At 38.2% G+C, this 72,089-nt stretch overlaps 1 protein-coding gene and 3 non-coding genes across 4 annotated transcripts; 3 read left to right on the top strand and 1 right to left on the bottom strand.

Annotated features, from left to right (window-relative positions):
- Window positions 1-7,859: 7,859 nt before the first annotated feature.
- On the bottom strand, window positions 7,860-7,966 carry LOC141624525 (small nucleolar RNA R71). Its single transcript, XR_012534332.1, has one exon. It is a non-coding gene; the product is annotated as a small nucleolar RNA R71 (small nucleolar RNA).
- Window positions 7,967-17,811: 9,845 nt separating this feature from the next.
- On the top strand, window positions 17,812-17,918 carry LOC141625181 (small nucleolar RNA R71). The gene has a single exon (XR_012534975.1). It is a non-coding gene; the product is annotated as a small nucleolar RNA R71 (small nucleolar RNA).
- A 28,187-nt stretch (window positions 17,919-46,105) lies between these two features.
- Window positions 46,106-46,212, top strand: LOC141624245 (small nucleolar RNA R71). The gene has a single exon (XR_012534055.1). It is a non-coding gene; the product is annotated as a small nucleolar RNA R71 (small nucleolar RNA).
- A 24,904-nt stretch (window positions 46,213-71,116) lies between these two features.
- On the top strand, window positions 71,117-71,932 carry LOC141619220 (uncharacterized). Its single transcript, XM_074436250.1, has 2 exons — window positions 71,117-71,354; window positions 71,439-71,932. The coding sequence occupies exons 1-2, from the start codon at window positions 71,117-71,119 to the stop codon at window positions 71,930-71,932; spliced, it is 732 nt and encodes a 243-aa protein (XP_074292351.1).
- Window positions 71,933-72,089: the final 157 nt, after the last annotated feature.

Here is a 72,089-nt window from a genome sequence, read left to right as displayed (position 1 = left end):
TTGCTCGTCCCAATTAAAGAGGTAACAAAACTAGGAACCTTATTTAAACTATCCTACTAATATAGCCGATATGAGACAATTAGCGGGTCTCACTCCGCCCCTTCAACTCATAACAAGACAACCATGAGGTAGGATGCCTTCTTGCAAGGCAAGGTGGGTCTTGCCAAAATGGCGACACATCCAATCATTAAAGCACACAAAATCAAGTAATGGATGCATCTACAAAATGAATAGCCACTTTCCTCATCTAAGTGGCGGAAATTATCTAAAGGGGAAGCAATTCAAGGGTACACACTCCTTCATAGATATGGTTTCTTTAAACTACTAAGCCTAGAAGGATACCAATAAATCACCTCCAAGTTGTGTCAACCTAGGGCACCTTTGTCCTCAATCGTTAAATGCTTTTGTCAAGAATAGACTCCCTATGGTGTTAGAAACACTGGAGGATCGCGGAATTCCCCTTCTTGCCTAGACAAGAAAAAGGGTCATCCCCTCTCTACCACGCACAAAAATGAATACGATGGATAAAGGGATCAATAGAATTTGAGTTTCATGTGGGAGTTTGCTTTTGTTGTTGTTTTCCCCCCTAATTTCTTGTGGCATTTGACACTTGAGAACACTTTCTTTTTGCCATTTCTTTTGATGTTTAGCATTTCAATACTTGACAACTTTCAACTTTTGCATTTTCTTTTGAACATTTTCAAAGTCACCCCAATTAGTAACGAGGGTGCCTTTTATTTGAAGCATAGGAGTCTATTTTTTCAACTCTTTTCTTTTGATGCATTTGCAAACTTTTTGAATTTTTATTTCATTTCTCAAATTTGAACAATTTTTTTGCCCATTCCCTTTGATGACAAAATGTATGGTAGAACATGGATGAATAATGGTTGCATGGTTTCAAGGGTCACCTTGGAATAAACGGTAGCCAAGGAGTTATCACACCACAAGGTACTCTTGACTAGGCCTTAATCCATGGGTCAAAGGATACTAGCATGATACATCCTAGGGTGTTTTACAAGTATTCTAACAAGCAAAGTCTTAAGAAGAAAAAGCAACTACTAGGGCCTATGTACACTTATCAAGTTTCCCAAATAGACGGTTTCACAAAATTTTTCCTAAATGCAACTATATGCCATGATGGAACTACCATATATACATCTAAATGCATATGCTTCTACCAACTAATATGCTAAATAATCTAAATGCAAGTCCTAAATTAACATTGTTTATACCGCATCAATCAAAATAAAGCCACATAGTCATTAACATAAAGAGGAGAAAGGAGATTGGAAAGATCATACCATGCGGTCTTCAATATCCTCATGTCTCGGATGTGGCGTAGTCAATCAATGTGAACAAGGATGAACAAACATAATATATACAAAACAATATATACAAGACTATACTACAAAGGAAATGAACTTGTTTTTGGATTTTCAATTTTTCAATTTTTTTGCATTTTTCGAAATTTTTGATTTTTTTGGATTTTGAATAAAAGTCAAGTTAGAATTTACCATCCCCACCCTAGTATGGGCATTGTCCTCAATGGCCAATACGATAGGAAATTATGCAATGAAAATGCATGATTTCTAAACTAAATGCAAACTATACTAAGCTACACTACATGGTGCATGTGTTTTTGTTATGGCGGAGAGAATAATTTAAATTAGCTCCCAATGCATATGCATGGACTTCCCCAAACCAAAATAGACATTATTTCTATTGTCATGAATTTCGGGGGAGTTTATGCAAAAGGAATGCAATGCATAAAACTAAAGATTGTCATTTTGGATTTTACAAGTCGGGAACAATAATGATGAACACCTTAATGAAGCCAAGGTGTTAGTCCTCCAATGTTGCTAGGACTCCACAAAATGATCAAGATAAAATAAAAAACAATAGAAGTAGACAAACCATAAGGGAGGTGTAAGAATGTAGGAGCCTCCAAAGTTTGCTAATCCTCACCCATCGTATCATCATTATGATCATCTCTTGAGGTATCATCAACCTCCATAGATGTGGAATCATGTCCACTCTCACTTTCACTTGCTTGTTCTTCCTCACTTACTTCTTCCTCTTCTTGGACTTCTTCTTCTTGAACCTCTTCTTCTTCTCCTTCTTGGTCACCACCCTTTTCAAAAACCATCTCCTCTCCACCCGGTCTACCACCACTAGGAATGCTAGGAAAGAATACTTCCATATCCGCCCAACTAGGCAAAGGACAAGACGGATCAAGAAGTCCTTGCCTAGATAGATGTAGGAGGGGTGGATATTAGGCCTTGTAAGCATCCACTGTATCATTGTAAGCTTGCTTATGCATTTCCCTCATGAGTAGAGTCAAGTAATCATTTCCCACTTTGACATCTTTGGGTTTAAACTCGTGGTATTCAAATGGGTAAGGTGGGGTGATAATGGATGAGGAGGGCTCGGCAATTTCGCCCCTTTGTTGTTGAATGATATACTCGGTCTCTTCGGAGAGTGGGAGAAGGAAGTTTGGTCGGTAAACATTCAATCGACAAATTTTGGAAGGCAAGGTGAAGGATCTAGCTTCATTTGTTAACCACCCATATTTGTTGTCAAGAGTGTCCTGCTTGACCCACTTAAACTTGTGAATCATGGTGTCCATATCAACAAGATGGCCTCCTTTAACCGGCACATAAGTGTTGTTTTTGTTGAAATCCCGGTTAAAATGCTTAGCCAAATGGGTAACTAGTCCTCCATTGACAATAAAGGCGGTGCCTTCTTTGCCACAATCGACATTAAGCCATCGTTCAACCAAAAGTCTTAGAGCATTGTATGGCTTGGTAAATTCCCTCCCAATGATCAAGGCCGACTCAAGAAGAATACAATCGAGTTTGGTAAGATGATTTGTGCCATTTCTAGCTATCAAAGTATTCCCAATGACCTTATGCCATACTCTAATGCCCTGATGGTGGACTAAGAGAGCACGACAGTCATGAAAGCATATGAATTTCTTCCGGAAATTGCCATCCAAAGAGGAGCGGGGTCATACTTGATAGGAGTCTTTGTATATTTTGGGTTATCACTAAGGCCTAATATCTTACCCAATTCGCCATAAGTTATGCGTCTATCATCATTTTCAAGACGGAACTCGATGTTGGTTCGAGTCTCCACCCTTGTGACTTTCAAAGAACTTAAAAATTCCAAGGTGAGGGAGGGGTATGTCAATTCTTTCATTGTAAACAATTTACCCAACCCTATAGACTCAAAGAAGGTTTTAGTTTGTTCAAAAACACCCAACTTTGACAATGCATCTTCACAAATAAACTTAGCAGACATATGATGGTTTTCTTAGCAAAGAGAATGAATTTCTCCCTATGAGAGTCAGATGTAAAAATTACCTCCGGATAATTGGATAATTGTTTAATGACCTGAGTTGTTAATGTTGTAGCTTCCATAGACGGATCCTGTTGCTGAACCTCCAACCTTGCCTCATGGACTACCAAAGCCTTTGACAATTGTTTTGCTTGAAGAGCTAGTTGCCTTTTGGAAAGTGTCTTCTTTTGGGGTGCCTTGTTGCCTCCTTTAGTTCTTGCCATTCTTCTTTGCTTGATTACACCAATGAAAGATTGAAATCTCCAATTTTCAGTGATACCCAAATCGATTTAGGATGAATGAATGTTGTTTTGTATCCTAAAAATCGACTCAAAACTTGAAGATTTTGGTGTTTGAATCACTTGTTGTTGCAAAAGGAGTGATTAATTTTTGTTGTGAGGAAGTTTGGATTTGATTTGGTTGAGTTTGGTTGAGGAAATTTGATTTTGTTGATGGAGAGGATGAGGGTTTTGGGGTTTTTGGGTTTTGGGTAGTGTTTGTATGTTTGAAGAATTGATAATGAATGGGAGAAGAGCGCTTTAAAAGACCCGTTATATTTGAAAATGCAGTGGAAGACGAGAGGACCAGGTGTCGGGACGCTCGGATTCTTCAAAATTTGGCTCAGGAAAAGACGCCACAGGACGAGCGTCTTTCTGGAGAGACGAGCGGATTCTTTGTGGAGGGACGAGTGTCTTTCTGGCTGGACGCTCGGATTCCTTTATAGAGAAATCCAAGAATTTTTGCAGCAAAAAGACGAGCGTCTTTTTTTGAAGGACGACCGTCCAGAATGAGACGAGCGGTTTCTCAGCTGAGACCCTTGGATTCATTGTCAGACCAGGTTTTTGTTTTCTGCAGTTGTACCAGACGAGCGTCTGGTGACTTGGACACTCGGGTTTCTTCAGGACGAGCGGATTGTCCTTTTGGCCGCTCGGATTCTTCCCTGACCACATGGATTCAGGTCCATCCATGGGTACTTCGTAACCCGTGTCATTTTCATTCTTTAATTCTCGTGTTCTTCATTGTAGGGGCCCTACAAAGGCATGAATAGCCTAGGCAATTGCTATCCCCATACTAGGGTAAAGCACTACACATCAATAAAATCATAAGTCCCTCCCTCACTTCTCTCAAAATGATGAATATCTTGATCAATGCACAAAAATATAAATCTAAAAATGACAAAAAAGCAATTTAATAATTGAAATGCAAGTTAGGGAGTTATAATATTTATAAATGGTGGTTTAGGGAGTACTCCACCAAACCCTCATCCAATGTGAGATGTCAAGGGGGCATGTTCAAGGTGTTGTTGATGTTACTCAACACCTTGAAGAAGTAGTCGAAAGCTTGCTCATGATCATGATAAAGGTCCTCAGTAGATTTGTGTACTTGTTGTTATCCATGATAGTCTTGGTTCATAGCATTACCAATATAGGGATTGAATATCCCTTCAAACTCATCATCCCAAAGACCGCAAACTTCGTCTACTTGATCATTAAAAATTTCTTGAGTTGATAGAGACAACTCTCCTTCTTTCTTATCATGGCCAATGAGGCCATCTTCTTCACTTGTCATGGGTGAGCTTTTCAAGCTCTCATTGTTGCAATTTCCTTGTTCTTTTGATGAAGCGTCATCCACTTTCTTTTTCCATTGAAATTCCAACTTCTTCCTATCATCCTTCCGGCTATAGTGATCAACCATAAAACATGGCTCATGCAATCGGGGAGCTCTCATGGTCTTGTCAAGATTGAAAGGGATGGTTTCATCTCCCACTTCAAGGGTGAGTTCTCCGTGCTTCACATCGATCACCGCTCCCGCGGTGTGCAAGAAAGGTTTTACTAAGATAATAGGAATGTTGGAGTCTACTTCCATGTCAACAATAACGAAATCCACCGGGATGAAGAATTTTCCAATTCTCACGGGAACATCTTCCCATGCCCCTAAAGGTGTCTTTGTTGATATATCCGCCATTTGAAGCATGATGTTGGTATAATAGAGTTCTCCCATTCCTAGCTTCTTGCTAACCGAATATGGCATGACACTAACACTTGCCCCAAGGTCACTGATGTGACCATAATTAGCGCATATTTAGCCCCCGAATTAGCCTTGTTCCCATGCTTTTTAGTACATATTTGGGTCATTTCTTATCTTTAGTTCTTTGTTTTGCATATTCTTTGAGATTTTGATCCCTTGGTAGGAAAGGAGTAAGAATCTTGCATTTTCATGGCAAAACGAAACTAAATTGATCGAATCCAATGACCAAGCATCAAGGAGAGACAAGATTAGAAGGCCTTTGTACATATTATAGTAGATGAGCAATGTTGAGAAAGGATCCTTGAGTCCCCAAGGAAATCCCCAAGGAATTTATGAAGAAAAGGGAAGAAAAGAAGAAGAAATCTTGCTGAAGAACAATCCGTGCGGATTGACTACAATCCAGCCGTCCTCCACCTGCACAATCCGTGCGGTTTCAACACAAGACGCTCGGGTTAGCCCTGCCACAATCCGCCCGGATTCCTCCAAAGCTGCTCGTGTTCCACCGCCAGAATCCGCCCGTCCCGACACTAATCCGCTCGGATTCCTCTACAGCGCAATTTCGTCTTCTCCAAGCTACAAAGAAAGAAGCCCTTCCTTCGAAAAATACCGGCTCCTCCCTGCTCAATCTAAAAAGTGTAATTACTAGTTTAGCCCTTAGTTAACCCTAATGCATCCCCCTAATCTCCACTATAAATACCCCATTAGTCTAATTAGAAGAACATGTTCTTCTTATCAATTCTTAGAGTAGTTAATACCAATCAAATCTCTCTTTAATTTTGTAATCAACAATTAATCAAGTTATAATACAAGTTTCATTTCCTTAATCTCTCTTTTGTTCATCCTTTGTTTTGGGTAATTGAAGATTATTTGGGTTATTATTGGGAGATTGACAACCTCTCAATCAAGCATCAAGTACTTCTTTTATCTTTGCTTTATTATTGGAATCATTAGTAGGTATAATTCTCTTAATCCCTTTTTAATTATTGTTAATTACTTTCATTTATTCATCATGTTTCATTTTGTTGGTATGATTGACAACCTTGCTAGCATGATCAACATGATAATGAGTGAGTAGTCTCTTAGCTAGGGTTAAAGGGTGATTAGGAGAAACCAACATGGGGAATGATTCATGCTTAAATTAATATGCTTTCATGTTTTATTTGCTTGATTGTTTTGATCTCAACTCATGCACATGTTATATTTGATGAAATGCTAAGCCTATGAATCCTTGCATTTACCACCATCTCCTATCTTTTCAATGAGACTTGTAAGACATAACCCAACTCGAGTCTCATTAGAACATGCATGTTGTTGAGTAGGGAAGACTAAGTCGACTTGTAGGTGTTGTACAATCTAATCGATTCGGCTCCGGGACCCAAACTTTCCTAGGATTGTATGATATAACCCAACTCAATCCATCACAACAATAATTGCTTACTTATAATTTAAGAACATGTTTGTATGATCAATTCCCATGATTCCCATATGACCCCATGACACCCTAGTGCTTTTTAATCAATTGTTTACAACTCTTTAATTCATCTTGCTTGTTTATTTCTATTGATATTTTAGTTTAGTGACCTTCTACATCAACCCAATTTGTGACACCCCTAAGACACCACTAGTTGCAATAGAAATCTCATTTCAATACCCGTCCCTTGGGATTCGACCTTTACTTGCCTCTTTACTAATTGTAGAGTTGTTTGTGAAGCTATAAATTGTGTTTTGATTCGGACGTGACCCAACGACCACACCTTAAATTGTGAACACGAAACGGACCGATCAAAATTGGCGCCGTTGCCGGGGACGGTGTTTACTTGATTTAGATTTCCTTTTATTGTTATTAGTTGTGTCTTTCTTCGCCTTGGGGAAGTAAAACTCCTCAAGGTTTGTTCTAATTGTTTTCGAGTTGTTTGATATTTTGCATGTCTAGGAGGTCACAAGGTGATTTGTTACCTTTTGACCGTGAAATTGAAAGGACCTTAACGAACAATAGGAGATTTGCTAGGAGGAATTTGAGAGGTATTAGTGAGATTGTTCAACCAACTATTGAGTTCATCAACCCTTTCGCAATAGAAGGAGAGGAGAACCCATTACACAATACCCCACAAAATCAACCTACAATGCCTAAATTCTCGTCACATTCCGTACCCACCGAGGAGAACCTACCCAATGGTACTCCTACACCACAACATCTAACCGGAAATTTTATTGCCAAATCCGCCTTTATCCAATTAGTCGAAAGGAGCCAATTTGGGGGGATGCCTAGTGAAGACCCTCATTCTCATATGGAAACCTTTTGCGACTATTGTGATGCAATCTCTCAAACCGGTGTGACTCAAGACCAAATTCGATGGGTCTTATTTCCTTTTTCTCTAATCGGCACCGCGAAACAATGGTTGAAGGGCCTTGACAAGGCCACTCTCGGAATAGATTCTTGGAAGAAGTTGGCTCTAGCTTTCTACAAAAAATTCTACCCACCGGAAAAGACTAACATGGTAAGAGCTCAAATTACGGGTTTTAAGCAAAGGGATGAAGAATCTTTGTATGAAGCTTGGGAGCGGTTCAAGGGAATTTGTCGCTCATGTCCTCACCATGGACTTAGCGAATGGTTCTTGGTACAACAATTTTGGAATGGTTTATATGAAGATTCAAGGAACATTCTCAACATGGGATCAAATGGAATGTTCACCGAAGTTGATGACAATCAAACATGGAACAAAATTGAGGAAATGGAGGTCCATAACTCACAATATAGTAGACCTCGCAAGGCTACTAGAGGAGGAAAGCATGAAGTGGACTCCGTTACTCAATTGGGTGCTCAACTTAGTGCTCATATTGACACAATCAATTTGAAGTTTGAAAAAGCTATGGCTAGACTTGAAGAAGTCTCAAAATCACCAAAGCATCATGTTAATGCCATGACGGCATCCTCATCAATCCCAAGTGGGATATGTGAGAATTGTGGAACTTTGGGACATGACCAAAGTGAATGTAGGAGAACAAATGAACAAGTGAATGCTTTCCAAGCATACAAGAGTGGTACCCCTTATTCCAACTATTACAATGAAAACACCAAGTTTCACCCAAATCTCTCATACAAAAGCCAAAATGTTCAAAACCCTCAAACAACATACACTCCACCACCCATGAGAAACCAAAATCAAAGACCCTTTTACAATCAAAACCAAGGTTACCAAAATAAAAATCCATACAATCACCAAAATGACCAAGGTTTTGATGTCCAAAAAGTGGTCCTCCAAATGCAAAAGAATCAACAAGAATTTTTCACTCAAATGCAAAAAGATAGTCAAGCAAAGGAAACCACCATCAACAACATTCTAGCTCACACCAAGATGTTGGAAACACAATTGACTCAACTAGCATCTTCAAGCTCACAAAGACAAAAGGGGCAATTACCACCTCAAAGTAATCCCCCAAGACATGAAACGGTTAGTGTCATTCACTTGAGAAGTGGTACAAGGTATGAAGCACCGAAGAAGCAAGTTGAGGATGAAGTTGTGGAAGCTAGTGATAAGGAAGAAATTGTCCAAAACTCCAAAGATGGAGAATCATCAAAAGAAAAAATTTCAAAGAAAAATGAAGACAAGGTCAAGGAGAAGGAGCCCATTGTGATTAGACTTCCTTTTCCAAGTCGTCAAGCCAAGCCCAAATTTGATGACCAACTTGGAAAGTTCATGGAAATTGTGAAGAATTTGGAAGTCTCAATTCCTTTCACGGAATTAATAAATCACGTGCCGGCCTATGCGAAATACATGAAAGATATCCTCACAAAGAAGAAGTCAATCCGGAAACTTGAAACTATCGCCTTCACTAAGGTGAGTAGTGCAATACTTCAAGGGAGTTCACCTCCAAAACTAAAGGATCCGGGAAGCTTCTCGATACCGTGTACCATTGGCGACACAACGATCAACAAAGCCCTATGTGATCTAGGGGCTAGTGTGAGTGTTATGCCGTACTCGGTGAGTAAAAGGTTGGGGATGGGAGAGCTTAAATACACCAACATCACACTCCAAATGGTCGATAGATCGACGAAGACACCATTAGGGATATGGGAAGATGTCCCCGTGCGAATTGGGAAGTTTTTCATCCCGATGGACTTTGTCATTGTTGATATGGAGGAAGATTCCAACATTCCAATCATTCTAGGAAGACCTTTCCTACACACCGCGGGTGCGGTGATTGATGTGAAACATGGTGAGCTCACTCTAGAAGTGGGAGATGAAAGCATAACCTTTAATCTTGACAAGACTATGAGAGCTCCTCGTTTGCATGAACCGTGTTTCATGATTGATCATTTTAGCCGAAAGGATGAGAGGAAGAAATCGGAACTCCAATGGAAGAAGAAAATTGAAGATGCTCCATTCAAAGAGCAAGTAAATTGTGACAAGGAGAGCTTGCAAAGCTCATCAAAATCAATCAAAGAAGACGAAGATGGCCTCATTGGCCAAGAGAGGAATTTGGGAGAGTTGTCTCTATCAAATCAAGAGATTTTCAATGATCAACTTAATGAAGTTTGTGGTCTTTGGGACAACGAATTTGAAGGGATTTTTAATCCCTACATTGGTAATGCCATCGATCAAGACCCACAACAAGGGCCAAAGTCTATTGAAGAGCTCTATAACAATAATGAACAAGCTTTCGATTACTTTTTCAAGGTGTTGAGCAACATCAACAACACCTTGAACATGCCCCCTTGACATCTCATCAAGAATGAGAGTTTGGTGGAGTCCTCCTTAAACCACCGTTTGTAAATATTTCTAACTCCCTAACTCGCATTTCAATTCTTATATTGCATTTTTGTCATCTTTGGATTTTTATTTACTTTGATCAAGATAATTGTCATGTTTGAGAGAAGTGAGGGAGGGACTAATAATTTCAATTAATGTGTAGTGCTCTAGCTTAGTGTGGGGATAGCAATTGCCTAGGCTATCCATGCCTTAGTAGCTCCCCCACAATGAAGAACACAAGATATAAATAAGAATGGAAGAATGATAAGGGATATGCATTGTACACGGATAGAACCGAATCCGGGTACAAAGGGGCCGAACCCGAGCGGATTCAGGAGAATCCGCCCGTCTACAGACAATCCGAGCGTATTGGTTAGAAGACGCACGTCCCTATGAGCTGAATTTTTGAAATATTTTTGACTGTAAGAGAATCCGGGCGTCCTGAATAGCAATCCGCTCGTCTCTGAAAATCCGTCCGTCTTCTCTGCTGAGGAAAACAAGAAAAATTCCTGGACTGAAATCCGTCCGTCTTCTGAAGAATCCGCCCGTCCCGTGTCAGCGAATCCGAGTGTCTTCTCTTAAAGACGCCCGTCTTTAGGCGAGTTTTTCCCAACCCAGAAAGTGCAGAATCCGCCCGTCTTGAGCAGAAACTGCACGGATTGCCCCTGCAGTTCGAATTTTTTTGGGCTTTATAAAACCCCTCCTACCTTCATTCATTCATTCATTCATTCATTCATTCATAACACTACTCAAAAACATCAAAACCCTCATCCTCTCCATCACAAAAACAAAATTCCTCAACTACATTCACCAAAATCAAATCAAATCATCCTTTTAACAACAAATCAATCACTCCTTTTTCAATAAAAATCAAAACCAAGCACAAAATCTTCAACATTTGAGTCGATTTTTGAATTCATAAAGGCAAAGCCTTTCACCTTTAAATCAATTTGGGTATACTACAAATTGAAGATTTTTCATTCTTTTCTTGGTTAATTCATCAATGGCAAGGACTAAGGGGGCAACAAAGGCACCAAAGGCTAAGACACTTTCACAAAGGCAAAAGGCTCTTCAAGCAAAGAAAGCATTGGCTATGGTGGTAGCAACCCCAAACTTGGAAGTGCAACAACAACAACAACCTTCTATGGGAGCAACAACATCTTCTACTCCGGAAATTGATCAACTTTTGCATTATCCGGAGGTAACTTTTATTTCCGAAACCCATAGAGATACTTTTGCCAAGTTTGCTAGGAAATCATTTCAATCCACCAAGTTTATTTGTGAAGATACCTTAGAAAAATTGGGTGTTCTTGAGCAAACTAGAGCCTTTTTAAAAGCAATGGGGTTGGAGAAATTGTTTGAATCAAAAGAATTGACATACCCCTCCCTTACCTTGGAATTTTTGAGTTCTTTGAAAGTCACCAAAGTTGAGACTAGGGAGAACCTCGAGTTTCGTCTAGCTAATGTTAGTAGACGCATTTCCTTTAGGGAATTGGGTGAAATTTTGGGTCTTAGTGATGAACCGAGTTATTTTAAGAATTATGGAAAGTATGACCCCGACCCTCTTTGGGAGGCAGTTTCCGGAAGGAAATTTGAGGATTTTCATGCGAGTCGTGCTCTTTTAGTCCACCATCCGGGCATAAGGGTATGGCACAAGGTCATAGGAAACACCATTATTGCAGGGAAAGATCCCAACCATTTCACCAAACTTGATTTTATTCTTCTTAAATCGGCTTTGAACATTGGAAGAGTCCACACCAAGCCTTTCAACTCTTTAAGGCTTTTGGTAGATAGATGGCTCAACATTGATTGTGGGAAGAAAGGCACTACCGTTATTGTCAATGGCGGCCTAGTCACTATCCTAGCTAAATACTTTGATCCTAACTTCAACAAGGATAACAAGTATAAATCAAAGGAGGGTGGTCATCTTGTTGATATGCATACTATGATACAAAAGTACAAGTGGGTTGCCCATAATCCTCTTGACACCGAGTATGGATGGCTCACTAGTGAGGCTAGATCGTTTACTTTGCCTTCAAAGATTTGTCGTCTAAGCGTCCACCGGACCAATTATCTACTTCCCCTTTCAAAAGAGGCCGAGTATATTATCCGACAACAAAAGGGTGAACTTGCAATTCCCTCCTCTTCCATTGTCACACCACCTTACCCTTTTGAGTACCAAGAGTTCAAGCCAGAAGGTGTTGAAGCAAGAAATGATTATTTGACTCTTCTCATGCAAGCAATGCACAAGCAAGCCTTTGAAGATCGGAAAAATGCTTACTTGGCTCAATATCCACCCCTCCTAAACTTAGCTAGGCAAGGACTACTTGATCCATCATGTCCTTTGCCTAGTTGGGCGGATAAAGAAGTCCTATTTCCGGGTGCATCTAGGGTCGTTTCGGGTGACAATGAGGTTGTTAATAATGAAGAAGTTGATGATAACATTGATGAGAAAGAAAGTGAAGAAGGAGAAGAGGATCGTGAGCAAGATGATGAGCAAGGTGAAGAAGAAGAAAGTGAAGAAGCAAATGAAGAGGGAAGTGGCAATGTGACCACTTCTAATGAGGAAAGTGATGATGGTGATGATATGATGGAAGATTAGCAAGCCTTAGAGGCTCCTACCCTCTCATGGTTTGTCTATTTCTCTATTTGTTTTAATTATTTTCTTGATCATTGTTGGAGTAGTCCTAGCACCATAGAGGACTCAAACCTCGGTACCATTGAGGTGTTCTCATTTTATTGTTCCCACTTTCAAAATCCAAAATGACAAATTAGTTTCATGCATTGCATAGTGTGTGCATGAACTACACCCATCCTTGGACATTAGCAATAGTGTCTAACTAGGTTTGGGGAAGTTAATGCATACACAACGGGAGGTAATCTAAATTATCCTCTCCGTCATAACAAAAACCATGCATCACGTAGTGTAAACTAGTGTAGATTGCATTTAGTATAGAAATCATGCATCAACTTTGCATAATTTCCCATCATTTTGGCCATTGAGGACAATGCCCATATTAGTGTGGGGATGGGGAATTCTAACTTAACTTTATATTCCAAAATGATAAAAATTGAAAAATTTTGAAAATCATAAAAATTGAAAAAATTAAAAAGCCAAAAACATGTTTATTTCCTTTTGTAGTGTAGTCTTGTTTATATTATTGTATATATTGTGTTTGTTCTATCCTTGTTCACATTGATTGACTACGCCACGTCCGAGACATGAGGATCATGAAGACCGCATGGTATGATCTTTCCAATCTCCTTTTTCCTCTTTATGTTAATGACTATGTGGCTTTCTTTTGTTTGATGCGGTATAACAATGTGAACTCAGGACTTGCATTTAGTTTATATGTCATATTAGTTGATAGAATCACTTGCATTAGGATGTATATATTAGTTGCATCATAGCATATAGTTGCATTTAGATAAAAGTTTTGAAAAATGCCTAATTAGGAACTTTGACAAGAGCAACTAAGCCATTACAAATACTTGTTCAACTTAAGATTTTGCCTACTAGAATGGTTGTAAAACACCCTAGATAGTGTCATACTAGTGTCTTTTGACCCATGACCCAAAGCCTAGTCAAGGGTTTGCATGTGAGTCACCTATCCAACCTCGTGATGCGATGTGAACTTGGTTAACTTGTCTAGGTGACCTTGATTGACCTTGTGGTAAGGTAACCCAAAAATATTTTCTATCAATAAGCTTGAAGTGCTCATTTCAAAGAATTTTGTCATGTGGAAGTAATTTAATGCCAAGGAAACCTCAAATGTTATGAATTGTTGAATGTTGAGAAATTTAAATTGTTTTGATGGAGGCGTACCACTTCGATGTGCTTTGGTGCGGGATCCATTGAATTGGGCCCCCACACGGTTGTGAATTCGGCCGCCCAGAGACAGAGTGACTATCACCCCGAAAAGCTATTGTGTAGAGGTTAACCGGTTGCCTAATAAGCGATTGGCGAAAGCAAAGGACACTAGCCCGGAAGGGACAAACCCCATCTAAAATTTTTGAAATGTGAAAGTGAAATGAGGACAATTTTGAATACTAGTCATAACCACTCGTTGTGTATAAAGATTTGAGTATTTCATTCCCAAAAAGCCTTTTCGTCAAGCCACTTTGTCGAGCTTGGGACGATCCATGACCTTTACTTTTGTAGAGAATTCAAGGCTTGTCATGTCATATGCTACTAGCATCATAGGGATCATCATTCCACCACCATCCGATCGCTCTTGACGAAAGCATTTGGAAATTGAGGACGAAAGTAGTCTAGTTTAACACCATTTGGAGGTGATTTAGTGCCATCCTCTTAGCCTTAGTAATTTGTTGAACTAGTATTTGTGAAGGATTACATGCTCTTAAATTTGTTCCTCTTTAGTGCCTCCGCCGCTTGATGAGGAAGTGGCTATTCTTTTGTAGATGCATCCATTATGTGATTTTGTGTGCTTAATGTTTGGATGTGTCGCCATTTTGGCAAGACCCACCTTGCCTTGCAAGAAGGCATCCTACCTCATGGTTGTCTTGTTGTGAGTTGAAGGGGCGGAGTGAGACCCGCTAATTGTCTCATATCGGCTATGTTATTAGGTTAGTTTAAATAATGGTCCTAGTCTTTGTCACCTCTTTACTCGGGACGAGCAAAGGTTCGGTTTGGGGATATTTGATGTAACCATAATTAGCGCATATTTAGCCCCCGAATTAGCCTTGTTCCTATGCTTTTTAGTGCATATTTGGGTCATTTCTTATCTTTAGTTATTTGTTTTGCATATTCTTTGAGATTTTGATTCCTTGGTAGGAAAGGAGTAAGAATCTTGTATTTTCATGGCAAAACGAGACTAAATTGATCGAATCCAATGACCAAGAATCAAGGAGAGACAAGATTAAAAGGCCTTTGTGCATATTATAGTATCATGAGCAATGTTGAGAAAGGATGCTTGAGTCCCCAAGGAAATCCCCAAGGAATTTATGAAGAAAAGCGAAGAAAAGAAGAAGAAATCTTGCTGAAGAACAATCCGTGCGGATTGACTACAATCTCGGGCTAGCCCTGCCACAATCCGCCCGGATTCCTCTAAAGCCGCTCGTGTTCCACCGCCAGAATCCGCTCGGATTCCTCTACAGCGCAATTTCGTCTTCTCCAAGCTACAAAGAAAGAAGCCCTTCCTTCAAAAAATACCGGCTCCTCCCTGCTCAATCTAAAAAGTGTAATTACTAGTTTAGCCCTTAGTTAACCCTAATGCATCCCCCTAATCTACACTATAAATACTCCATTAGTCTAATTAGAAGAGCATGTTCTTCTTATCAATTCTTAGAGTAGTTAATACCAATCAAATCTCTCTTTAATTTTGTAATCAACAATTAATCAAGTTATAATACAAGTTTCATTTCCTTAATCTCTCTTTTGTTCATCCTTTGTTTTGGGTAATTGAAGATTATTTGGGTTATTATTGGGAGATTGACAACCTCTCAATCAAGCATCAAGTACTTCTTTTATCTTTGCTTTATTATTGGAATCATTAGTAGGTATAATTCTCTTAATCCCTTTTTAATTATTGTTAATTACTTTCATTTATTCATCATGTTTCATTTTGTTGGTATGATTGACAACCTTGCTAGCATGATCAACATGATAATGAGTGAGTAGTCTCTTAGCTAGGGTTAATGGGTGATTAGGGGAAACCAACATGGGGAATGATTCATGCTTAAATTAATATGCTTTCATGTTTTATTTGCTTGCTTGTTTTGATCTCAACTCTTGCACATGTTATATTTGATGAAATGCTAAGCCTATGAATCCTTGCATTTACCACCATCTCCTATCTTTTCAATGAGACTTGTAAGACATAACCCAACTCGAGTCTCATTAGAACATGCATGTTGTTGAGTAGGGAAGACTAAGTCGACTTGTAGGTGTTGTACAATCTAATCGATTCGGCTCCAGGACCCAAACTTTCCTAGGATTGTAAGATATAACCCAACTCAATCCATCACAACAATAATTGCTTGCTTATAATTTGAGAACATGTTTGTATGATCAATTCTCATGATTCCCCTATGACCCCATGACACCCTAGTGCTTTTTAATCAATTGTTTACAACTCTTTAATTCATCTTGCTTGTTTATTTCTATTGATATTTTAGTTTAGTGACCTTCTACATTAACCCAATTTGTGACACCCCTAAGACACCACTAGTTGCAATAGAAATCTCATTTCAATACCTGTCCCTTGGGATCCGACCTTTACTTGCCTCTTTACTAATTGTAGAGTTGTTTGTGAAGCTATAAATTGTGTTTTGATTCGGACGTGACCCAACGACCACACCTTAAATTGTGAACACGAAACAGACCGATCAGTCATATAAAGCCATGTTGATTGTAGTGTCACCAATAGTGCATGGAATGGAGAAACTTCCCATATCCTTGAGTTTTGGAGGTGAACTCCCTTGAAGGATGGCACTACTCACCTTAGTGAAGGCAATAGTCTCAAGCTTCCGGATTGGTTTCTTCTTCGTAAGGATGTCCTTCATGTACTTTGCATAGGCCGGAACGTGATTGATCAATTCCGTGAAAGGAATCGAGACTTCTAAATTCATTTCAATTTCCATGAATTTTCCAAGTTGGTCATCAAACATAGGCTTAGCTTGACGACTTGTGAATGGAAGTCTAATCACAATGGGATCCTTCTCTTTGGCCTTTTCTTCACTGTTCTTCAAAACTTCTTGATTGATGGGCTCTTCTTCCCTAGAGTTTTGCACAACTCTTTCCTTGTCACTAGCTTCCACATCTTCATCCTTAACTTGCTTCTTTGGCCTTTCATATCTCGTACCACTCCTCAAGTGAATGGCACTAACCGTTTCATGTCTTGGGGGATTACTTTGAGGTGGTAATTGCCCCTTTTGTCTTTGAGAGTTTGAAGATGCTAGTTGGGTCATTTGAGTTTCCAACATTTTTACGTGGGCTAGGATGTTGTTGATGGTGATGTCTTTTGCTTGGCTATCTTTTTGCATTTGAGTGAAAAATTCTTGTTGATTCTTTTGCATTTGGAGGACCGCTTTTTGAACATCAAAACCTTGGTCATTTTGTTGATTGTATGGAGTTTGATTTTGATAACCTTTGTTATGGTTGAAAAAGGGTCTTTTATTTTGGTTTCTCATGGGAGGTGGGGTGTATGTTGGTTGAGGGTTTTGAACATTTTGGATTTTGTATGAGAGATTTGGGTGGAATTTGGTGTTTTCATTGTAATAGTTGGAATAAGGGGTACCACTTTTGTATGCTTGAAAAGCATTCACTTGCTCATTTGTTCCCCTACATTCACTTTGGTCATGTCCCAATGTTCCACAATTCTCACATATCCCACTTGGGATTGATGAAGATGCCACCATGGCATTAACATGACGCTTTGGTGATTTTGAGGCTTCTTCAAGCTTAGCCATATCCTTCTCAAACTTCAAGTTTATGGTATCAATATGAGCACTAAGTTGAGCACCCAATTGAGTAATAGAGTCCACTTCATGCTTTCCTTCTCTAGCAGCCTTGCGAGGTCTACTATTTTGTGAATTATGGACCGCCATTTCCTCAATCTTGTTCCCAGTTTTATTATCGTCATCGGTGAACATACCATTTGATCCCATGTTGAGAATGTTTCTTGAGTCTTCATAAAGACCATTCCAAAATTTTTGTACTAAGAACCACTCGTTAAGTCCATGATTAGGACATGTGCAACAAGTTCCTTTGAATCGCTTCTAAGCTTCATACAAAGATTCTTCGTCCCTTTTCTTAAAACCCGTGATTTGAGCTCTTAGCATGTTAGTCTTTTCCGGAGGGTAGAATTTTTTGTAGAAAGCTAGAGTCAACTACTTCCAAGAGTCAATTCCAAGAGTAGCCTTATCAAGGCTGTTCAACCATTGTTTCGCGGTACCAATTAGGGAAAAAGGAAATAAGACCCATCGAATTTGGTCTTGAATCACTCCGGTTTGTGAAATCACATCACAATAGTCACAAAAAGTCTCCATGTGAGAATGAGGGTCTTCACTAGGCATCCCCCCAAATTGGCTTCTTTTGACTAATTGGATAAATGCGGATTTTGCAATAAAATTTCCGGTTAAGTGTTGTGGTGTGGGAGTTCCATTGGGTAGGTTTTCCTCGGTTGGTACGGAATGTGATGAAAACTTAGGCATTGTGGGTTGATTGTGTGGTTGATTTTGTGTTGGGTTCTCCTCACCTTCTCTTGCAAAAGGGTTGATGAACTCAATAGTATTTGGTTGAATATCTACAACCTCACTAATACCTCTCAAAGTGTTTCTAGCAAGTCTTCTATTGGTTGTCAAAGTCCTTTCAATTTCGTGATCAATGGGTAACAAGTTACCTTGTGATCTTCTAGACATGCAAAATATCAAACTACTCGAAAACAATTAGAACAAACCTTGAGGAGTTTTACTTCCCCAAGGCAAAGAATGACACAACCAATAACAATCAAAGAAAATCAAATCAAGTTAACACCGTCCCCGGCAACGGCGCCATTTTTGGTCGGTCCGCTTTGAGCTTAGATTTCGGTTACTTGTCATTAAGAGCACCTAGACTAAAACAATATTTATAACTTCACAAACAACTCGACTACTATTAAAGAGGCAAGTAAAGGTCGAATCCCTAGGGACGGGTATTGATGTAGGATTTTCGATTGCAAGTAGTGGTGTCCAGGGGTGTCACAATTTGGATTGAGATAAGAAGATCACTAAACTAAATAACAATAAAAGTAAAACAAGCAAGATGACTAAAATGAGATGTAAACAATTGATTAAAAGCACTAGGGTGTCATGGGTTCATAGGGGATTCATAGAAATTGATCATACAAACATATTCTCAAATTATAAGCAAGCAATTATTGTTGTGATAGGATCGAGTTGGTTTATATCTTACAATCCGAGGAAGGTTTGGGTCCCGGAGGCGACTCGATTATATTGTACAACACCTACAAGTCGACATAATCCTCCCTACTCAACTATATGCACGGTCTAATGAGACTCGAGTTGGTTTATATCTTACAAGTCTCATTGAAAAGGTAAGTGATGGGTAAAAAATGCAAGGATTCATAGGCTCGCATTTCATCAAACATAACATGTGCATAAGTTGAGAGCACAACAAGCAAGCAAATAAATTATTTGAACATATTAAATTAAGCATGAATCATCCCTCATGTTGGTTTCCCCTAATTCCCCATTAACCCTAGTTAAGGAAACTACTCACTCATTATCAAGTTTAACATGTTAACAAGGTTGTCAATCATATTATTAAAGCAAAACATGATGAATAAATGAAGATGATTAACAATAATTAGAAAGGGATTAAGAGAATTTTACCTAATGATGATTCCAAAATAATAATGCAAAGAATAATAGAAGTACTTGATGATTGATGGAAGGTTGTCAATCTCTCAATAAACCCAAATAATCTTCAATTACCCAAAATAAAAAATGAACAATAGAGAAATTAAGAAAATGAGATTTGTATTAAGACTTGATTATAAGTTGATTACAAGATTAAAGAGAGATTAGAATAATATAAACTACACTAAAGATTGATAAGAAGAACATGATAATCTAATTAGACTAATGGGGTATTTATAGTGGGGATTAGGTGCACAAATTAGGGTTACTAAGGGCTTAAAATGACGATTAAGTCCTTGAGGAATCGCTCCTCTCAAGAAAAGATGCGGGTCTCCTTTTACCTAGTCTTTCAAAAATATGCGCATCTCGAATGAAGAAAGAAGGGGACGTGTTGCATTGGAGGACAATCCGAGCGTCCAAAAGGTCGGGACGAGCGGATTGTATAGCTTCTGGACGAGCAGCCAGGCAGCTTGGACGAGCGGCCTGTGGAGCTTCTGGACGAGCGTCCTGATAGGTGAGATGCTCGGATCTTTGCCATTTTTTATTTTCTTCTTCCAACAATCCTCCGGGATTTTGTCGGGGATGCAAGGATCTTCTTCATCAATACCCATCTACTACATAATGTACAAAGGCCTTCTAGTCTTGTCTTCTTTTTGATGCTTGGTCATTAGATTCAATCAATTTAGCTCTATTTTGCCATGAAAATGCAAGGGTTACACTCCTCTCCTACCAAGGAAACAAAACCTCAAAGAATATGCAAAACAAAGGACTAAAGATACTAAATGACCCAAATATGCACTAAAAAGCATAGGAACGAGGCTAATTCGGGGACTAAATATGCTCAAATATTGATCACATCAGTATGTGTCCTCAACAATAGTGCGATCATATGTTTAAATCTCATATTAAGAATACGTAAGGAATGATTCATTTATATAGTCAACTGATCCACATTATCAGTAATGATCAGCTAACTAGAGTTAGACATTACTGTTGTTTGACGGTGGTGATCAGTTGATCCCTTAAGGTCACACCTAAAGGACAATTCCCTTAATAGACAAATTGATTAGTTGTATGAGGATACAAGTTAATCAATTCCTTAAAATTGAACAATTCAATTGTGAGAGAGAATATTTATATCTTATTGTAATTGGATTAAATAAGATTTATTTTTGTAATTGAAATACTTCATTACTAAAATTGATAATTGTTTGTGAAACAATAGAGATAAGAATGAATGGTTAATTATAATTACAAGATGTTGTGAATTATAATTATATGACCCATTTTATTTATGTGATCAAGTATAACTAGTCAATTTGGTGTATGTAATTTAATTAATTTATAAAATGATATTTATTTGATAAATATGATTTAAATTAATTAATAACATGTAATATACTACATGTGACATTTTATTTTATGTGATAAAATATAAATAATAGAACCTAGTCTATCTAGCTTACACAACCTACACTTTGATAAGAGTAAAAGAAAAAGGAAAGATGCTCTCTTTGTCCTTATGCTAGCCGGCCTCTTCCCCCATATAATGAGAATTTGTTCTCATTTTTCATTACTCTACTTCACACATTCATTTGCATGCATCTTGTTCTTCTATTCTCTCATCTTCCTTCTAAACTTGTTTTAGAAAATACAATAAATTGCTCATTATAAATTCTAATCACAATATATTCGAGCCATAATACAATGTAAGGGACATTGTTTTTCTTATTAATCTCTTATTTTGTTATGTATGCACTAGATCTAAAGAACACATATTAAGAAGTTAATTACTTCATTGTTAGAAAAGTCTAATAGTTAAAATTGCAATAATCATTCCTACTCTATACTACCCTTACATACCTAAAGTTTTGATAAGAGGAAAAGAAAAAGATGAAGCCATGCATTGGCATATGGCCTTCACACCACCCGGCCACTCCTCTTTATTGTGAGAATTTTGTTCTCATTTTTCATTCTCATTTTTCTAAGGCATACATTTGGTGTCGGTTAAAACTCGTCGTCAAAATCTACCTAACCAAAACAATATTTATAACGTCACAAACTACTCTTAGCAAAGAGGCAAGTAAAGGTCGGATCCCAAAGGACGGGTATTGATGTAGGATTTTCAATTGCAAATGGTTGTCTCTAAGGGTGTCATAATTTGGGTTGAGATAGGAGATCAACTAAACTAATCAACAATATAAAAGCAAGGTAATAAAAACAAGCAAGGTGATTAAAGTGAGATATAAACAATTGATTAAAAGCACTATGGTGTCATGGGTTCATAGGGGATTCATGGGAGTTGATCATACAAACATGTTCTCTACTAGATGCAAGCACTTATTGTTGTGATGGGATCGAGTTGGTATATAAGCTTAAAATCCCTAAGAAGATTTGGGCCCCGGAGCCGAATCGATTAGATTGTACAACACCTACAAGTCGACTTAGTCCTTCCTATTCAACTATATGCATGGTCTAATGAGACTCGAGTTGGTGTATAAGCTTACAAGTCTCATTGAAAAGATAAGTGATGGGTAAAAAATGTAGAGATTCATAGGCTCGCATTTCATCAAACATAACATGTGCATAAGTTGAAATCACAACAAGCAAGCAAATTAATTATGAACACATATTAGATTTAAGCATGAATCAATCCCCATGTTGGTTTCCCCTAATTCCCCATTAACCTTAATTAAGGAAACTACGCACTCATTATCAAGTTTAACATGCTAACAAGGTTGTCAATCATACTAGAAAGGCAAAACATGATGAATAAATGAAAGTGATTAACAATAATTAAACAAGGTTAAGAGAGAATTATACCTATGAAGATGATTCCAAATAATAAAGCAAATAATAATAAAAGTACTTGATGATTGATGGAAGGTTGTCAATCCTCCAAATAAACCCAAATAATCTTCTAATTACCCAGAATAAATGAAGAACAATAGAGAAATTAAGGAAAGATTAAGTATTGAGATTTGTATTAAGACTAGTTTAAAAGTTGATTACACCATTATGGAATGATTAGAACTTGATTAAGAAGTATTAAGAGAGCATGCTAATCTATGTAGAACAATGGGTATTTATACTAAAGATTAGGTACAAGGATTAGGGTTATTAAGGGCTTAAATGACTATCAAGTCCTTAAGAAAAGTTGAGTAAATACTCCTCTCGAAGGAAATGAGCATCTTCGTTTTGCTAGTCTCACCATGATCCGCGCGTCTTAGGAAGTGGCATAGGCTCTCTGGGCTGTGATCCGAGCGGGTTGTCTGGGAGACGCTCGGATCCTATGGATGCAAGACGAGCGTCTTGGCTGCGGGACGCTCGGATGGTGGTGAAGGAAGACGCTCGGATCGTCTGTGATCCGCTCGGATTCCGCGGCAGACTGCTTCTCTTGTTTTCTTCCTTTATAATCCGCGAGTATCATTTCGGGGATACAAGGATCCTATCGTCATTGCCCATTTCACTTTATTATCTACCTAGGCCTTCTAGTATCATCTTCTCTATGATGCTTGGCCATTAGATGCGATTAATTTAGCTCCATTTCGCCATGTAGATGCAAGGTTAGCACTCATTTCTTACCATAGAGACAAAACCTCAAAGAATATGCAAAATAGGAAACTAAAGATAGTAAATGACCCAATTATGCACTATAAAGCATAGGAACGAGGTTAATTCGGGGCCTAAATGTGCTCAAATATGAGTCACATCAAACATCCCAAAACCTAGCCTTTGCTTGTCCCGAGAAAAGAGGTGACAAAAACTAGGACCCTTATTTAAACTAACCTACTAATATAGCCGATGTGAGATAATTGGCGGGTCTCACTCCGCCCCTTCAACTCGCAACAAGACAACAATGAGGTAGGATGCCTTCTTGCAAGGCAAGGTTCTTGCCAAAATGGCGACACATCCAAGCATTAAGCACACAAAAGCATGTAATGGATGCATCCAAAAAAACAAATAGCCACTTTCCTCATCTAAGTGGCGGAAAATATCTACAAGGGAAGCGATCTAAGGGTACACACTCCATCACAGATATGGTTTCTTCAAGCTACTATGCCTAGAAGGATACCAATAAATCACCTCCAAGTTGTGTCAAGCTAGGGTACCTTTATCCTCAATCGTTAAATGCTTTCGTCAAGGGTAGACTCCCTATGGTGTTAGAAACACTGGAGGATCGCGGAATTCCTCTTCTTGCGTAGGCAAGAAGAAGGGTCGTCCCCTCTCTACCATGCACAAAAGGGGATTCGATGGATAAAGGGATCATTTGTATTTGAGTTTCATATGGGAGTTTTCTTTTGTTGTTGTTTTTCCCCCCAATTTTTTGTGGCATTTGACATTTGAGAACAATTTCTTTTTGCTATTTCTTTTGATGTTTGGCATTTCAACACTTGACAATTTCAACTTTTTCTTGCATTTTCTTTTGACCATTTTCAAAGCTACCCCATTTATAGTGAGGGTGCTTATATTTGAATCATAGGAGATTTCATTTTTGTTACTCCTCTTTTCTTTTGATACAATTGCAAACTTTTTGACTTTTCATTTCAATTTTTAAACTCAAATTTTGAACAATTTTTGTGCCCATTCCCTTTTTGGTGACAAAATGTGGTAGAATATGGAAGATGATTGTATGGTTTCAAGGGTCACCTTGGAATAAACGGTATCCAAGGAGTTATCACACCAAAATGTACACTTGACTAGGCCTTAATCCATGGGTCAAAGGATACAAGCATGACACATCCTAGGGTGTTTTACAAGTATTCTAACAAGCAAAGTCTCAAGAAGAAAAAGTATCAACAAGGGCTTTATATACACTTGTCAAATTTCCCAAATAGATGCTTTCACAAAATTTCTCCTAAATGCAACTATATGCCACGATACAACTAACATTTATACAACCTAATGCACATGCTTCTACTAACTAGTATGCCAAATAATCTAAATGCAATCATTGTTTATACCGCATCAATCAAAATAAAGCCACATAGTCATCAACATAATAACGAAAAAGGAGATTGGAAAGATCATACCATGTGGTCTTCAATATCCTCATGTCTCGGATGTGGCATAGTCGATTAATGTGAAAAAGGATAGACAAACACAATATATATACAAGACTACACTATAAAGGAAACGAACATGTTTTTGGGTTTTTCAATGTTTCAAATTTTTATGGTTTTTATGCTTTCGAAACAAAAAGACATGTTTTTGTATTTTTCAAACTTTTTCAATTTTTATCATTTTTGTTTTAAAAAGTCATGTTAGAATTTCCCATCCCAACACTAGTATGGGCATTTTCCTCAATGACCAATACGATAGAAAATTATGCAAGCTATATGAGAATGCATGATTTTTACACTAAATGCAAACTATAGGACATATAAACAAGTGATGCAAACTATAGTACACTATATGATGCTGATCGGTCCGTTTCGTGTTCACAATTAAATGGATGTGGTCGTTGGGTCACGTCCGAATCAAAACACAATTTATAGCTTCACAAACAACTCTACAATTAGTAAAGAGGCAAGTAAAGGTCGGATCCCAAGGGACGGGAATTGAGATGAGATTTCTATTGAAACTAGTGGTGTCTTAGGGTGTCACAATTTGGGTTGATGTAGAAGGTCACTAAACTAAATAGCAATGGAAATAAACAAGAAAGATGAATTGAAAGGGTTGTAAACAATTGATAAAAAAGCATTAGGGTGTCATGGGGTCATAGGGGATTTATGGGAATTGATCATACAAACATGTTCTCAAATTATAAGCAAGCAATTAATGTTGTGATGGATTGAGTTGGGTTATATCTTACAATCCTAGGAAAGTTTGGGTCCCGGAGCCGAATCGATTAGATTGTACAATACCTACAAGTCGACTTAGTCTTCCCTACTCAACAACATGCATGGTCTAATGAGACTCGAGTTGGTTTATGTCTTACAAGTCTCATTGAAAAAATAGGAGATGGTAGTAAATGCAAGGATTCATAGGCTTAGCATTTCATCAAACATAACATGTGCATGAGTTGAGATCATAACGAGCAAGCAAATAAACCATGAAAGCATATTAATTTAAGCATGAATCATTCCCCATGTTGGTTTCCCCTAATCACCCATTAACCCTAGCTAAGAGACTACTCACTCATTATCATGTTGATCATGCTAGCAAGGTTGTCAATCATACCAACAAAAGGAAACATGATGAATAAATGAAAGTAATTAACAATAATTAAAGAGGGATTAAGAGAATTATACCTACTAATGATTCCAATAATAAAGCAAAGATAAAAGAAGTACTTGATGCTTGATTGAGAGGTTGTAAATCTCCCAATAATAACCCAAATAATCTTCAATTACCCAAAATAAAGGATGAACAAAAGAGAGATTAAAGAAATAAAACTTGTATTAGAACTTGATTAATTGTTGATTACAATACTAAAGAGAGATTTGATTGATATTAACTACTCTAATTATTGATAAGAAGAACATGCTCTTCTAATTAGACTAATGAGGTATTTATAGTGGAAATTAGGGGGATGCATTAGGGTTAACTAAGGGCTAAACTAGTAATTACACTTTTTAGATTGAGTAGGGAGGAGCCGGTATTTTTCGAAGGAAGGGCTTCTTTCTTTGTAGCTTGGAGAAGACGAAATTGCGCTGTACAGGAATCCGTGCGTTTTGGAGTCGGGACGGGCGGATTCTGGTGGTGGAACACGGGCATATTTGGAGGAATCCGAGCGGATTGTGGTGGCTGCTAACCCGCGCGTCTTTGGAGGAAAACGCACGGATTGTGCTTGTGGAGGACGGGCGGATTGGGGACAATCCGCACGGATTGTACCTCAGCAACATTTCTTCTTCTTTTCTTCCCTTTTCTTCATAAATTCCTTTGGGATTTCCTTGGGGACTTAAGGATCCTTTCTCAACATTGCTCATCTACTATAATATGTACAAAGGCCTTCTAATCTTGTCTCTTCTTGATGCTTGGTCATTGGATTCGATCAATTTAGTCTCGTTTTGCCATGAAAATGCAAGATTTGCACTCCTTTCCTACCGAGGGATCAAAATCTCAAGAATATGCAAAACAAAGAACTAAAGACAATAAATGACCCAAATATGCACTAAAAAGCATGGGAACAAGGCTAATTCGGGGGCTAAATATGCGCAAATTATGGTCACATCAAATATCCCCAAACCGAACCTTTGCTCGTCCCGAGTAAAGAGGTGACAAAGACTAGGACCATTATTTAAACTAACCTAATAACATAGCCGATATGAGACAATTAGCGGGTCTCACTCCGCCCCTTCAACTCACAAAAAGACAACCATGAGGTAGGATGCCTTCTTGCAAGGCAAGGTGAGTCTTGCCAAAATGGCGACACATTCAAATATTAAGCACACAAAATCAAATAATGGATGCATCTACAAAAGGAATAGCCACTTCCTCATCAAGTGGCGGAGGCAACTAAAAGAGAGCAAATTTAAGAGCATGTAATCCTTCACAAATACTAGTTCAACAAATTACTAAGCCTAAGAGGATGGCACTAAATCACCTCCAAATAGTGTTAAACTAGACTACTTTCGTCCTCAATTTCCAAATGCTTTCGTCAAGAGCGATCGGATGGTGGTGGAATGATGATCCCTATGATGCTAGTAGCATATGACATGACAAGTCTCGAATTCTCTACAAAAGTAAAGGTCATGGATCGTCCCAAGCTCGACGAAGTGGCTTGACAAAAAGGCTTTTTGGGAATGAAATGCTCAAATCTTTATACACAACGGGTGGATATGACTAGTATTCAAAATTTGACCTCATTTAACTTTCACATTTCAAAAAATTTAAGATGGGGTTTGTCCCTTCCGGGCTAGTGTCCTTTGCTTTCTCCAATCGCTTATTAGGCAACCGGTTAACCTCTAGACAATAGCTTTTCGGGGTGATAGTCACTCTGTCTATGGGCGGCCGAATTCACAACCGTGTGGGGGCCCAATTCAATGGATCCCGCTCCAAAGCACATCGAAGTGGTACGCCTCCATCAAAACAATTAAATTTCTCAACATTTCAACATTTCATAACATTTGAGGTTTCCTTGGCATTAAATTACTTCCACATGACAAAATTCTTTGAAATGAGCACTTCAAGCTTATTGATAGAAAATATTTTTGGGTTGCCTTACCACAAGGTCAATCAAGGTCACCTAGATAAGTTAACCAAGTCCACATCGCATCACGGGGTTGGATAGGTGACTCACATGCAAACCCTTGACTAGGCTTTGGGTCATGGGTCAAAAGACACTAGTATGACACTATCTAGGGTGTTTTACAACCATTCTAGTAGGCAAAGTCTTAAGTTGAAAAAGTATTTATAATGGCTTAGTTGCTCTTGTCAAAGTTCTCAATTAGGCACTTTTCAAAATATTTTATCTAAATGCAACTACATGCAATGATGCAACTAATATATTCATCCTAATGCAAGTGATTCTATCAACTAATATGACATATAAACTAAATGCAAGTCCTAAATTCACATTGTTATACCGCATCAATTAAAATAAAGCCATATAGTAATTAACATAAAGAGGAAAAAGGAGATTGGAAAGATCATACCATGCGGTCTTCATGATCCTCATGTCTCGGATGTGGCGTAGTCAATCAATGTGAACAAGGATAGGACAAACACAATATATACAATATATACAATATAACTACACTACAAAAGGAAATAAACATGTTTTTGGGTTTTTCAATTTTCAAATTTTTATGGTTTTTCGAAATTTTTCAATTTTTTTGGATTTTTGAATAAAAGTTAAGTTAGAATTCCCCATCCCCACACTAATATGGGCATTGTCCTCAATGGCCAAAATGATGGGAAATTATGCAAACATGATGCATGAATTCTACACTAAATGCAATCTACACTAGTCTACACTACATGATGCATGGTTTTTGTTTATGACGGAGAAGATAATTTAGATTACCTCCCGTTGTGTATGCATTAACTTTCCCAAACCGAGTTAGACACTATTGTTAATGTCCAAGGATGGGTGTAGTTCATGCACACACTATGTAATGCATGAAACTAATTTGTCGTTTTGGATTTTGAAAGTGGGAACAATAAAATGAGAACACCTCAAAAAGTACCAAGGTGTGAGTCCTCAATGGTGCTAGGATGTAATACTCCGATATTTTTACATTATGTATATACGCTTTTCGTGATTTATTTTCGAAAAAAACAAATATATATATTTACTACTTATTTTGGTTGGGTCATATAGTAGGTTGTGTTTGTAGTCCATGATAAACTACGTTTACACTATTTTATTCCATTCCCTAACCCTATTATAAAATAGCCTACCATCTTATTTATTCTGCTCTTTCCTTCTCCTGTTGTTTCATGAATCCATGTGCCGCCCATATTTATTAGGCACAATAATATCTAAACTCCTCTTAGTTCTCATCATATCCTCGTTATTCATTGTTAACCATATGCTGCCTCAATTTTCACCTTGATCAACCGCTACTTATAACGGTTTTCTTCCTGACCGACTTATCTTGAACTGTATTCCGCTCCTTTCACTATTTTTTATTACGGATTGTTATTTCTTATACGGCGGGGCAAATTTTAAGGTAACCTGATTCTACCGATCCTATTATTATATAATTGTTCGGGGTTGCTTGATCTTGTGCTATTTGTTTGTATTCATCGACTTTAATGATCAAGCTGATTATCTGTAATATTTGTGATTATTAATTTTATCGGTAGTTATAATATTTTGTTTTCTATAATACTATTATATTGTTTGTGAGATGGGTTGAATTACGAGGGTTTAAACTTAGGTAATTGAGTTGTACGAGATAGGTATACTGGTACTAAATTTGCGATGGTTCGGAATAGATGCTATTGGTACCGGCTCGTTAAGTGAGAAACTTACTCCATTATGAATAGTGGATTGTAAAGAGGATCAATGGATTTGAATGAGTTAGTTTATGCATACTGAATGATGAGAAAATTAGTCAAGCACAAGTGCACGTTTATTATTGTGGTGAGTGATATTGAGGATTGAACTTGCTATTTTCATTGTTAAGCCTTCGTTGTCAAGCGTGAGGTTGATTATTGAGATTGTATCGTGTTTTTATTATCGTTTCCTTTGACATTGACTCACGGGTGAGTAGCTTAAAGTCTTGTATTTAAGTGTTGAGCAGTTCCTTTAATGGATCATTTGACAATATCGATATTGAAATTGAGATGGAAATTGGTTACTGGTATTGAGTTATGAGTTATGGGGCCTTTGAGCCGAGTTATGTTTACGGTTCAGTGTGACCATGGTTCTTGAGTTATTTGAGTTTGAGATCGATATTGAGATGGAAATATTGTTTGCAGATTTTATCCCTTGATTCACTCACCCCTTGTCCTGGCCTTAGGTTCGACGATGAGAATACGATACCGGGTTACTTTTGAAGTATTATTTTATGGGATGGAGTAATGAGTGAGACGGAATAATGAGTAGAAACTTAGTTAATTATGAAGGAATGAAATAAGAGTTGTATTAGAGGAATAGAATCGAGTAGGTTTGAGGTACTGGTTAGTTAATGGGGAGTGTTTTTATTATTCTCTCTGTTTATTTTTATTTTTACGTGTCTGTGTTTCCACGCCATGACCAAAAATTATTTTGCTTCTATTGAGGTATTATCTGTTACTCAGCTTTCCGGCTGACGTGTTTTCTCCCTTTTGGGCTACTCGTCATGGGGGTAGTTCCTTTATGTCTTCAGGTTTTATTTCAGGTTACTTCCGCTGCTGTTCAAAAAGGATTTGATTTCAAGTGAAGATTTTATTTAAAGTTTCGTAAAAGTTTAAGTTACTTTTGTATATTTTATTTTAAGAGACATTTTGTAAGAAAAACTTTGTATATTAATTATAATATCTCTGTATTTCGGCGCGTTTTATATGTAAAAGTTAGTTTTAATTTAGCCGAAAATCAGGGGTGTTACAATTGGTATCAGAGCGGGATCTTTCTTGGTTAGGTATTAAGATCGTCACATCTTGACACCGCTGTTTTCACTTTTAAAACTCTTCCTAAACTTTTTGTGACACAAATTGTTTTGAATTTTTAGTTCGAGGGCAAACTTTATTTTTAAGGTGGGTAGAATGTTATACCACTTAAATTTTTAACTGATTTGATTTTTCTAAATTCGAACTTCGGGGACGAAGTTCCTTTTAAGGCGGGAAGATTGTAATACTCCGATATTTTTACATTATGTATATACGCTTTTCGTGATTTATTTTCGAAAAAAACAAATATATATATTTACTGCTTATTTTGGTTGGGTCATATAGTAGGTTGTGTTTGTAATCCATGACAAACTACGTTTACACTATTTTATTCCATTCCCTAACCCTATTATAAAATAGCCTACCATCTTATTTATTCTGCTCTTTCCTTCTCTTGTTGTTTCATGAATCCATGTGCCGCCCATATTTATTAGGCACAATAATATCTAAACTCCTCTTAGTTCTCATCATATCCTCGTTATTCATTGTTAACCATATGCTGCCTCAATTTTCACCTTGATCAACCGCTACTTATAACGGTTTTCTTCCTGACCGACGTATCTTGAACCGTATTCCGCTCCTTTCACTATTTTTGATTACGGATTGTTATTTCTTATACGGCGGGGCAAATTTTAAGGTAACCTGATTCTACCGATCCTATTATTATATTATTGTTCGGGGTTGCTTGATCTTGTGCTATTTGTTTGTATTCATCGACTTTAATGATCAAGCTGATTATCTGTAATATTTGTGATTATTAATTTTATCGGTAGTTATAATATTTTGTTTTCTATAATACTATTATATTGTTTGTGAGATGGGTTGAATTACGAGGGTTTAAACTTAGGTAATTGAGTTGTACGAGATAGGTATCTTTGGTACTAAATTTGCGATGGTTCGGAATAGATGCTATAGGTACCGGCTCGTTAAGTGAGAAACTTACTCCATTATGAATAGTGGATTGTAACGAGGATCAATGGATTTGAATGAGTTAGTTTATGCATACTGAATGATGAGAAAATTAGTCAAGCACAAGTGCACGTTTATTATTGTGGTGAGTGATATTGAGGATTGAACTTGCTATTTTCATTGTTAAGCCTTCGTTGTCAAGCGTGAGGTTGATTATTGAGATTGTATCGTGTTTTTATTATCGTTTCCTTTGACATTGACTCACGGGTGAGTAGCTTAAAGTCTTGTATTTAAGTGTTGAGCAGTTCCTTTAATGGATCATTTGACAATATCGATATTGAAATTGAGATGGAAATTGGTTACTGGTATTGAGTTATGAGTTATGGGGCCTTTGAGCCGAGTTATGTTTACGGTTCAGTGTGACCATGGTTACTGAGTTATTTGAGTTTGAGATCGATATTGAGATGGAAATATTGTTTCGCGGTTTTATCCCGCCAGTTCACTCACCCTTTGTCCCGGCCTTAGGTTCGACGATGAGAATACGATCGGGTTACTTTTGGAGTATTATTTTATGGGATGGAGTAATGAGTGAGACGGAATAATGAGTAGAGACTTAGTTAATTATGAAGGAATGAAATAAGAGTTGTATTAGAGGAATAGAATCGAGTAGGTTTGAGGTACTGGTTAGTTAATGGGGAGTGTTTTTATTATTCTCTCTGTTTATTTTTATTTTTACGTGTCTGTGTTTCCACGCCATGACCAAAAATTATTTTGCTTCTATTGAGGTATTATCTGTTACTCAGCTTTCCGGCTGACGTGTTTTCTCCCTTTTGGGCTACTCGTCATGGGGGTAGTTCCTTTATGTCTTCAGGTTTTATTTCAGGTTACTTCCGCTGCTGTTCAATAAGGATTTGATTTCAAGTGAAGATTTTATTTAAAGTTTCGTAAAAGTTTAAGTTACTTTTGTATATTTTATTTTAAGAGACATTTTGTAAGAAAAACTTTGTATATTAATTATAATATCTCTGTATTTCGGCGCGTTTTATATGTAAAAGTTAGTTTTAATTTAGCCGAAAATCAGGGGTGTTACAATTGGTATCAGAGCGGGATCTTTCTTGGTTAGGTATTAAGATCGTCACATCTCGACACCGCTGTTTTCACTTTTAAAACCCTTCCTAATCTTTTTGTGACACAAATTGTTTTGAATTTTTAGTTCGAGGGCAAACTTTATTTTTAAGGTGGGTAGAATGTAATACCACTTAAATTTTTAACTTGTTTGATTTTTCTAAATTCGAACTTCGGGGACGAAGTTCCTTTTAAGGCGGGAAGATTGTAATACTCCGATATTTTTACATTATGTATATACGCTTTTCGTGATTTATTTTCGAAAAAAACAAATATATATATTTACTGCTTATTTTGGTTGGGTCATATAGTAGGTTGTGTTTGTAGTCCATGACAAACTACGTTTACACTATTTTATTCCATTCCCTAACCCTATTATAAAATAGCCTACCATTTTATTTATTCTGCTCTTTCCTTCTCCTGTTGTTTCATGAATCCATGTGCCGCGCATATTTATTAGGCACAATAATATCTAAACTCCTCTTAGTTCTCATCATATCCTCGTTATTCATTGTTAACCATATGCTGCCTCAATTTTCACCTTGATCAACCGCTACTTATAACGGTTTTCTTCCTGACCGACGTATCTTGAACCGTATTCCGCTCCTTTCACTATTTTTGATTACGGATTGTTATTTCTTATACGGCGGGGCAAATTTTAAGGTAACCTGATTCTACCGATCCTATTATTATATTATTGTTCGGGGTTGCTTGATCTTGTGCTATTTGTTTGTATTCATCGACTTTAATGATCAAGCTGATTATCTGTAATATTTGTGATTATTAATTTTATCGATAGTTATAATATTTTGTTTTCTATAATACTATTATATTGTTTGTGAGATGGGTTGAATTACGAGGGTTTAAACTTAGGTAATTGAGTTGTACGAGATAGGTATACTGGTACTAAATTTGCGATGGTTCGGAATAGATGCTATTGGTACCGGCTCGTTAAGTGAGAAACTTACTCCATTATGAATAGTGGATTGTAACGAGGATCAATGGATTTGAATGAGTTAGTTTATGCATACTGAATGATGAGAAAATTAGTCAAGCACAAGTGCACGTTTATTATTGTGGTGAGTGATATTGAGGATTGAACTTGCTATTTTCATTGTTAAGCCTTCGTTGTCAAGCGTGAGGTTGATTATTGAGATTGTATCGTGTTTTTATTATCGTTTCCTTTGACATTGACTCACGGGTGAGTAGCTTAAAGTCTTGTATTTAAGTGTTGAGCAGTTCCTTTAATGGATCATTTGACAATATCGATATTGAAATTGAGATGGAAATTGGTTACTGGTATTGAGTTATGAGTTATGGGGCCTTTGAGCCGAGTTATGTTTACGGTTCAGTGTGACCATGGTTACTGAGTTATTTGAGTTTGAGATCGATATTGAGATGGAAATATTGTTTCGCGGTTTTATCCCGCCAGTTCACTCACCCCTTGTCCTGGCCTTAGGTTCGACGATGAGAATACGATACCGGGTTACTTTTGGAGTATTATTTTATGGGATGGAGTAATGAGTGAGACGGAATAATGAGTAGAGACTTAGTTAATTATGAAGGAATGAAATAAGAGTTGTATTAGAGGAATAGAATCGAGTAGGTTTGAGGTACTGGTTAGTTAATGGGGAGTGTTTTTATTATTCTCTCTGTTTATTTTTATTTTTACGTGTCTGTGTTTCCACGCCATGACCAAAAATTATTTTGTTTCTATTGAGGTATTATCTACATTACTCGGCTTTCCGGTGACGTGTTTTCTCCCTTTTGGGCTACTCGTCATGGGGGTAGTTCCTTTATGTCTTCAGGTTTTATTTCAGGTTACTTCCGCTGCTGTTCAAAAAGGATTTGATTTCAAGGGAAGATTTTATTTAAAGTTTCGTAAAAGTTTAAGTTACTTTTGTATATTTTATTTTAAGAGACATTTTGTAAGAAAAACTTTGTATATTAATTATAATATCTCTCGTATTTGGTAGCGTTTTATATGTAAAAGTTAGTTTTAATTTAGCCGAAAATCAGGGGTGTTACAATTGGTATTAGAGCGGGATCTTTCTTGGTTAGGTATTAAGATCGTCACATCTTGACACCGCTGTTTTCACTTTTAAAACCCTTCCTAAACTTTTTGTGACACAAATTGTTTTGAATTTTTAGTTCGAGGGCAAACTTTATTTTTAAGGTGGGTAGAATGTAATACCACTTAAATTTTTAACTGGTTTGATTTTTCTAAATTCGAACTTCGGGGACGAAGTTCCTTTTAAGACGGGAAGATTGTAATACTCCGATATTTTTACATTATGTATATACGCTTTTCGTGATTTATTTTCGAAAAAAACAAATATATATATTTACTGCTTATTTTGGTTGGGTCATATAGTAGGTTGTGTTTGTAGTCCATGATAAACTACGTTTACACTATTTTATTCCATTCCCTAACCCTATTATAAAATAGCCTACCATCTTATTTATTCTGCTCTTTCCTTCTCCTGTTGTTTCATGAATCCATGTGCCACCCATATTTATTAGGCACAATAATATCTAAACTCCTCTTAGTTCTCATCATATCCTCGTTATTCATTGTTAACCATATGCTGCCTCAATTTTCACCTTGATCAACCGCTACTTATAACGGTTTTCTTCCTGACCGACGTATCTTGAACCGTATTCCGCTCCTTTCACTATTTTTGATTACGGATTGTTATTTCTTATACGGCGGGGCAAATTTTAAGGTAACCTGATTCTACCGATCCTATTATTATATTATTGTTCGGGGTTGCTTGATCTTGTGCTATTTGTTTGTATTCATCGACTTTAATGATCAAGCTGATTATCCGTAATATTTGTGATTATTAATTTTATCGGTAGTTATAATATTTTGTTTTCTATAATACTATTATATTGTTTGTGAGATGGGTTGAATTACGAAGGTTTAAACTTAGGTAATTGAGTTGTACGAGATAGGTATACTGGTACTAAATTTGCGATGGTTCGGAATAGATGCTATTGGTACCGGCTCGTTAAGTGAGAAACTTACTCCATTATGAATAGTGGATTGTAACGAGGATCAATGGATTTGAATGAGTTAGTTTATGCATACTGAATGATGAGAAAATTAGTCAAGCACAAGTGCACGTTTATTATTGTGGTGAGTGATATTGAGGATTGAACTTGCTATTTTCATTGTTAAGCCTTCGTTGTCAAGCGTGAGGTTGATTATTGAGATTGTATCGTGTTTTTATTATCGTTTCCTTTGACATTGACTCACGGGTGAGTAGCTTAAAGTCTTGTATTTAAGTGTTGAGCAGTTCCTTTAATGGATCATTTGACAATATCGATATTGAAATTGAGATGGAAATTGGTTACTGGTATTGAGTTATTAGTTATGGGGCCTTTGAGCCGAGTTATGTTTACGGTTCAGTGTGACCATGGTTACTGAGTTATTTGAGTTTGAGATCGATATTGAGATGGAAATATTGTTTCGCGGTTTTATCCCGCCAGTTCACTCACCCCTTGTCCTGGCCTTAGGTTCGACGATGAGAATACGATACCGGGTTACTTTTGGAGTATTATTTTATGGGATGGAGTAATGAGTGAGACGGAATAATGAGTAGAGACTTAGTTAATTATGAAGGAATGAAATAAGAGTTGTATTAGAGGAATAAAATCGAGTTGGTTTGAGGTACTGGTTAGTTAATGGGGAGTGTTTTTATTATTCTCTCTGTTTATTTTTATTTTTACGTGTCTGTGTTTCCACGCCATGACCAAAAATTATTTTGCTTCTATTGAGGTATTATCTGTTACTCAGCTTTCCGGCTGACGTGTTTTCTCCCTTTTGGGCTACTCGTCATGGGGGTAGTTCCTTTATGTCTTCAGGTTTTATTTCAGGTTACTTCCGTTCTTTGTTCAAAAAGGATTTGATTTCAAGTGAAGATTTTATTTAAAGTTTCGTAAAAGTTTAAGTTACTTTTGTATATTTTATTTTAAGAGACATTTTGTAAGAAAAACTTTGTATATTAATTATAATATCTCTCGTATTTTGCGCGTTTTATATGTAAAAGTTAGTTTTAATTTAGCCGAAAATCAGGGGTGTTACAATTGGTATCAGAGCGGGATCTTTCTTGGTTAGGTATTAAGATCGTCACATCTTGACACCGCTGTTTTCACTTTTAAAACCCTTCCTAAACTTTTTGTGACACAAATTGTTTTGAATTTTTAGTTCGAGGGCAAACTTTATTTTTAAGGTGGGTAGAATGTAATACCACTTAAATTTTTAACTGGTTTGATTTTTCTAAATTCGAACTTCGGGGACGAAGTTCCTTTTAAGGCGGGAAGATTGTAATACTCCGATATTTTTACATTATGTATATACGCTTTTCGTGATTTATTTTCGAAAAAAAACAAAATATATATATTCTTGCTTATTTTGGTTGGGTCATATAGTAGGTTGTGTTTGTAATCCATGACAAACTACGTTTACACTATTTTATTCCATTCCCTAACCCTATTATAAAATAGCCTACCATCTTATTTATTCTGCTCTTTCCTTCTCCTATTGTTTCATGAATCCATGTGCCGCCCATATTTATTAGGCACAATAATATCTAAACTCCTCTTAGTTCTCATCATATCCTCGTTATTCATTGTTAACCATATGCTGCCTCAATTTTCACCTTGATCAACCGCTACTTATAACGGTTTTCTTCCTGACCGACGTATCTTGAACCGTATTCCGCTCCTTTCACTATTTTTGATTACGGATTGTTATTTCTTATACGGCGGGGAAACTTTTAAGGTAACCTGATTCTACCGATCCTATTATTATATTATTGTTCGGGGTTGCTTGATCTTGTGCTATTTGTTTGTATTCATCGACTTTAATGATCAAGCTGATTATCTGTAATATTTGTGATTATTAATTTTATCGGTAGTTATAATATTTTGTTTTCTATAATACTATTATATTGTTTGTGAGATGGGTTGAATTACGAGGGTTTAAACTTAGGTAATTGAGTTGTACGAGATAGGTATACTGGTACTAAATTTGTGATGGTTCGGAATAGATACTATTGGTACCGGCTCGTTAAGTGAGAAACTTACTCCATTATGAATAGTGGATTATAACGAGGATCAATGGATTTGAATGAGTTAGTTTATGCATACTGAATGATGAGAAAATTAGTCAAGCACAAGTGCACGTTTATTATTGTGGTGAGTGATATTGAGGATTGAACTTGCTATTTTCATTGATAAGCCTTCGTTGTCAAGCGTGAGGTTGATTATTGAGATTGTATCCTGTTTTTATTATCGTTTCCTTTGACATTGACTCACGGGTGAGTAGCTTAAAGTCTTGTATTTAAGTGTTGAGCAGTTCCTTTAATGGATCATTTGACAATATCGATATTGAAATTGAGATGGAAATTGGTTACTGGTTTTGAGTTATGAGTTATGGGGCCTTTGAGCCGAGTTATGTTTACGGTTCAGTGTGACCATGGTTACTGACTTTTTTGAGTTTGAGATCGATATTGAGATGGAAATATTGTTTCGCGGTTTTATCCCGCCAGTTCACTCACCCCTTGTCCTGGCCTTAGGTTCGACGATGAGAATACGATACCGGGTTACTTTTGGAGTATTATTTTATGGGATGGAGTAATGAGTGAGACGGAATAATGAGTAGAGACTTAGTTAATTATGAAGGAATGAAATAAGAGTTGTATTAGAGGAATAGAATCGAGTTGGTTTGAGGTACTGGTTAGTTAATGGGGAGTGTTTTTATTATTCTCTCTGTTTATTTTTATTTTTACGTGTCTGTGTTTCCACGCCATGACCAAAAATTATTTTGCTTCTATTGAGGTATTATCTGTTACTCAGCTTTCCGGCTGACGTGTTTTCTCCCTTTTGGGCTACTCGTCATGGGGTAGTTCCTTTATGTCTTCGGGTTTTATTTCGGGTTACTTCATTTCTTTGTTCAAAAAGGATTTGATTTCAAGTGAAGATTTTATTTAAAGTTTCGTAAAAATTTAAGTTACTTTTGTATATTTTATTTTAAGAGACATTTTGTAAGAAAAACTTTGTATATTAATTATAATATCTCTGTATTTCGGCGCGTTTTATATGTAAAAGTTAGTTTTAATTTAGCCGAAAATCAGGGGTGTTACAATTGGTATCAGAGCGGGATCTTTCTTGGTTAGGTATTAAGATCGTCACATCTTGACACCGTTGTTTTCACTTTTAAAACCCTTCCTAAACTTTTTGTGACACAAATTGTTTTGAATTTTTAGTTCGAGGGCAAACTTTATTTTTAAGGTGGGTAGAATGTAATACCACTTAAATTTTTAACTGGTTTGATTTTTCTAAATTCGAACTTCGGGGACGAAGTTCCTTTTAAGGCGGGAAGATTGTAATACTCCGATATTTTTACATTATGTATATACGCTTTTCGTGATTTATTTTTGAAAAAAACAAATATATATTTACTGCTTATTTTGGTTGGGTCATATAGTAGGTTGTGTTTGTAGTCCATGATAAACTACGTTTACACTATTTTATTCCATTCCCTAACCCTATTATAAAATAGCCTACCATCTTATTTATTCTGCTCTTTCCTTCTTCTGTTGTTTCATGAATCCATGTGCCGCCCATATTTATTAGGCACAATAATATCTAAACTCCTCTTAGGCCCTGTTCTTTTGGACTTAAAGTCACTTAATTTAAGTTCACTTCAGATCCCATAAGTTCAGTTCAGTTCAGATCAGATCCTATAAGTTCAGTTCAGATCCTATAAGTTAAGTTCAGTTCAGATCCTATAAGTTCGATTCGATTCGAGATCCTATAAGTTCGATTCGAGATCCTATAAGTTCGATTCAAATCGATTCGAGATCCTATAAGTTCGATTCAGATCCTATACGTCACTTAATTTAAGTTCGATTCGAGATCTTATAAGTTCGATTCGATTCGATTCGAGATCTTATAAGTTCAGTTCAGATCCTATAAGTTCAGTTAAGTTCAGATCATATAAGTTCAGTTAAGTTCAGATCCTATAAGTTCAGTTCAGATCCTATAAGTTCAGTTCAGTTCAGTTCAGATCTTATAAGTTCAGTTCAGTTCATATCCTATAAGTTTCAGTCCAAAAGAACAGGGCCTTAGTTCTCATCATATCCTCGTTATTCATTGTTAACTATATGCTGCCTCAATTTTCACCTTGATCAACCGCTGCTTATAACGGTTTTCTTCCTGACCGACTTATCTTGAACCGTATTCCGCTCCTTTCACTATTTTTGAGTACGGATTGTTATTTCTTATACGGCGGGGCAAATTTTAAGGTAACACGATTCTACTGATCCTATTATTATATTATTGTTCGGGGTTGCTTGATCTTGTGCTATTTGTTTGTATTCATCGACTTTAATGATCAAGCTGATTATCTGTAATATTTGTGATTATTAATTTTATCGGTAGTTATAATATTTTTTTTCTATAATACTATTATATTGTTTGTGAGATGGGTTGAATTACGAGGGTGTAAAATTAGGTAATTGAGTTGTACGAGATAGGTATACTGGTACTAAATTTGCGATGGTTTGGAATAGATGCTATTGGTACCGGCTCGTTAAGTGAGAAACTTACTCCATTATGAATAGTGGATTGTAACGAGGATCAATGGATTTGAATGAGTTAGTTTATGCATACTGAATGATGAGAAAATTAGTCAAGCACAAGTGCACGTTTATTATTGTGGTGAGTGATATTGAGGATTGAACTTGCTATTTTCATTGTTAAGCCTTCGTTGTCAAGCGTGAGGTTGATTATTGAGATTGTATCGTGTTTTTATTATCGTTTCCTTTGACATTGACTCGCGGGTGAGCAGCTTAAAGTCTTGTATTTAAGTGTTGAGCAGTTCCTTTAATGGATCATTTGACAATATCGATATTGAAATTGAGATGGAAATTGGTTACTGGTATTGAGTTATGAGTTATGGGGCCTTTGAGCCGAGTTATGTTTACGGTCCAGTGTGACCATGGTTACTGAGTTATTTGAGTTTGAGATCGATATTGAGATGGAAATATTGTTTCGCGGTTTTATCCCGCCAGTTCACTCACCCCTTGTCCTGGTCTTAGGTTCGACGATGAGAATACGATACCGGGTTACTTTTGGAGTATTATTTTATGGGATGGAGTAATGAGTGAGACGGAATAATGAGTAGAGACTTAGTTAATTATGAAGGAATGAAATAAGAGTTGTATTAGAGGAATAGAATCGAGTTGGTTTGAGGTACTGGTTAGTTAATGGGGAGTGTTTTTATTATTCTCTCTGTTTATTTTTATTTTTACGTGTCTGTGTTTCCACGCCATGACGAAAAATTATTTTGCTTCTATTGAGGTATTATCTGTTACTCAGCTTTCCGGCTGACGTGTTTTCTCCCTTTTGGGCTACTCGTCATGGGGGTAGTTCCTTTATGTCTTCAGGTTTTATTTCAGGTTACTTCCGTTGCTGTTCAAAAAGGATTTGATTTCAAGTGAAGATTTTATTTAAAGTTTCGTAAAAGTTTAAGTTACTTTTGTATATTTTATTTTAAGAGACATTTTGTAAGAAAAACTTTGTATAATAATTATAATATCTCTGTATTTCGGCGCGTTTTATATGTAAAAGTTAGTTTTAATTTAGCCGAAAATCAGGGGTGTTACATAGGACTACTCCAACAATGATAAAGATTAATAAATAAATAGAACAAAGAGAGAAATAGACAAACCTTGACAGGGTAGGAGCCTCCAAAGCTTGCTAATCTTCCATCATATCATCACTACCATCATCTTCCTCATTAGAAGTGGTCTCATTGCCACTTCCCTCTTCACTTGCTTCTTCATCTTCTTCTTCATCTTGCTCATCATCCTCTTCTCCTTCTTTACTTGCTTCCTCATCAATGTTATCATCAACTTCTTCATTACCAACAACCTCATTGTCACCCGGAACAACCCTAGATGCACTCGGAAATAGGACTTCCTTATCCGCCCAACTAGGCAAAGGACATGATGGGTCAAGTAGTCCTTGCCTAGCTAAGTGTAAGAGGGGTGGATATTGAGGTAAGTAAGCATTTTTCCAATCCTCAAAGGCTTGCTTGTGCATTGCTTGCATGAGAAGAGTCAAATAATCATTTCTTGCTTCAACACCCTCCGGCTTGAACTCTTGGTACTCAAAAGGGTAAGGTGGTGTGACAATGGAAAAGGAGGGTATTTCAAGTTCACCCTTTTGTTATTGGATAATATACTCGGCCTCTTTTGAAAGGGGAAGTAGATAATTGGTCCGGTGGACACTCAATCGGCAAATCTTTGAAGGCAAAGTGAAAGAACTAGCCTCACTAGTGAGCCATCCATACTTGGTGTCAAGAGGGTTATGGGCAACCCACTTGTACTTGTGTATCATAGTATGCAAATCAACGAGATGACCACCTTCTTTCGCCTCATACTTGTTATCTTTGTTGAAGTTATGATCAAAGTATTTAGCTAGGATAGTGACTAGGCCTCCATTCACAATAACGGTAGTGCCTTTCTTCCCACAATCAATGTTGAGCCATCTATCCACCAATAGCCTTAGAAAGTTGAAAGGCTATGTGTGTACTCTTCCAATGTTCAAAGCCGACTTAAGAAGAACAAAATCGAGTTTGGTGAAATGGTTGGTGTATTTTCTTGCATTGATGGTGCTCCCTACGACCTTGTGCCATACTCTTATGCCCGGATGGTGGACTAAAAGAGCACGACTCGAATGAAAGTCCTCAAATTCCCTTCCGGAAATCGCCTCCCAAAGAGGGTCGGGGTCATATTTGCCAACATTCTTAAAATAAATCGGTTCATCACTAAGACCCAAAGCTTCACCTAATTCCTTAAAGGAGATGCGCCTACTAACATTAGCTAGACGAAACTCGAGGATCTCCATAGTCTCAACCTTGTTAACTTTCAAAGAACTCAAAAATTCTAAGGTAAGGGAGGGGTATGTCAATTCTTTTGATTCAAACAATTTCTCCAACCCCATGGCTTTAAAAAAGGCTCTAGTTTGCTCAAGGACACCCAATTTTTCTAAGGTATCTTCAGATATAAACTTGGTGGATTGAAATGATTTTCTAGCAAACTTAGCAAAAGTGTCCCTATGGGTTTTGGAAATGAAAGTTACCTCCGGATAGTTTGCAAGTCGATCAATTTCCGGAGTAGTAGATGTTGTAGCACCCATGGGAGGTTGTTGTTGTTGTTGCACTTCCAAGTTTGGGTTTGCTACCACCATAGTCAATGCTTTCTTTGCTTGAAGAGTCTTTTGCCTTAATGAAAGTGTCTTTGCCTTTGGTGCCTTTGCCTTTGTTGCCTTTGTTGCTCCCTTAGTCCTTGCCATTGATGAATTAACCAAGAAAGAGTGAAAAATATTCAATTTCTAGTGCACCCAAATCGATTTAAAGATGAAAGGCGTCGCCTTTATGAATTCAAAAATCGACTCAAAGGTTAAAGATTTTGTCCTTGGTTTTGATTTTTATTGAAAAAGGAGTGATTGATTTGTTATTAAAAGGATGTTTTGATTTGATTTTGGTGAATGTAGTTGAGGAATTTTGTTTTTGTGATGGAGAGGATGAGGGTTTTGAGGGTTTTGAGTAGTGTTATGAATGAAGGAATGAAGAAATGAATGTGGGAGGGGTTTTATAAAGCCCGAAAACATTTGAACTGTAGGGGCAATCCGTGCGGTTTCTGCTCGGGACGGGCGGATTCTGCCTTTTCTGGGCTGGGAAAAACTCGCCTAAAGACGGGCGACTTTAAGGGAAGACGCTCGGATTCGCAGACACGGGACGGGCGGATTATACAGAAGACGGGCGGATTCCTTTACAGGGATTTTTCTTGTTTTCCTCAGCCCAGAAGACGGGCGTCTTCCTTTCAAGACGGGCGGCTTTTTGAAGACGGGCAGATTAGGATGTAGGACGCCCAGATTCGCTGACAGTCAAAAATATTTCCAAAGTTCAGCTCAGAGGGACGTGCGTCTTCTACCCAACACGCTCGGATTGTCTGAAGACGGGCGGATTCTCCTGAATCCGCTCGGATTCGACCCCTTTGTACCCGGATTCAGTTCCATTCGTGTACAACGCATATCCCTTGTCATTCTTCCATTCTTCTTCATATCTTGTGTTCTTCATTGTGGGGGCACTACTAAGGCATGGATAGCCTAGGCAATTGTCATCCCCACACTAAGCTAAAGCACTACACATTAATTGAAATTATTAATCCCTCCTTCACTTCTCTCAAACATGATAATTATCTTGATCAAAGTATATAAAAATCCAAAGATGACAAAAAAAATGCAATACAAGAATTGAAATGCAAGTTAGGGAGTTAGAAATATTTACAAATGGTGGTTTAGGGAGGACTCCACCAACTCTCATTCTTGATGAGATGTCAAGGGGGCATGTTCAAGGTGTTGTTGATGTTGCTCAGCACCTTGAAAAAGTAATCAAAAGCTTGTTCATTATCATGGTAGAGGTCTTTAATAGACCGTGGCCCTTGTTGTCGGTCTTGATCGATGGCATTACCAATGTAGGGATTAAAAATCCCTTCAAATTCGTCGTCCCAAAGACCACAAACTTCATTAAGTTGATCATTGAAAATCTCTTGATTTAATGGTGACAACTTTCCCATTTCCTTTTCTTGGCCAATGAGGCCATCTTCTTCATTGCTTGTCTTTGATGAGCTTTGCAAGCTCTCTTTGTCATAATTCACTTGCTCTTTGAATGGAGCATCTTCAATTTTCTTCTTCCATTGGAGTTCCGACTTCTTCCTTTCATCCTTCCGACTATAATGATCGATCATAAAACACGGTTCATGTAAACGAGGAGCTCTAATAGTCTTGTCAAGGTTAAAGGTATACTCTCATCTCCCACTTCTAGAGTGAGCTCACCATGTTTTACATCAATCACCGCACCCGCGGTGTGTAAGAAGGGTCTTCCAAGAATGATTGGAATGTTGGAGTCTTCCTCCATATCAACAATGACAAAGTCCACCGCGATGAAAAACTTCCCAATTTGCACGGGGACATCTTCCCATATCCCTAATGGTGTCTTCGTCGATCTATCGGCCATTTGGAGTGTGATATTGGTGCATTTAAGCTCTCCCATCCCCAACCTTTTACTTACCGAGTACGGGATAACACTCACACTAGCCCCTAGATCACATAAGGCTTTGTTGATCGTGGTGTCGCCAATGGTACACGGTATTGAGAAGCTTCCCAGATCCTTTAGTTTTGGAGGTGAACTCCCTTGAAGTATTGCACTACTCACTTTAGTGAAGGCGATAGTCTCAAGTTTCCGGATCGACTTCTTCTTTGTGAGGATGTCTTTCATGTATTTCGCATAGGCCGGCACGTGATTTATTAATTCCGTGAAAGGAATTGAGACTTCCAAATTCTTCACAATTTCCATAAACTTTCCAAGTTGGTCATCAAATTTGGGCTTGGCTTGACGACTTGGAAAAGGAAGTCTAATCACAATGGGCTCCTTCTTTTTTACCTTGTCTTCATTTTTCTTTGAAATTTCTTCTTTTGATGATTCTCCATCTTTGGAGTTTTGCACAATTTCTTCCTTATCACTAGCTTCCACAACTTTATCCTCAACTTGCTTCTTCGGTGCTTCATACCTTGTACCACTTCTCAAGTGAATGGCACTAACCGTTTCATATATTGGGGAATTACTTTGAGGTGGTAATTGCCCCTTTTGTCTTTGTGATCTTGAAGATGCTAGTTGAGTCAATTGTGTTTCCAACATCTTGGTGTGAGCTAGAATGTTGTTGATGGTGGTTTCCTTTGCTTGACTATCTTTTTGCATTTGAGTGAAAAACTCTTGTTGATTCTTTTGCATTTGGAGGACCGCTTTTTGAACATCAAAACCTTGGTCATTTTGGTGATTGTATGGATTTTGATTTTGGTAACCTTGGTTTTGGTTGTAAAAGGGTCTTTGATTTTGGTTTCTCATGGGAGGTGGAGTGTAAGTTGTTTGAGGATTTTGAACATTTTGGCTTTTGTATGAGAGATTTGGATGAAACTTGGTGTTTTCATTGTAATAATTGGAATAAGGGGTACCACTCTTGTATGCTTGGAAAGAATTTACTTGTTCATTTGTTCCCCTACATTCACTTTGGTCATGTCCCAAAGTTCCACAATTCTCACATATCCCACTTGGGATTGATGAGGATGCCGCCATGGCATTAACATGATGCTTTGGTGATTTTGAGGCTTCTTCAAGTTTAGCCATAGCTTGTTCAAACTTCAAATTGATTGTGTCAATGTGAGCACTAAGTTGAGCACCCAATTGAGTAACGGAGTCCACTTCATGCCTTCCTCCTCTAGTAGCCTTGCGAGGTCTACTATATTGTGAGTTATGGACCGCCATTTCCTCAATCTTGTTCCATGTTTGAATGTCATCAACTTCGGTGAACATTCCATTTGATCCCATGTTGAGAATGTTCCTTGAATCTTCATATAAACCGTTCCAAAATTTTTGTACCAAGAACCATTCGCTAAGTCCATGGTGTGGACATGAGCGACAAATTCCCTTAAACCGCTCCCAAGCTTCATACAAATATTCTTCATCCCTTTGCTTAAAACCCGTAATTTGAGCTCTTAGCATGTTAGTCTTTTCCGGTGGGTAGAACTTTTTGTAGAAAGCTAGAGCCAACTTCTTCCAAGAATCTATTCCGAGAGTGGCCTTATCAAGGCCCTTCAACCATTGTTTCGTGGTGCCGATTAGAGAAAAAGGAAATAAGACCCATCGAATTTGGTATTGAGTCACACTGGTTTGAGAAATCGCATCACAATAGTCACAAAAGGTTTCCATATGAGACTGAGCGTCTTCACTAGGCATCCCCCCAAATTGGCTCCTTTTGACTAATTGGATAAAGGCGGATTTGGCAATAAAATTTCCGGTTAGATGTTGTGGTGTGGGAGTACCATTGGGTAGGTTCTCCTCGGTGGGTACGGAATGCGATGAAAATTTAGGCATTGTAGGTTGATTTGTGGGGTATTTTGTAATGGGTTCTCCTCACCTTCTCTTGCAAAAGGGTTGATGAACTCAATAGTTGGTTGAACAACCTCACTAATACCTCTCAAATTCCTCCTAGCAAATCTCCTATTGTTTGTCAAGGTTCTTTCAATTTCACGGTCAAAAGGTAACAAATCACCTTTTGACCTTCTAGATATGCAAAATATCAAACAACTCGAAAACAATTAGAACAAACCTTGAGGAGTTTTACTTCCCCAAGGCAAAGAAAGACACAACTAATAACAATAAAAGAAAATCTAAATCAAGTAAACACCGTCCCCGGCAACGGCGCCATTTTTGATCGGTCGGTTTCGTGTTCACAATTAAATAGATGTGGTCGTTGGGTCACGTCCGAATCAAAACACAATTTATAGCTTCACAAACAACTCTACAATTAGTAAAGAGGCAAGTAAAGGTCGGATCCCAAGGGACGGGAATTGAGATGAGATTTCTATTGAAACTAGTGGTGTCTTAGGGGTGTCACAATTTGGGTTGATGTAGAAGGTCACTAAACTAAATAGAAATGGAAATAAACAAGCAAGATGAATTGAAAGGGTTGTAAACAATTGATAAAAAAGCACTAGGGTAGGAGATTCATGGGAATTGATCATACAAACATGTTCTCAAATTATAAGCAAGCAATTATTGTTGTGATGGATTGAGTTGGGTTCTATCTTACAATCCTAGGAAAGTTTGGGTCCCGGAGCCGAATCGATTAGATTGTACAACACCTACAAGTCGACTTAGTCTTCCCTACTCAACAACATGCATGGTCTAATGAGACTCGAGTTGGTTTATGTCTTACAAGTCTCATTGAAAAGATAGGAGATGGTAGTAAATGCAAGGATTCACAGGCTTAGCATTTCATCAAACATAACATGTGCATGAGTTGAGATCATAACGAGCAAGCAAATAAACCATGAAAGCATATTAATTTAAGCATGAATCATTCCCCATGTTGGTTTCCCCTAATCACCCATTAACCCTAGCTAAGAGACTACTCACTCATTATCATATTGATCATGCTAGCAAGGTTGTCAATCATACCAATAAAAGGAAACATGATGAATAAATGAAAGTAATTAACAATAATTAAAGAGGGATTAAGAGAATTATACCTACTAATGATTCCAATAATAAAGCAAAGATAAAAGAAGTACTTGATGCTTGATTGAGAGGTTGTCAATCTCCTAATAATAACCCAAATAATCTTCAATAACCTAAAATAAAGGATGAACAAAAGAGAGATTAAGGGAATAAAACTTGTATTAGAACTTGATTAATTGTTGATTAAGAGAGATTTGATTGATATTAACTACTCTAATTATTGATAAGAAGAACATGCTCTTCTAATTAGACTAATGGGGTATTTATAGTGGAAATTAGGGGGATGCATTAGGGTTAACTAAGGGCTAAACTAGTAATTACACTTTTTAGATTGAGCAGGGAGGAGCCGGTATTTTTCGAAGGAAGGGCTTCTTTCTTTGTAGCTTGGAGAAGACGAAATTGCGCTGTACAGGAATCCATGCATTTTGGAGTCGGGACGGGCGAATTCTGGTGGTGGAACACGGGCGTCTTTGGAGGAATCCGGGCGGATTGTGGTGGCTGCTAACCCGAGCGTCTTTGGAGGAAAACGCACGGATTTTGCTTGTGGAGGACGGGCGGATTGGGGACAATCCGCACGGATTGTACCTCAGCAACTTTTCTTCTTCTTTTCTTCCATTTTCTTCATAAATTCCTTGGGGATTTCATTGGGGACTCAAGGATCCTTTCTCAACATTGCTCATCTACTATAATATGTACAAAGGCCTTCTAATCTTATCTCTCCTTGATGCTTGGTCATTGGATTCGATCAATTTAGTCTCGTTTTGCCATGAAAATGCAAGATTTGCACTCCTTTCCTACCGAGGGATCAAAATCGCAAAGAATATGCAAAACAAAGAACTACAGACAATAAATGACCCAAATATGCACTAAAAAGCATGGGAACAAGGCTAATTCGGGGGCTAAATATGCGCTAATTATGGTCACATCAGATGCATGGATTTTTTTTTTGGTTGGAGAGCATAATTTGAATTAACTCCCAACACTTATGCTTGAACTTCCCCAAACCAAATGAGACACTATTGCTAATGTAAAAATTTGGGGGAGTTCATGCACAAGAATGCTATGCATGAAACTAAATTTATCATTTTGGATTTCACATGGTGGGAACAATAAAAGACACCTCAATGGGACCGAGGTGGAAGTGCTTTGAGTGTTGCTAGGACTCAAACAAATGATCAAGATAAAAAAATTAAAATCAAGAGTAAAGAACAAAGCTAAAAGAGGTGTAGGAAACTCACAATGCATTGTGGCATCCACCAAAAAGCTTGCTAATCCTCAATTGTCGCCCATGGCGACATCACTTCCATTGTCATCATCATCATCAACAACTTCCTCACTAGTATCATCATCATCTACCTCCATAGACCCGGAGGCTTCACCATCATCACTTGAACTTTGATCCTCTTCTTCCTCATTTTCCTCTTCTTCTTCTTCTTCAACTTCTTCACTCTCAACAACAATCTCCTCACCACCCATTCTAACATCCCTAGGAGCATTAGGAAAGAATATTTCCCTATCCGCCCAACTAGGCAAAGGACATGATGGGTCAAGGTGTCCTTGCCTAGCTAGGTGTAAGAGGGGCGGATATTGATCTCTATAGGCATTGACTCGGTCTTCATAAGCTTGCTTATGCATGTGTTGCATTAATTGAGTCAAGTAATTGTTACCTACCGTAACACCTTCGGCTCGGAATTCTTGGTAGGTGAACGGGTAGGGTGGAGTCACAATAGAGGAGGAGGGCTCAGCAATGGCCTCTCTATGTTGTTGCAAGATCATCTCAGCTTCACCGGAGAGTGGAAGTAGATAGTTTGTGCTTCGGACATTAAGTCGGCAAATCTTGTTTGGTAGAATGAAGGACTTGGCATCTTTTGTAAGCCACTCAAATTTGTTGTCAAGGTTGTCATTCTTGACCCAATTGAATTTGTGAACCATAGTGGATAGATCAATGAGGTGGCCTCCCTTAACCGGCTTGTAAGTCACATCTTTGTTGAAATCCCGGTTGAAGTGCTTTGCCAACCATGTTACCAATCCCCCATTTACTATAAAGGCCGCACCTTCCTTACCATGGTCGATCGTAAGCCACCTTTCGATTAAGAGTTGAAGAATTTTTTATTTCTTGGTGAACTTCTTATCGACATTCAAGGTTGATTCAAGATAGATGAAAACAAGTTCGGTGAAATGATTAGTCCCCTTCCTAGCAATAGGAGTATTTCCCACAACCTTGTGTGCCACACCCTTATGCCCGGATGGTGAACATAAAGGGCACGACACTCGTGGAATGATTCGAATTTCCTTCCGGTGATAGCTTTCCATAAAGGGTCGGGATCATATTTTGAAGGTTTCTTCACATAAGTCGAGTCATTATCAAGACCGAACACTTTGCCAAACTCATTAAAGGACATCTTTCTATCCACATTCTCAAGGCGGAATTCAATATTCTTTCGAGTCTCCACCTTTGTTACTTTCAATGTACTTAGAAATTCAAAGGTGAGGGAGGGGTAGGTCAATTCTTGCATATTAAACAATGTAAGCAACCTCATAGACTCAAAGAAGTTCTTGGTCCTTTCAAGGACACCCAATTTGGTCAAAGCATCTTGGCAAATAAACTTGGTGGGCAAAATTGTTTTCTTAGCATGAGATATAAAAACCTTCCTATGAGAATCGGATGTGAAAGTTACCTCCGGATATTCATGTAATTGCTCAATAACCGGGATCGGAGTAGTAGCTTCCACCATTGGAAGAGGAACCTCTTGAATTTCGACTCTTGCTTGTTGCACCACCATAGCCTTGGATGCTTGAAGAGCTTGTTGCCTCTTTGAAAGATTTGAATTTGTAGGTGCCTTGTTTCCACCTATTGTCCTAGCCATTGTTCTTCTCCTTTTATGTATCAACAACCAATGATTTGCTTGAATTCTTCTAGTATCCTCAAGCTTCAATGAATCCCAAATCGATTTAGGATTTTTGAAATTTGTTTATAACCTCAGAAAATAGATTCAATTTTTGAGGATTTTGGATGTTTGAATGGCTTTTTGTTGATAAAGGAGTTATTTGATTGAGTTTTGAGGAAATTTCGGTTTGATTTTGGTTAATTTGGTTGAGGAAATTGAGTTTTATGGATGAAGGGATTGAGGGTTTTTAGGGTTTTGAATGTGTGTTTGTGTTTTGAAAGAATGAAATAAAATGGGTAAGGAGGATTTAAAACCCATGTTTTTGCAATTCATCAGTAGCAGACGAGCGGATTAGGCATGGGACGCTCAGATTGTAGTTCAGTCAGCATTAGAAAATAAAATCCGTGTTTAGACGAGCGTCTTCTGTAGGAGATGAGCGGATTCTGGCTTGAGACGAGCGGATTGATCTGGGGACGCTCGAGCAAAGTCAGAGTGAAATCCCAAATTTTGATGTAACTAGGACGAGCGGATTCTCACTGAGACGAGCATCTTTGGACTGAGACGAGCGGATTCTTGAGGAGACGCTCGGATTGTAGTTCAGTACCAAATTTTTCTTTTCAGCTATGTTAAGACGAGCGCCTTTTTGCTCGGCGCTCGGATTTCAGCCAAGACGAGCGGGTTCCCTTTGGGACGCTCGGATTAGTCCTGTACCTTACGGGTTCAGTTCCACCCGTGGGTATTTTCGTATCCCATGTCATTTCTTCTTCATTCCTTTGGTTTTTATTGCGGGTGCACTACGAAGGCTCAAATATCCTAGGCAATTGCTGTTGGAATATGTATCCTTCGACAATAATGCGATCACGGCTGTTGATCATGATGATCACATGTTTAAATCTCATTATAAAGAATACAATTGGGAAGTAATATTTTTACTGTCAACTGATCAACATATATCGGTAATGATTGGTCGACTAGAGTTTGACATTCTTCGTCGTGCGGACGGTGGTGATCAGTTGATCCCCTAGGTCATACCTATAGGGCAACACTCTTAATTGATCATTTAATTAATCGTATAATGTTGCGAGTTAATTAAATTACTTGAAAATTGACGGACGATTTTGGAAGTAAAATTTACGTATCACATTGAAATTGATTAAAATGAGATACGGTCTGAGTAATCAAATTGTATCATTACTCAGAGGAAATATTGTTTAAGGAAACAATTAAATTTGAATGAATTGTTATAAATACAAATTGTTGTGATTTATAAATTGGTAAAATATTTTGGTACAAGTAATTATGAATTACTAGGTCAATTTTTGTATGTGACGTATTTTTAATAATACGTTGATTTTTAATATGTTAAAAATGCACAACAAATTTATGCAACATATGACATGTGACATATTGACAATTGACAAAAATAAAATGGATTCCATGTTATCCATATGGACCGAAATATTGGGTGTAATTAACATATTCTTATAATGCTAATTAAAATTAGTGGAAGATGTAATCATTTTTCTACAACTAGGCATGCATACCTAGTGTGTCTCGTGGAAGAGCACCAAGCCCATGCATTGGCCTTCCTCCACCCTCCTACCCGGTTTCACCTAGAAAAGAACAAGGGTTCTTTTGCTTAAACATTATTATTCACCATATGCATGTGTGTGTGATAATTTTTTTATTCATTCATCTCATCAAAAATATTTTTAGAGAGATAAAAATATTTCCCTCTTCCTCCTTCTCCTACCTGGTTTCAGGAGACAAAACCAAAATTATTTTGGGTCAATTTTCTTACAAAACTAATATTGTACTAGTATTTATAATATTGATTTTATTTAAGAGTGTGCTTTGGGTATAATTCCTTGGGAGAGATCCTACACTTGGGTCTTTGTTAATCTAAAACGAAAGCTCAAGAACAAAAGAGAAGGAGATCTCTTTTGTGCCCATATGAACCGAAATTCCAATGTAAGGATGAATTCTTCTTTATTTTGTTAAAAAGTTTGCATGCATAAGATCACTTGTTAATTTTATGACAAATTAAATTATAACATATATGAATATGTAAGTATATAGATCTACTTTTCCCTCAATCGGTATCATGAGCCATGGTTGTTTGCATGCAAATCGGTTAAAAGTTTTTCCGAGTTATAAAGATTAACATATAAAACTTGTTAAATTTGTGTTATTATGAGATATCACGAAATTAATTCATGCATGTTAAAATTTCTGGTCCTAAAATGTTTTAGGATATTTTGATTAAATTTACGGATTTTTATTGTTCATATTATACAATAATGGCATTTAAATATGATTTTATGAGTAAAAATGTCATTTTCGGTCTAAAATTAGCTATACTTCGAATTTTCCAGTGATTTTTGGATATGTTATCACATATATTATTTTGAGATGAGCTGTAAATTTTCATAATTTTTGGTCTTGTTATGCTCGCAAAATGGATTTTTCATTATTAAAATCGATTTTAGGTGAAAAATAGGTTAATATGAGATAAATTTCGAATTTGGTCATAGAAATTTAGTATGTTGTCACATGCAATTTTACAAGATGTGTGTAAAATAATGGGCTATAGTGAAGTCTTTTTGCATGGTTTATGGAATTTTGAAGAAAAATGGCATGAATAGTGACCTAATTAATGAAAAATTAATAAAACAAACTCTATGACTAAAGAAAAACATCATATGTTGCATTTTATTATCTTTTTCAGATCTAAAATTGAAAAGTTGATGAATAAAATTTTTCTCGTGTTTTTATGATTATTTTAATTAAAACCGATAAACCGCAACATTGTTTTTCCGGAAAAATTTTGAAATTTTTAACCTAAATTTTTGAACATTATGAGTGTCATGGTATTTTTCTAGAATGTTCATGAGTTTAAATTTCAAATTTTGAATCTATTTGAAATTTTGTGATTTATTTGAAGTTTATAGCTTATTTTTGTATTTTTTTTTAGTCCATTATGAACAAATTTTATAAATATGTGTTAATTATGGTCAAATAATTAGTGAAGACTAAATTTTGAGTCCTAAGAGGTTAGGGTAATTAACTTATGCATAAATATGAATTTATGTAATTTTTGTGATTATAAAATGTTGAGATCACGCAAATCCGTAAAAACCGAGTAATATACGATATTGGCTAATTAAAGGCGATTTAGCATAAAATTGGGCATGTTCATACATATTATAATGCTGCATTTTCTTTATGATTGTCATAATTTTAATTTATGTAATTTTGAATTATGTAATTTTTACTTAGTATGGCCTTAGATTTTAATTGGTATTTCCCGAAATGTATGGGAATATCGATTCGGTTGTAATTTTATTGTGATCTCGTATCACCGTTTTGTAATTTAATAGATTTATTTTATTTCAGTTACAAATGTATAATAGGAAATTATGTAATTTATTATGTAATTTAAATTCATTTCGGAGTTCCCAAAGACAGATTTCTTCAAGATGGCGATACATAAAGACGGTGTTACCTCGAGATGCGTGCCACAACCGAAGTTCAAGGGACCAATGGAGTTGGTTTCCGAATATGTAATAGTTAAATAGTTTTTCTATTTTAGGAAGGCCATACTAGGATTTATTTATTTTATGCTTGCATTTTATTTTATGTCACATGCATCGCTAAATCACCATAACTAAAACATGCATCTTCTTTCATCGAGTTTATCGACCGTGTCAATAAAAATAATCGTAGTTCACCGGTTTAGTTCACTTAAAACGTGATAGATAATAAATTGACATGACCTCTCGCTAAAACAATTAATTGAGACATAGCCTTACCAAATAGTAGAAACCATGAAAACCTATTTCGCGAGGGAGTGCACTCGGCCACACCGGGGTACAAACCTTGTTACGTAGGGGAAATGGGTGATAAATGTCTATCCACCGAATTCATGTTGATAAGGGATGTATCGGCCACACCGTGCCCAAGTTAATGTGGGTTTGGATCATGGACACATTTATTCGAAATTTGGATTGAACTCAACAAAAGTTTTTGATAAGGGATGTATCGGCCACACCGTGCCCTTGTCGGATGTGTTTTGGGCTAAAGATAATTGTTAATGTAATATTATCGACCAAGAGTTCTAAAAGTAGAATCGATTAAACGTTAATCCACCGAGTTATATTGATAAAGGATGTATCGGCCCCACCGTGCCTAAGTCGATATGAATTTGGGTCTTGGAATCATTTATAATAGTTGGGTAGAGGTCACTATATAAATGTTCATATCTTGTTAAATATTTACAAGTATGATATTAAAAGACAAATGTTAATATTTCCTTTTCCTTTATATTTGTAGTTCTTTACAATGAATCCATCAAACGGTACCGCACCGATAACTATTGAGTCTTACCACAATATTTTTGACGACGTTTGCTCCAACAATGATTTCGACACTACTAGAGAACTTCATTTTGGGATAGGTTCGGATGGAAACCTTAACTTCATCACTTCTTCTAAACCACCTACTACTACTAGACCTCGTGTGAGTCCGTCTCATGAAGACTACCTCATACAATCTATAAGGTCTTTGTCTCTGGAAGATAAAGATGCCAAAACTAGTGGGAGCTCAAGCAATCAAGTTCTTGCTTCAAAGGGCAAAAGGTTCAAGAAGAAGGGAAAGAAAATCAAAAACTTCAAGCAAGTTAATGATGAGTGTCATTATTGCTATGGCATGGGACATTGGCTTAGGAATTGTCCCGTATATTTGCGAAATATAAGGGAAGGAATCATCGTTCCAAAAGGTAAAATTCCTAAAGAAATTTATGTTATTGATATAAATTATACTTCCACTACGACATGGGTACTAGATACCGGTTGTGGTTCTCACCTTTGTAATCATTTACAGGGTTTAAGAGACGTGAAGAGGCTTAGCAAGAGAGATGTGGATCTACGCCTTGGAAATGGAGCTCGGGTAGCGGCCGAATCCAAAGGAACTTATGTTTTAGCTTTGCCTAATGGAGTTGAGTTGTATTTACATAATTGTTTTTATGTGCCTACACTCTCTAAAAACATTATTTCAATCGCCATGCTAGACATGGACGGTTTTTGTTTTGTCAGTAAGAACAATCGTTGTACTATTTCTAGGAACGACTTGGTTATAGGCCAAGCTTCCTCTATCAATGGCATTTACATTTTAGAGACCTCAAATCCGACTAATGATATCTATAACATTCAATCAAAGAAACTCAAATCAAGTGACCCAAGTGAAGCGTTCATTTGGCATTGTCGATTAGGTCACATAAACGAGAATCGCATCAAAAGATTAATCTCGACTAATGTGATTACACCATTTGATTATCAATCATATGGTACATGCGAATATTGCCTACTTGGCAAAATGACTCGTAATCCTTTTAGTGGTAAAGGGACACGAGCTAGTGAACTATTGGGACTCATACACACCGATGTTTGTGGACCAATGAGTATCACCGCTCGTGGTAATTATGACTACTTTATAACCTTCACCGATGACTTAAGTAGATATGGGTATATCTATTTGATGAAGCATAAGAGTGAAGCGTTTGAGAAATTCAAGGAATTTCAAAACGAAGTAGAGAACCAATTGAACAAAAGGATTAAGGCACTACGCTCCGATCGTGGTGGAGAATACCTTAGCCTTGAATTTGATTCACACTTGAAAGGTTGTGGTATTATATCACAACTTACTCCACCTGGAACACCACAACTTAATGGTGTTGCCGAAAGGAGAAATCGAACCCTACTTGATATGGTTCGATCCATGATGAGTCAAACCGAGTTACCAAACTCGTTTTGGGGATTTGCGATTCAAACCGCAATTAGATCTTTAAACAATAGTCCCACAAAGTCCACTGAAAAGACTCCATGTGAGATGTGGACGGGAAGGGTTCCCAATATATCCTATATGAAGATTTGGGGATGTGGTGCTTACGTCAAGTCTAAGAACGACAACAAGCTTGCCCCAAGATCCGAAAAGTGCATCTTTGTAGGTTATCCCTTAACCTCACGAGGTTACTACTTCTATAAACCTCAAGAAAACAAAGTGTTTGTGTCATGCGAGGCTGTCTTCTTAGAAAGAGAATTTATTTCTAAGAGACAGAGTGGGAGAAATTTTGAACTTGATGAAGTTCAAGAGCCACAAACCGAGATAGAGACGCAAGAAAAAGTTCCTTCGTCGTCTAATACGGTTATTCCTCCTCCTCTTAGAAGAACGGGCCGTGTTATTCGCCATCCCGATCGATATGTGGGACTTATCGAAGAAGATGGAACACTTGATGTGTTGCTTATGGAAAGTGACAAGCCCGCCACCTTCAAGGCCGCAATCTCTAGTCCAAATTCCTCCTTATGGCTTGAAGCCATGAAGTCCGAAATGGATTCTATGCATGAAAACCAAGTTTGGGACTTGGTAGATTTGCCTAAAGGGGCAAGACCCCTTTAATGCAAATGGATATTCAAAGTCAAAAATGGCATAGAAGGACATGATGATGTCTACAAAGCTAGGCTAGTGGCAAAAGGGTTTACCCAAGTCCAAGGTCTCCATTATGATGAGACCTTCGCCCCCGTAGCCATGCTAAGATCCATACGGATTTTGTTAGCGATTGCCGCATTTCATGATTATGAAATATGGCAAATGGATGTCAAAACCGCTTTTCTAAATGGTCATTTAGAAGAGGAGGTGTACATGATACAACCCGAAGGTTTTGTTGATTCTAAAAATCCTAACAAAGTGTGCAAGCTTAAGAGATCCATTTATGGTCTTAACCAAGCATCTAGAATTTGGAATCATCGATTCAATCATGTTATAAAGGAAAATGGTTTCACTCGAAGTGTTGAGGAACCATGTTTATACATGAAATTTAGTGGGAGTAATGTTGTGTTCCTAATCTTGTATGTCGATGACATACTACTCATTGGAAATGATATTCCAATGTTGTCTTCTGTTAAGAAGTGGTTAGGTAACCACTTCCAAATGAAGGATTTAGGAGAGGCACAACGCATATTAGGTATCCGGATCCATAGAGATAGATCCAAGAGGATATTGGCACTAAGTCAAGAGTCTTATGTTGATAAGATTCTTCGACGGTTCAGCATGGACAAATCCAAAAAGGGTTTGGTACCTATGGTAACCGGGACGATATTGAGCAAGACTCAATCTCCCTCCGAACCCCATGATGTTGAACGCATGAAGTTGATCCCTTATGCTTCCGCTGTTGGATCAATCATATATGCCATGATATGCACACGTCCTGATGTCTCGTATGCCTTGAGCATGACAAGTAGATATCAAGGAAATCCAGGTGAGAGTCACTAGATAGCCGTCAAGAACATCCTTAAGTACTTGAGAAGAACTAAGGATTCTATCCTAGTGTTTGGAGGAGACACTGAGTTGCGTGTTAATGGATACACGGACTCAAGTTTCCAAACAAATAGAGATGACTTGAAATCACAAGATGGTTTCGTTTTTATGCTCAATGGTGGTGCCGTAAGCTGGAGAAGCTTCAAGGAAGCTGTAACCGCGGATTCTACAACGGAGGCTGAGTACATTGCAAAGATCGGGAAGTCGCTAAGGAAGTCTGTTTGGATCAGGCAATTCACGGAAGGTCTAAAAGTAGTACCTACCGCCAATGATCCCATCACTCTCTATTGTGATAATAGTGGGATGATCTTCCAAGCTAAGGCGCCGAAGTCTAGTAATAGATCTAGACATGTACTTAGAAAATATCATGTAATAAGAGATTTCATTGAAAGAAAGGAAATTGCGATTTGTAAGGTTGGGACGGATGACAACATAGCCGATCCGCTCACCAAGCCTTTATCGCAGGCTAAACATGATGGACATATGGCGTCCATGGGACTTAAACGTGTACCAAGTCTATGTTAGATTTTGAAATGAAATAAAAGTGTTGTTTTTGTTCATGTTCATAATCACATTTGAAAAGAGTGAGGAAATAAACAATAAACGCGTCCATGGGACTACTCACTCATTATCATGGATGACATCTTATCAATGGTGTTAATCATTACAACAAGTATAAACATGATTAAAGAGTGAGGAAATAAACAATAAAGAGTAAAGAGTAAAGGAATTATACCAAACTTAAGATGAACAATTGAAAAGGAAAGGATAATAGAAGAAAACTTGCTTGATTGATGAAGAGTTGTCAATTCTTCAATAATAACACAATAATCTTCAATTACCCAATAATAAACTTGAACAACAATTAAGAAAAGATTAATGTGGAATGATTGAGATTAATCTACTCTACCCTACTCCTAATCTAATCTAAGGAAGGTCTGCCTCCTCTAAGAGGGCTTAGTCTCTTGATCATTACAAATAGAGTATATATAGTGGTATATCATTAGGTTAAGCAGGGGTAGATTAGTAAATAACATTCTTAATTGTTGAATAGAGCTTTGCAGGTCCCGAGGGAAATGCGCCGATCATGTAGCAACTCCCAAGGAAATCCGCGCGGATTGGCTTGAAGCACGGCTTGTCCAGTGAGGGGATCCGCTCGGATTGAGCATCGGGACGCCCGGATCCTGGTCTGGGACGCTCGTCCTGAGCTCGGGACGCTCGGATCCTGGGATAGGTTTCTTCTCCATTCTTGAGTGCTTAACAATCCACTAGTCCTGAGTCTGGGACGCCCGGTTTGAGTTCGGGACGCACGGATCCTGGGACAGCTTGTCTATTTGAGCTCGGATTGTAAAACGGACGTCATTTCCTCATCCGGACTCCTATTGGAGTGATTCAAAAGCCTAGACTACTTAATTTTTCGACGCTGTTTCATCTAGAATATTTTCAGAGGCAAACAAGAAACTCTTGGTTTGGTTCCGAGCAATTTCTTCTCGTACTGGCTTCCTTCTCGTCATCCTTGCTTTTAAGCCTATGATCCTTCTATATACTATTTATTCCTACATCCTTGGTCATCATTCTTGCCTTCTCTTCATACTAGTCTATCCAAGATCATCAACAAGCTCCCGAATATGCGCGAGAGATGGGAATTCCGCCTCAATATCTTCTTTCCTACAAGACATATACAATGCAATAGGAAAGCAAAATAGCAAGAAATTGACGGATAAAATGGTCATGAAATGCTATATTAGTATGCAAAATGGGTTCAATTCGGGCAATCTGCGCAATTAAGAGTCACATCAATGTTCATGTATAATAATTGGATGACGGAAGGTGTAATTGTGTTATTCACTTTTCATATGGTCTTAATATGCAAAAATCATATGTCAATGAAGTACCATGTTAGTTGTAAGTCTCAACGCATATTACAATTATTTCGTAATGTTAATATTGAATAAAAGTTATCGTCTCGTGTAATGGTTATAGTTCGTCTTGGAGGTGAACTTTGGGGACGAAGTTCCTTTTAAGAGGGAAAGAGCAATGTCGCATGGGAAAATGACGAATTATGACAACCTTATCACAATTTGAGTAGTTGTTTTGAGTATTTGTTAGTAATTGTCAGTAATTGTTTAATAATTGTTGGCAATTGTTGGTAAAATTCATCGTATTGTTGTATTTCATTTTCGAGTTGATTAACCTTTTGTTAAGAAAAGTTGTTAAGTAATTGAGTTATTACATTGTTAAGTAATATAAATGATATAAAGGAGTAATATAAACGTTGTGGAATTAATTTAAAATGCATGCTAACTTGTTGTATAAGTGATTGATCATTTACTGCATTGTGGTGATTGATAACTAATTGCTGTTGATAAATAATGGATGAATGAGTAAACGGATAGTTGTGTTGGGTTTTTGTCGTGTATAAGTCATGTTTGATGACTCGATAGGAAGTTATATTGGATGATGTGTGCTAAGGTAGATGATGACGATGGGTGCTAAGCGTTCATAACTGGGTGGTATATACGAACGATTGTGTTTGTCATTGTCGGGATAGATGGTTGTCAGTTGCCTTAGTTCATTTTCATCTTTTGTCGTGGGGGAGGTCGAGTGAACTTCGGGGATGAAATTCTTTTTAAGAGGGGAAGACTATAATACCCGTCCGTTTAGAGACCCGTTGATGATCGTTGACCGACCTTAGACACCTATCTAGACCCTTGGAAACCTTACGAGTTAACATTGTGACGTAGTAACCCTTTTAGTTCTGGCAGCTCTATCTAGCGGAGGATACTCGATCGAGTAGCTTAGTCACTCGATCAAGTAGAGGCCACTCGATCGAGTAAGTTGGATACTCGATCGAGTAACGCGAGTCCAGCGGGGAAATATAAATCGTGATACCGTGAAACCCAAATCATTTCTTCTCCTTCTCTCCTAAACCTTGATGCCGTCATATCATTTCTCCTTCACCATAATTTATCCCGTGGGAGCATTTGAGAGTGGATACACGTTGGGGATGAGAAGCTTGAGTCGGGTAGCGGTCTTGTCGCCGGATTACTATCTATAGGTATGTTGTCATCATCATCATCGTCTTCCTTGGTTTCGGTTATGAGTATGGTAGTAGTAATAGATGGTTATACTGTTTGTTATAGGTGGTTATGGTGGTTGTTTGTTGTCTTACGGTCGTGTGCGGAATCGTTGTGGTTTGATAGAGGTAGGTTCTCCTACTCCGTATTGTTGGTTGTCTAGTGTGTCGGTTGTAATATTTGATTGTGTTGGTGTTATGATTGTATAATTGATTGTGTTGTGTTTGTCTCTGGTTCGCCAGGTACGCCCTCGGGTGAGTGGAGTCACTCTTGGGATTGGCCTCACGCCCTTGATTCGCTCTCTGTGGAACCCGCAACAGAAGGGGATGTGCACATTAGGTAACATGGGTTATCGCTCGGATTAGATGAGCGGGGCTTAGATGGGAACGGCTGCGGTCCCCCACTGCAACGTGGATTACTGGTTGCGATTGGTAATCTGGCAGGACTAGTCCTTTGGGCAGTCAGTGGTGTGTGGGTGATTGGTGGTGGTGGTGGTGTGTGAATGTTGTTATGTCTTATTATGTCTGCTTTTGTATGATCCTTCAGTTACTGACCTTGTGTGGTGTTGTTGTGTTGTCTTCTTGTGTTGTGTCTGCCGTTATCCACAATGGTGAGTAGTCGGTCTTAGCAGGTTGATGTCTGGATCATAGCTGGCTGTTTGGATGGACGAGTCTACCACGAGTCATAGCAGAGATAGTTTCACTTAGTTGATAGTTGTCACGAGATGTATCTTTTATTTTGGTTTAATCACTTGTAATTTAATATAACAGTTCTTCTATCGACTTTTGATTATTACTGTTCCTCGGGCAACCGAGATGGTAACGTCCTTATCTGCTAGGGAAGGTCTTGTTAAGGCTCCTTGGTAGATGGGGGTGTTACAACATGATGGAGTTGTCCCTACTCGATCGAGTACCCATCAGAAAGAACACTGTTTCGTAATCAAAACTCACTTACTCGATAGAGTAAGCCTTACATGATAGAGTACCCAATAGTATAGAAAACCGTTGTATTATAGTCTTCCCTCCTTAAAAATGAACTTCGTCCCCGAAGTTCAAACCCATGCTCAAAGACAAACATATTAACTCAACCATGACACAACAACGCAACAAAAACTCAAAACAAAACCCTAATCACAACTCATACCGACTCAAGACAACCACTAACTGTACAAAAACCAACATAAAACCATACCAAAACCTTATGCGATCATCTCCTACCCCCCTAAAAGAAACATGATTACATCCCCGTAACCACAAATACCTGATTAAAAAGAGACGGATACCGCTCCATCATAGCCTCTTCCGCCACCCAAGTAGCTTGCTGAACCTCATGATTACACCATGGAACCTTGAGCAACACCATTTCCCCGGACCTAGTTTTACGAACCTTGCGATCAAGAATCTTTTTTGGCACCTCAAGTTAAGACAAGGATTCATCCAAATCAATGTTCTCCACCTCTAACACATGGGAAGTATCACTCACATACTTCCGTAACAAAGACACATGGAAGACATTATGTACACGATCCAAAGCTGGTGGTAAAGCTAACCGATAAGCAACCTCTCCCACACGATCCAAAATCTCATACGGTCCAATAAACTTCTGGCTCAGCTTCCTTTTCTTACCAAACCCCATAACCCCACCCATCGGTGATACTTTCAGAAGAACCTTATCCCCAACCTGAAACTCGATGTCCCGACGGTGTAAGTCTGCATAGCTCTTTTGTCGATCTGGGCCGCTTTCATCTTTTGCTGAATCACTTTCACTTGTTCTATCATCTCCTGTACCATCTATGGTCCTGAAACCACTGCCTCAGCTCTATCATCCCAGCAAATCAGACTCCTACACCTCCTCTCATACAAAGCCTCAAACAGAGCCATCTGAATACACGTGTGGTAGGTGTTGTTGTAAGCAAACTCGATCAAGTCCAATCTATTTTCCCAACTACCACCAAACTACATCACACAAGCTCTCAACATATCCTCCAAAGTCTTAATAGTTCTCTATGTTTGTCCATCTGTTGTAGGATGAAACGCAGTACTCATCTTCAAGGTAGTTCCCATCATCTTCTGCAACTCTTGCCAAAAGCATGAAATGAACCTCGCATCCCGATCTAACACAATGTCCTTTGGGACTCCATGTAACCTCACTACATGCTTCATGTACCCATTACCCAACTGAACCTTACTCCATGTATCTTTCATTGGAATAAAGTGAGTTGACTTAGTCAAACGATCAACTATCACCATATCATGTTATTACCCTGCTGGCTCCTCGGTATACCCACTATAGAGTCCATGGAGATAGACTCTTATTTCAACTCTGGTACCTCAAGAGACTGAATCATACCTTGCAGTCGCCGCTGCTCTCCCTTAACCCTCATACAAGTCAATCATCGAGCCATGAACTCAGCTTTTTCCTTTTCATCCCAGGCCACCAAAAAGTCTTCTTAAAATCTCTATAAAGCTTGTCACCACTTGGATGTACTGAATACGGTGTGCAATGAGCCTTTGTCATGATTATCTTTTTCAACTCCTCATCCTAAGGCACACAATATCTCCCATCAAACCGAACACTCCTATCTGAAGGAATTGAGAATCGAGACACTGTCCCGTTCTCTACTCCAGCTCTCCACTCCTAAATCTTAGAATCAAGAGCCTGCTTCCTACAAATATCATCATAAAGATCCGGCTCCACTATCAAGTCTCCTCTAGGATCAACTCTTTGTATTACATGTATCCATATCTTACCCACCTCATCTATCAATCTCATAAAAGACATAGTTGTGCATAGAGTATACACACTCTTCCTGCTCAACACTTCAGCCACAACGTTTGCTTTCCCTTCATGGTATATGATATCCATGTCATAGTCTACTATAAGCTCCATCCACCTCCTATGTCTCATGTTCAGCACTTTTTGAGTAAAGATGTACTTTAGACTCTTATGATCAGAAAACACCTTAAAGGTTGCCCCATAAAGATAGTGCCTCCAAATCTTGAGAGTAAACACAACTGCACCCAACTTTAGATCATGTGTCGGATAGTTCTCCTCATAAGGCTTCAATTGCCTAGAAGCATAGGCAATGACTTTCCCGTTCTGCATCAACACACAACCCAACCCGTTCTTTCAAGCATCTATATAAACCTCAAAGTTCTCACACCCTTCAGGTAAAGCTAAGACTAGAGTTGAGGTCAAATACTCCTTTAATGTTTGGAATGCCGTCTAACAACTTTTATCACATCGGAACCTGTTCTCTTTCCTCGTCAACGCAGTCATAGGTCTGGCGATCTTTGAAAAGTCTTTCACGAATCGATGATAGTACCCTGTCAAACCCAAGAAACTCCTGATCTCTGTCACAGTCTTTGGTGCTTGCCACTTATACACCGCCTCTATCTTGGTAGGATCTACAGATACACCCTCCTTAGAAATCCATGCCCCATAAAGGCAACTTCCTTGAGCCAGAACTCACACTTAGACAGCTTTGCATACAGCTGATTGTCGCGCAAAGTTTGTAACAACAACCTCAAGTGCTCCTCATGCTCCTCCTTAGTCTTGGAGTAAAATAAGATATCGTCTATGAAAACTACCACCAACCGATCCAAAAACTGACTGAAGACCCAGTTCATCAAATCCATAAACATTGCCGGAGCATTAGACTACCCAAATGGCATCACCAGATACTCATAGTGACAATACCTCGATCGAAAAGGTATCTTCGGTAAGTCTTCATCTCGAATCCTCATTTGATGGTAACCTGATCTCAAATCAATCTTCGAAAAGACTCCTGCCCCACTCAGATGGTCAAACAGATCATTTATCCTTGGCAAATGATACTTGTTCTTCACTGTAACAGTGTTCAGCTCTCTGTAGTCGATACACTACCTGAAGCTCCCATCTTTCTTTTTCACAAACAGAACTGGTCCTTCCCACGACGATACACTAAGTATAATGTATCTCTTATCTGGTAAATAACCCAACTGCTTCTTCAGCTCTGCTAACTCTTTAGGACCTATGCGGTACGGGGCCTTAGAGATTGGTCCCGGCCCTGGTTTCAACTCCATGCTGAAATCTATATCCCTCTTCGGTGGCAAACCTGGTATATCCTCCGGCAAAACATCTGGAAACTCTCTCACCACTGGTATCTGTTTAGCTGTCGGCCTAACCATAATATGGTCTTTCACATGACATAGAATCAAAAGACACCCCTTCTTGAGGAAAGACTTCCAGGTCACCGCTGTAATCACTTTGACTTTGGGTTTGACAAAAAACCTACGATAAGACACACTAACTCCCTTAGGACCTCTCTAAGAGAGTCTCTTTTGGTGACAATCTATTCTAGCCTTGTACTTACCAAACCAATCCATACCAACTATCATCTCAAAACCATCCATAGGAAACTGCAACAAATCCACTGGAAGATCAACCTACCCAACTATCATAGATACACCCTTTTACAACCTCCCACAAGACACTGACTCACCTGACGGTAAAAAAAACCTCATCTTTTACATACTCAAACTCTATCAAACCCAAAAGCTTAGCATGACCCGGCGATATAAAAGAGTGTGACGCCCCCGAATCAAACAAAACAAAGGTAGAAACATCATTAACAAGAAAGGTACCAGTGAACACGTGTGCATCATCCTCAACAACTTTCTTGTCCATCAGGAATAACTTGCCACTAGTCTTTTCTCCACCTCCCTGAACTGTACTCGCTGAAGTAGATGGCTTGGCAACTTACTTCTTATTATTGTTAGTTGCCAATTTCTGGTAAGAGTTGCCGCCATTACGGTTGGATCCACCGTTGTTGTTACCATGCCCTCCTTGGTTATTCCATGACCCAGCCGGTCGGTTGCTAGCATAAGTCTGTGTCGGTCCCTGCGAACATCTGCCCCCGACACTTGTACACTCATGCCTCTTGTGGACCATACCACGACAGTTGAAACAAGAGATACTCCGGCTGCTACTGCTACCACCACGACCACGCTCATAAGAAGCTCCACCACTAAAACCCGATCCCGATGAGTAAGCCCTTGCCTGGTTATGATTACCCCTCTTGTAGCTAGACTGACCACCACCCTTACTCTCAGCCTTTCTTTTCTCAGAACCCCTCTCCTTGTTCTCTTTGGCCATCTCGACCAATCTCTCAGCTCTCCCCGCTCTCTCATAAACTTTCTTAACATCTATAAGGACCCCAACCGGTAACTTCTCCATTATTTGATAGGTCAACCCCTTCTCAAACTGAAGTGCCTAGTTCCCCTTACTTAGCCCCATGTCCTCTGCACACCTCGACTTCTCATTAAATTTGTGGTAATAGTCAGCCATAGTTATATCCGAAGTCATCTTGAAAGAATCCACGTATTTCAGAACAAACTCATGGTGCATAGCTCTCTTGAACTTAACCCATGGTATAGCTGACTTTCCCTGCTTTAGATAAAGATCTAGGGCAGTCTCCCTTACCTTGTCCCCCCATTCTCCTGCAGCGTCTCTCACTAGAATGCGGCTTGTTCCACTTTGAAGTCCCCGGGACAATGAACCACTCCCAAGATGTTCTCCATCTCCCTATGCCAATTGTCAAGCAAAATTGGCGCACCAGTACCCATGTACTCTTTTTGTTGAAGAGGAATATCGTAGTACTCATCTTGGCAAAGTCTACCCCGACAACTTTGTCTTTCCCAAACATCTTTAGGGCCTCGGTAAGCGCATCTTGGTGCTCAAGCATCATGGCAATATCATCCACACTCATATCTTGCGCCCTAGCATACATAGCAGATCTATTCGGCGGTATATCTTGGAGCTATAAGAGGAGAGATAAACGTAAGCACAAAGGCTACGACTCAAACCATATACGACCTGTCCAGCACTTACTCAATCGAGTAAATATACCTACTCGATCGAATAGAGGTCACTCGATCGAGTACCTCAACTCCAGAACCTAACCAGAACGTATAGAAAAATGCACTCGATCGAGTCACTTATGTACTCGATCGAGTAGCCTCCACTCGATCGAGTACTCCTACTTGATCAAGTTCCCCAAAACAGCAGCTTCTGCCAACGTTGCCATATACCCACTCGATCGAGTATCCCCCACTCGATCGAGTGATGCTGACTTTCTAACTACACGCATGCCTTTAACTTAATAACTTTTCGCAATTAAAATGTATATACATATTCATCAAACGCAAACATCTTATTCACATGTTACTATTATGTCACATTATAAACCAACTATCATGCAACATGCTTATTCACAAGACCTTATCATATATATCCACTTCATCTTCTTCCACCACATTCTCCATCCCACCACAATCATTTTCCAACATTTCCATACAACATATCATCCAACGTATTCAATTAAACATTTGTAAACATATAGCGATCCCATGACACCCCATAGTGACCGGTTCAATGTTGTGGGGCGAGTTCGGGACTTTAGGACGTCTCCCAAGTCTTTGCATTAGCTCCTAATAACTCCTACCCGGGTTCATTTTAGTTTGACTCCCTAGGTTCATTAGATTCATTAGTTACAGGTTCGAAAATTGTCGCTCTGATACCACTTTGTAACACACCCATACACCAAGGTGCCTTCCAAGACCACCTAATGCATGAAAGTGCTACCATCTCGGTTACCCGAGGCAATGTATATCAAAAGGACCATAAAAGAACATACTTTAATATATAAGTTTAAAGCGATAGATAACCAAATTCCAAAACTGTCAAAAGAAATACAACTGTTCCAAATTCCAAAACCAACTAAAAGAAATGTAAAGTTTGATAACACAGCGGAAGACTCAAGATGACACATGGTGACTCAATCCCAGCTATCCCTTACGCATCCATCTCATACCTGCTCAATAACACCTCACCATCCCCGAATGGATCACCACAATTTTTAAAACAATTAAACGGGGTTTATTACTGATTACACAATATAAGATAAAGCAATATCAACAATACATACAATCTACCAACACCGTCACATCACAAATCACCTGACTAGCCTGAAGGTCTAGTCCTGCCAGATTACGGCTGCAACCAGTAATCCACACCGCTAGTGAGGGACCACAGCCGTTCCCACCTAAGCCCCGCTCATCAATACCGAGCGCAAACCCATGTTCTTTAATGTGCACATCCCTTCTTGTGGCGGGTTCCACAAGGGGCAAATCAAGGGCGTGAACCCACTCCCGCAAGTGAGTCCACTTTGCCGAGGGCGCACCTCGCGAACCACAGACAAACAACATAACCAACTACAACATCAACAATTACTAATTCAATACGATATAGATCAATAACAACAATCAACCATCAACAATCAACCAACCATCTAATACACATGTAACCAATAACTGAGTAGGAAATCCTACCTGGAAAAGCAATCACCAATATCACAACGAAGAATCAGAAATGTTCCTCTACGAAATTACCTCCTGTCAATCAAACAATCATACAATCACCATCGAATTAACAAAACACACCCTAAACCCCCAAATTACACAATAAGGGTTTCAACCAAAATCAAAGGAACAATATAAAAACTATACTAGGATCTTACCCACAATGCGACGGTCTCAACGGCGTAAAGAATTCTTGATTCCGACGACACTAAACTTGGGATTTGATAGAAATGAGAGAGATGAGAAGCAACGTATCTTGTTTTTATCTTTATGAAAGTTAAAGTAGGTTAAAAGTGTAAAGAAACTGACGGATTATGTTTTTATATCATTCTCACGTTGCTCTCAAAACCCGGCAAAATAACCCGTAAAACCAACTTACTCGATCGAGTGGCCCCTACTCGAAGGAGGACCCATCAGACAGAACACTGTTTCGTAACTAAAACTCACTTACTCGACAAAGTAAGCCTTACTCGATAGAATACCCAATAGTATAGAAAACCGTAGTATTACAGTCCTACAAAGACATGCCTGGGATCGACAGAGCGATTGCAGAGCACAGGATACCCATCAAGGGCGGAGCTAAACCCGTGAAACAAAAGTTGCGCCGTATGCGCCTCGAATGGGCCCTGAAAATCAAGGAAGAGGTAGACAAACAATTCAAAGCCGGATTCACCAAAGTTTTCGAATATTCTAACTGGGTGGTGTAGGTACCCAGTATTTGTTAAATCCCCAACAAACACCCGATGATTATCGAACTAGAATATGCATAGGAATCGATACGTTTGATAGATAGTTTTGTATAACTATACGTCGGAATACTCGAAACGATTTCAAAAACAAAACATTTTCAAACTTTTTCAAAAGTACCTGGAGTGTTTTATGCACGATGACGGGGTCGCAATGACACTAACTAGAGTCAAAACCGACACCGGACCAAAAACTGACTGATAAATTCAAATCCCGACTCCAACCACGAGTCAAACCGAGTCAAACACAAACAACAAACATCACAAAGCTTCCATGTTAATTATACCCGATATACTTGAATGGTCAAGTACTACAATCATGCCATCCAAAACCTAAGATAGAACAAATCATGATTTCAATTGCGTGATTGTGATAAGGCAACTCGAAGACCCGTGAAATGGCTCACGCCTCTTCGAGTAGCCCATGCGGCCACGTCGCTCAAAACGCACACAACCACCCATTTCTCTATAAATACCCATTAAATGCCACCATTTGAAGGTACGCGAGTGTCCGCCCCCTCATTTCTCCCTTAAAATTCTAGACTCGACTTCTTAAGTCACAAACCGACACGTGTCTTCGACATACCGATCGAAAATACAAGCCTTACCCATTGTTTGTTACCGTCATCGTGCATTAAATAACTTGACCGACCATCTCGACCAACTACACCATCACTAAACTAAACAAAACACTCTTTACATTGCTAAAACGGATTTCAACCGAGTTTTTCGACCTAAAAAATTGTTACACTACCGTCGATTTCTCGTCTCGAACCTAGCATGTAAGTATGAGGGTGTAATAATCCTCTTCTTTCATGTCATTTTATCTGGTTTTATGACCTTAACATGTTAAAACATTCATAACATGGTCCAAAATACGGATCGAAATAGCCAAAACCGAGTTTTGACCGGAAGCAGGAGGCCCTAGTCACCAGTAGGCACCTCGCGACTCAATGGGAGTGTCCAGGTTAGAACTCAAATGTGTTTGAGTTCATTCTTTCCATTTTTCGTTTCTTTTTACATTCGCTTTTTACCGTTTCAAATCATTTTTATGATAAACTTTTTAAGCATAAAACATTTTTACCCTTGGTTCCTTATACCATGATGGTTTAATCCGTGTTTCGGTGATAATATTTGCTTAGTTACATTTTAAAAAGGCATTTTAAAACCTTTTTTATTCATTTCTTTACATTTCAAAACAAACATATTAGTCATACATGCAAATCATCCTTGGTTCCACATACCATGTCGGTATTAAACCCGAGTACGATGATAAACATTGACTAATTACAAACAAATGAACTTAATACAATTAGTTCATAATCGTTTTTCAAAACTATTCATGTCAAGCTTGCAAAACCGAACCTGACATCCAACATCGTCAACATAATGATGATTATTCAAGTTTCGTTCCTCACATTAACACAAACGCGGTCTAAACGACCTTTTCAAACAAAGACGGGTTCAAATACCTTATTTCCAAACCGTTTTACAAAAGTTTTTAACAGTCAGAAGACGTCCTTTGGACAGTCAGCTGCCTCGCGCCTAAAATGGCCAACTGTTTTCCAGTTTTCAAAACAGGACAGGCCCCTTTGCATCGCCTAACGGCTCGCGCCTCAATAAGCTGCCTGATGCAGGTCCTGCTTCCTTTCCCGCACTCGTCTAGGACGATCCTGACTTCGGTTAACCCGAATACATGACGGATCAGATGACGAGACTGCCTTCTTATTTTGTATTTGCAAAATGCATTTCTAAGAGAAATGGATCACGTTATGAACCATAAACTTAACTCAGTAAATGGATGTTTAATTTCCGTCTTACATGCAAATCAACACTAAATCCAACTTGACATCAATTACTTGATATGAACGACATTAAATGAACGACGTGGTGGAGACTATAACATGGCTCGTAGATGTGAGAACTTTAGTAATTGGATTGAGAACTGTGAATTAATCGAGGTTGCTTTCTCAGGTTCAGCCCATACTTGGGCTCGTGGAAATTCAGTTGAAACACGGAAAAGTGCGAGATTAGACAGAGCGTTACGTAATGCAAATTGGGGAGCCCTATTCGAAGATGCAATGACTCGGCATTTACCAGCTATACAATCAGACCACTGCCCTATTCTTATATCGCCTAACGGTTTTGCCCCTTTGAACGCAGTGAATAAGCCCTTTCGTTTCTAGGCGTGTTGGTTAACACACGAGACATTCAAGGAATATGTAGATGATAATTGGCCATCAGAGGGTGTTTTCCCTTCTGGACTCGAAATCCTATCACAGAAGCTGCAAGAATGGAATGCGGAAGTGTTTGGATATATTTTTAAACGAAAACGCATTCTATTCGCACGTATTGGAGGATGTCAGAGAGAATTATCGATTTCCAAACAAAGAAACCTTATCAAATTGGAAGCTAAACTTCGTAAAGAATTGGATGAAGTCCTCGCTCAAGAAGAAATTCTTTGGTACCAGAAATCGAGATTAGAATTTATAAAAGATGGGGATCGGAACACCTCATATTTCCATGTCAGTACGTTGGTTTGTCGTTGGAGAAACCGTATTATTTCCTTGAAGAGCCCTAATGGAGAATGGCAAGATGACCCTATCCAGATTAAAAAAATTGTTTTAGACTATTTCAAGAATCTATACACGGATGATGGCTATGATCCAAATGCCAATGACAATTTGGCAAGGAACATCTTCGGGGAAATTTACCATTAAATCGGCCCTAGGCTACTTGCGAGGCAACGATCCGACGGCACTCGAACCTATTATTTGGCGAACCATATGGCGGATTCCGGTACAAAAAAGAATTAAAATGTTTTTATGGCTAGCTGCTCATGGACGAATTATGGTTAATGCAAACCGGGTCAAAAGA

Source organism: Silene latifolia, chromosome X, assembly GCF_048544455.1.
Source record: "Silene latifolia isolate original U9 population chromosome X, ASM4854445v1, whole genome shotgun sequence".
Taxonomy (NCBI): domain Eukaryota; kingdom Viridiplantae; phylum Streptophyta; class Magnoliopsida; order Caryophyllales; family Caryophyllaceae; genus Silene; species Silene latifolia.
This window is presented reverse-complemented; position numbering and strand designations above follow the sequence as displayed.

Coding starts and splice junctions, on each gene's coding strand:
- LOC141619220 (XM_074436250.1), top strand. CDS start 71,117: ATGGCTCGTAGATGTGAGAACTTTAGTAATTGGATTGAGAACTGTGAA. Junction 71,355..71,438: donor TATTCTTATATCGCCTAACG/GTTTTGCCCCTT, acceptor AGGAATATGTAG/ATGATAATTGGCCATCAGAG.